General features: G+C 40.7%; 1 protein-coding gene across 1 annotated transcript; it reads right to left on the reverse strand.

Moving 5' to 3' along the window:
* Nucleotides 1-10450: 10450 nt before the first annotated feature.
* On the reverse strand, nt 10451-43387 carry TGM7 (transglutaminase 7; the record flags this gene model as incomplete). Its single annotated transcript, XM_036736799.1, has 12 exons — nt 10451-10610; nt 11564-11697; nt 12859-13019; nt 14447-14773; nt 22455-22697; nt 23489-23592; nt 26455-26593; nt 30689-30866; nt 30975-31103; nt 35500-35618; nt 36404-36649; nt 43207-43387. Coding segments are annotated over 12 exons (2121 nt in total), but the record flags the coding sequence as incomplete, so codon positions are not given.
* Nucleotides 43388-72089: the final 28702 nt, after the last annotated feature.

A 72089-nucleotide genomic window follows, 5' to 3' on the forward strand; every position in this document is an offset into this window, starting at 1 on the left:
AACTTTAGAATCAGGCTTAATGATGTTGGGGCCTGGGCATTTAGTGCCAATTTTGGGTCCTGGACATTTGGTGGCAATCTTGGGGCTAATCTAGTGCATCTAGCATTTGCCTTAGAGTCTCTGGGTTTGGTGGAGACCTTGGTGCTCAGGGTCTTGATGACCTCTGCTCATGCTTCAATGACTTCAGCAGCTAGGTAGCACAGTGGATAGAATACTGTGCTTGAAGTCAGGAAGACCTGAGTTCAAGTCCCACCTCAGACACTTGCTAGCTATGTGACCCTGGGAAAGTCACTTAGCTTCTGTCTGCCTCAGTTTCCTCATCTGTAAAATGAAGATAATAGTGTCTGCCTCCCAGGGTTGTTGGGAAGATCAAATCAAATGAGATAATGTTTGTAAAGCGCTTGGTACAGTGCCTAGCACATAGTAAACTCTAAATGTTAGCTATCATCATCGTCATTATTAATGTTGTTGTTGGCATTCGTCTTCTTCAACCACTTCTTGTGCTTCTTGGGAAAGTGCCTATTCCTTAGAATCTTGAGGTTAACCCCTTTCAGAGACTCCTATCTCTATGACCTAACCTAGCTTTCTTGATGCCATTCCTGTGCCATTTTTGTGATTGGTGATGGATGGTATAGTTCTCAGATATAGCCATCATTATACCACTTTCTGTGCTAACAGATACTCTATGGATAGAAGGGGGAGAGGGGGCAAAGAGGAAGCATGAGGGAGGGAAGAAGAAAGAGGGAGGGAGGAAGGAAGAGGGAGGGAGGGAGGGAGAGAGAGACAGAGAGAGAGAGACAGAGACAGAGACAGAGACAGAGAGACAGATTGGGGAAGACAGTGAGATAGAGAAGTCTAGAGAGAGAGAGAATGAGAGAGGGAGTGAGGGGAGAGGGAGGGAGGGATGAGAGATATCAGATTTTTTATGTGAATTTCTTTTATTATTAGTGATTTTAAACATCCTTTCATATGGTTGTTAATAATTTGCATTTCTTTTGATCATTTGTCTATTGGGGATTGGCTTCTTAATATTATCCCTAAAATTCATCAAGGAGCCAAATACACAAATATTCACCTTCCACCTCAGAGGCCTTTGGTTCTAGCCCAGGCCTGAGAATTGTGGATGTGTACCAGACTGAGGAAGACTTCCAGGCATCTTAGTCAGACCCAAAGGGACCCATTGCTTCCTCCTTTGACTCTCCTGCGCATTTCCTGGGTATTTTCATCCATGAAAGCAGAAAGAAACAATAGAGATAAAAGGAATTTAAGGAAAGTTTTGCCTTGGTCATGTGAGTGACAAGATGGTGGTCTAGACATTTTTTCTGATCCACATGACCTCTCAGATCTCTCCAAAACAGAAATTAAGTGCCAAATATAGAGCAACTTCAGCTATATCCATGGTCTGGGACACCCAGAATCTAAAAGAAAGTTTTAAAAAAACCAACGCCCAAAAACTGATGTTCATTGACACTGAGGTTATTCAGTACCCCTCCTCCACCTCTCATGCTACTGGCAGTGAGGCTGTGCTAAGAGATCCAAGGACCCAACATGTGCTTACATCAAAACACACCCCTATACTCCATTCTCCCTTCTCCCTTTCCAGTGTCATAGAGATCGTAGTTGCAGGCTGTGGATCATTCAGAGCTTGATAGCCTGCTTGGACATAGCCCTTCAGGAGCAAAAGCTTACCAGGACGGCAACCCAGAGGTACCAGTGCTGCAAAGTTCTGAACTGCTGGGGCTAAGGAAATCAGGATTCAAACTGCCAGTGCTGAGCCAGAAAACAGAGGCAAAGGGAATGGAATAAGTTACCAGGACAGGAAATTCTCCATGTGGGGAGCTGTACAGCCATCTACCAAACCTGAAGGAAAGAGCACAGCATACAGCTGGAGCTAGTTCTAACTACCCAAAAGTCAGTTGGGATTGACACCTAGCCTGGTGAACCATGAATTGCCAAGTGTGTGAAGAGACTGAGATGCTTTGAGATCCAGCCTCCAAGGAGACTACAATCAGAGGGAAGGGCAACAGGATATGAGTTATAAGGAAAATAAAAGGGAAGAAAAAACTGAAAGTGCAAAGATTTCAGGGAAGAAGAAATCTCAAGACCTTGAACATAAACTGACAAGTCACCAGGAAAAATGGTAACAACAGAGGAAAATATGGCCTCCAGATCTAGTAAACAAGTTTAGGCATCTATGAATAAATACTACAAAACAAAGAAAATGATCCAATATTTGATGAGACAGAGAACCCAAAGGAATTTGAGGAGAACATGAGAATCATAAAATGCTCTTCCTGAGTGGTTTAAAACAGAAATGAAAATTATTAAAGCAGAATTTATGTCCTGTGTAGGAAAAATAATGAACAGAATAGAAGAACTTAAATTTCCCGTGGCATGTGTCACCAAAGAAACAAAAGAGAGAACAATAGACTGGGAGTGCAAATAACACAGAAGTGAAAAACAATCTAGTAGAAGAAAAGCAAAAAGAAAAACCCAGTGACATTGAAGAAAGCTTGGCAAGGCACCCAGCTAAGCAAGGTCATTCCAAGGCCATTTAAGGATGAAAATAGGACAATAAAGAGAAGAAAAATGGAACAGATTTGTCAAAATTATTTATAACAAATTGTTTTCTCCACCAAAGAAAGTGGATCTATCATACTTAGACCCTAACATCATTGTCCCGGATATGATCACAGGGTTGGTAGAAATAAGATACAAAGGGCAATGGAGAGGCACTCAAGATGGCTGAAAGATATAGGCTGCAACATATAATCAACGGGGAACTCTTGAAAATAGGAATAATGATGTCTTCAAGGAATTATATAAGAAGAAAAGGGCTTGTCATGTGTTGAGACTGTAGAATGACAGTCAGGGAGCTCCAGTGGTATTTTTGTAATGTCAGGAAAGGCTCCGTTACATCACATACATCCCTTGTGCTGAACTTACGAGAGAACATGGACAAGCTTCGCACAGGATGGGCTGTTTCAGAAGCGAAGCTTATGAATTAGAGCCGGGGTTGGATGGTTTCAAGAGGCTAAGTAAAATATCCTGTGCCTTCAGGGATGGATAGAGTTTGTGTAAGGAGAAACTTTGACTAATACTGGGCACTTGATTGAGAAGAGTGAGTGTGTGGGATTCTGTGTGGGTAGATTTGGGATGAATGGAAGGAAGGAAAAAAGCATTTTTTAAGCACCAGGCACTTTCCAAATAATGTCATCTCACTTTATCCTCCCAACAATACTGGGAGACGGGTGCTGTTATCATCTCCATTTTACATTTGAGGAAACTGAGTCAGACAGAGGGTAAGTCACTTGCCCAAGATCACACAGCTAGTAAAATGTCTGAGGCAGGATTTGAACTCATGAATTCCTGACTCCAGGCTCAGCACTCTATCCCCTAATCTACCTCAATGGCTTTAGGGGAGCAGAAGAGCCATGCTAGCTATGAACCAGAGGTATACAAAGCAGAATGCAAAGAAAGGAGTGATCATTGTCCTATAAGTATGACAGGAATTCGGATCAAAGAGCAGAGAATGATGGGTGAAAAAAAAAGTCTTGTAATAAAAAAAGTGATTGATTCACTGAAGATCCTGGAGAAAGCTGACATCATGGGTTTTTACATCACTATAGACCCTCAGACCACACCATAAATAAATAAATAAATAGATAGATAGATAGATAAATAGATAGATACATAGATAAATAAATGATTGAATGAATGAATGAATAAATAAATAAATGAAAAATAAAAAACTGGATGAAACCATTCCTTCTGCCATTAGCTTTTCTGATTCAGACAGGAGGCTGAACTGTGCTTCATTCTCCCAAACATCTTCTTGGCCACTGATTGATTAATTATGTGATATTAGACATATCTGTTCTCCACTCTGAGCATCACCTTGCCCATCTGTAAAATGGCCCTGTCTATTCTTTAAGGACTTCTCTCGCTCTCAATCAATTGAGGACTGGGGATAGGAGGACAAAATTGAAACAGTTTTTGTCCTCCAGGATGCTTACATTCTAGCTGACGAAATAGCATCCGTGAATATAAATAAATGCAAAACACACGTAAAGACGAAGTAATTTTGGGGAAAGAGCTAGGGATTACTAAGAGGGAGTCACGAGTGAGGAACGGCAAGAAGGCCATTTTGATTGGCAAAAGTGTTTGGGGGGAGTGTTGTGTAATACCACATTTCATCACATAATTGTGACCACCACATAATCATCACCACCACATAATTGACGCACCCTGTTTTTCAGTCCGAATATTGGTTTATAACCTTTCGTCGCGTAATTGTCACATGGCATAATTCTGTTCGTCATGTCGCTTCAAAGTAAACGGAACAGCAATGTATTCACCAGTGCCATATGGATACGCATTTATCCTTCACACCTTGTGAGCCGGGAGCCTAGAATTCTCAGCGCATGCGCATAGTCAGTATATTTCTGAAAGCGCTGTGGTACTAACGGTATTGTCACTCAACCCAATGAAGAGCCGTAGGGGCAAGGGGTGGTGGGGGGGCAGGCAAAGCTGCCATGAGTAAGTCACATGATATGGTAAGACTTGCATCTTCCCAATCTTAACGTATATTCATGAATATTCTGTGCTTCTAAATCTTGCACCAAAGACAGTTTGGTAATGAAGAATTTTTAAGTGATACTGGCACATTTTAAAAAGCTTCACATAATGGTCATACCTCACTTTATGCAAAAATGTCACAAAATCTGTGATAATGATGCGGTGAAATGCAGTAAACCAGAAAATTAGTCCTGAATCCTAATTGTCAGGGTTTTTGATAGGCAAGAAAGCATAGGGGAGTGGAGAGAGGGTTATACTTAGAATCCAGGGACCTGGGTTTGAATCCTAAGTCTAACATATTTTCTAGCTATTTGACCTTAGATTAGTGACTTCCATCAGGTCTAGATGGTACAATTAAAATTTCTTGAGGACTGGGATTATTTGTTTTGGTCTTTATATCCCCTGTGGGCAGTTAGGTGGCAAGTGGACAGAACATTAGGGCTGGAGTCAGGTAGACTTATCTTCCTGAGTTCAAATCTGGCCTCAGACATTTACTAGCCGTGTGACCCTAGGCAAGTCACTGAATGCTGTTAGCCGCAGGTTCTTCACCTGTAAAATGAGCCAGAGAAGGAAATGGCAAACCACTCCCGTATCTTTGCCAAGAAAACCCCAGTTGGGATCATGACTGAACAACAACAAGCAAAATCTTCTGCACCTAACATGGAGCCATATATGGGTCAATTTTCTTTTGGCTTCTTCATTGTAGCAATTAGGGGATTAAATAGAATTAAATAGAATCATATATTTAGGGGATCTCAGAAGCCATTTAATTTGACCCTCTTATTTTACAAATGAGGAAACTAAATCCAGAGAAGTCAGGGGGAGGGAAATGGCTTATAGTGACTTACCATTTTCAGCACGAATAGCTTATTAAAACAGGTCAGGTTGGAGTTGTTTTAATTTCATACCATATCTTCCTATTTTGATTCATCTAAATTTGGCAGTGATTTTGATAAAATGCTTTCTTTAATAAGTTGGTAGTCTGTTCACAAGACAGGTGAGTTGAAAATGAATGCTACATCATCGGTGGGTTATTTTCTAATGGTTGAAACATGATCCATTTCATTTTTAGTGATGTAATTTGGTGCTCCCTATGTTCAGTGTTTTCCACATCCCTTCTTGAAAAAGTATTTATGACACACAAAGGCATGAGATTTCTGTGTAGCCTATAAGCCTTTGGTTTCTTTTAATCTTAATCTTGATTCAAATTTTCCAACATTTTTCACCCTCCTCCCTTATTGCCCACCTTTCACTGAAGTCACTGAGTATTAATGTACATGTTCATTTAATTTAGGGAGTCCTATCAAGTTCTTCATAGACTTTCTCTCCTTCCATATCTCTAATAGATGTTAGCGCATAAACTGTTTTCAGATACCGTAATTTTATCCAGTCATTTCCAGTCATTTGACACATGGGGATTTAAATTTTTTTTCTTATTGTAAATGAAGCAGATATGAATATTTTTATATTAACAGTTCCTTTTTTTTTTTCCTTTTCATGATAGTATTAAGATACAATCCTAGTAATGGAATCTCTGGATCAAAAGGTATATTTTGTTTGGTAGCTCTCATTTGCATATTGCTTGGTTGTTCTCCAAAAAGTTTTAAGTCTGTCTTTAGTCCCTTTAACAATAAAATAAAGGGCCTATATCTCCAAAGGCCTGCCAATATTGTAATTTCTTTGCTAATTTTGGCAATTTAGTAAGGGTAATGTATGTACATTTCTATGATCATAAAGGAATTTTAGCACCTTTTTGTATATTTATCAAATGTCTGTATTTCCTCCTTTTAAAAATTGTCTCCATAGTTTCACTGTGGATTGTGTATTTCTTTTATAGCTATGCATCAGTTCCTAATAAATTCTGGATGGTTGACCTTTGTCTGATGTATTTGCTATGAATATTCTTTTCCAGTTGGTTTCTTTTTTATTTTAGAAGCATCATACGTTATTGTGAAAATGTCATATATGATCAAACCCATCGGTTTTAGTTCCAATAATTTCCTCAATTGCTCAATTCACAAATACTTATTGAACACCTACTATGTTCCAAGTACTATGCTAGAGGCTGGGGATACAAGTACAGCGAATGAGACAAACCCTCCTCATAAAGACCCTACATTCAATTTGGGGAGACAATGAGTACCTATTAATTATGTTATACACATGTCTAGTATAAATATAAAATACATACAAATATGCGCAAATATTCAAAGTAATTAAATACAAGATAATTTGTGAGGAAGGGCACTAGTAGTCATAGGAATCAGAAAAGGCTTCATTCAGAAAATGATGATTGAGCTTCCTCTTGAAGAAAGAGAAACTCTAAGGTAATAGGAGGGTGTATTCCTGGTATGTGGAATAGCAAAGGCACAAAGATAGATGTAATGTTGTGATCCATTAAAAAAAAACCCTGTCTTTCCATAATTGGAAAAAAATCCAAAGTATTCCTTTCTCTTTCAATCTTCTCTTCATTTGTTTTACACTTAGATAATTGGTGAAGGTAAAATTTATTGTAGTTTATAACACTTTTCTGTCATTTGGCTATCTAATTTTGCCAACCATTTTTTAAAAATAGTAATCCCATTCTCCACAGTTTTTCCACATGGGATTGTGAAATACTGTCCTCAATCTTTCATTCTAATGAGCTATTTTTGTATCTTTTCTAATATCCCTTTTGTAATTATACAGTTATAATTATGTATAGTCCATTTTAAATACTCGTAGGGCAGGTTCTTCTTCACTTGTTCTTTTTTATTATTCTTGACATGGACATAAAAAAGTGCAATGTTTGCTAGGATGAGATGGAAGCCAAGTAAAACTGGGTGAACTGCTATAAGAAACTTGAAAGAGCGATCACATTTACTTGAGGGGAAGGAGAAATGGTTAGGGGTGGTGGCTTTAGTACTCCTGACTTATCCTTTAAGGAAGAGAGTGATTTCAACAGGTAGTAGTGAAGAGTCTGTTCAAAGCATTAGGGGATAGTGAGAACAAAGGCATGGGACTGGAAGCTGGCAAAATGAAAACAGAAGACAGAGTAGTCCAGGTGTGCCGGATTGAAGGATGTCTTCAAGAGGAATAGTATAGGTTAAGATTGGCCAGGTAGGTTGGAACCAGATGATGAAGGGTATTTAAAATTTATTTGGTAGGCAATGGGGAGCTGGGAAAGGTTTTTGAGTAGAGGAGTGATATGGTGTGGAGGATGGATTAAAGAGGGGATAGCCTGGAGTCAGGAAGGGCTACCTACCTTACAATAATTGCAAGAATTACATGAAACGGGGACAGCTAGGTGGTGCAGTGGATAGAGCACCAACATTAGAGTCAGGAAGGCCTGAGTGCAAATGTGGCCACAGACACTTGACACTTACTAGCTGTGTGATCCTGGGCAAGTCACTTAACCTGATTGCCTCGCTCCCTGCTCCCAAAAAAAGTATTACATGAAATGATAGATTATGGGCACTTTACATAAAAATAAAGTAAAAGATTATTGAGTAGTTAGGTGGTGCATTGGATAGACCACAGGGCCTGGAATCAAGAAGACTCATCTTCCTGAGTTCAAATCTGGCCACAGATACTTACTAGTTGTATGACCCTAGGAAAGTCATTTAATCCTATTTGCCTCAGCTCCTTATCTGTAAAATGAGCTAGAGAAGGAAATGGCAAACCATTCCAGTATCTTTGCCAAGCAACCCCCAAATGGGGACTCGAAAAGTCAGACACAACTGAAACAACTCAACAAAAACAACAAAAAGGATTATTATCGTTATACTATAAATAAGTGAAAGACAGCATGACATAGTGGATTGGAGTAAGAAGTGTGGGTTCAAGTCTTCCATCTGACACCTACAAGCTGTGAGGTCCCCAGAAATTACTTTTCAGTATACGACAATTCTATTAAGACCACAAAGTGTAGAAATGCATTGGTAGGGGGAGATTTCCTCATTGAGAAATATGTGCACTGAGTAATATACAAAGTAGTGTATTCCAGTCTGTCTAATAACAGTGAGTTTTGTGTGACCTGGCCAGAGTCAGGGGGAGTCAAAAAGCTATTGAGGACCCAGCCCTTTGGAGTCAAAGCAAGCTTTCTAGTTTCCCTAACAAGTAGGTGAGGTGACTTAAAGATGGCTTCTGATCCTCCCTTCAGAGGTTAGCCACCCTTGACGTACCTAAAGCTGTGACTTAACCCTGCAGAAATGCAAAGAAGATTCTTAATGGAGACAGGCGTGCCCAGTTCACTGGGTGAAATGTATTAGGTGTGCTGGTTCCTCCTGCCCACTGTCTGCCAAGAGCAATGACAGGATAGGCAGCCGCTAAGGCAGCCACAGGTGCTGATGGTGGAGGGAGAGGAGTACAGGAAACAAAAGAAATTGGAGAGAAGGAGGAGGGAGAAGGGAGGAATTATTTAAAAAGTAAAAAGCATGCAGCAAGGAGAACATGGTGGTGGGGGAGCAGGAAATACAGAAAAATGTGGAAAATTCAGGCCAACAAGAAATAAAGCAAAAAGAAGAATGGGGAAAGAAAAGAAGAATGTAAAGAAAAATGGAGATGTAAAAACACAAGGAGGAAAAGGGTCAGGATAATATCAATGAAATGATGGAAGAGAAAGAGTAGAGAAGTGAGCTTGGTCAGAGAGTACAGGACTGGCTTTGAACCCAGTCCAGTCATCCAGTCCAATCCTCTTACTTTTTAGATATGGAATTTGAGACCCAAAGAGGTTAGCTAAGTGCCCGTGTCTCACAGTTGGCAAAGCTGGGATCCAAGCACAGCATCCCAGACTCTCAAATTTAGTGTTCTCTTACACCACTACTATGTCTTTCTTCAATGAGGGAGAGAGAGAAAGAGCTGGCAACAGGGAGAGAAGAGTGAAGGCTACATGGGTAAAAGATATCGATGGGGTAGACGCTGGACCCATGGTTTTACTGATACAGGAAACTCACAAATGAGAAAACTCCCTTAAGCAATGCAAGGGGCACCTTCAAATTTTGGAGAGTTGCCCTAGAGTAACATTTACCCAGGTCACACATCCAGGATGTGTCAGAGGCAAGATTTGCTTGCTCAGAGGCCAGATCTTTATCCACTAAGCCATGATGAGATAGTGAAATGCCCCTAAAGTAACCGATGGTTCACTTTATTCCTAGTCATCACTATTGCCAGGTAGCATTTCTTCCTCTGGGAGACCAGGACAAGTGCTAGCAATCCAATCCTTTTGTGTACAGAAAGAAGAGTCCCCCTCTATCCATCTCCAGTGTTTTTTCTTCCGCCTAGTCCCATGCCAGGTTCCAGGAGAGAATATGCCCCTACCTGCCCATAGCCAAGGGTAGAGTTCTTCTGCTCAGCCTCTTCGGGCTTGTCACCATAGTAACCTGGGGGCACCAGCTCTGCTGAGAAGACAGAGGCCAGGACCAGATACTGCACCCCAGGCTGTGTGCCTGCCCTGCAAGGGCTTTGTTCTAGGCTAGAGGCTGAGTTGAATTAAAAGTGAAACAAGATATAGACTTTATCTCCCAGAAGGAGGCAGATAGGAAGTAGAAAGATTTTTAAGGAGTTATCCTACTTTGACCAATGGGGGTGAGGAGTGAGGGGGTTGATGGGGAGGTGATTGTTTTTTCTGTTTTTTTTCTTGAGTAGGAGATGAGTAGGGAGGGGCAGATGAGGTGGTTGGCAATGGCCCCCAAATAATCAGCCAATAGCAACAGGCGAGTCATCAGCACACAGGAAAACATTTGGGTTATAAATAAATAAATCTTTATTGCCCAGTCCCAAGGGGGCAGAGTTTGTAACAGAAATCTCATTCCATGCCTGAGAAAAGAGAGGAGAGAGAGGGCAGGGTGGAGCCGGTGTGAACAGACAAAAGGGACCCGGATGAGAAGAGGGCTCAGGATGAGCTGGCTGAGGCTACAAAGATGTCCTTGTAGCCTTTGATCTCCTTGACCTCCTTGCAGCTGACCAGTGCTTGAAGTTGCCTGGATCCCTCTTTGGTGGGGAGTAGATCTACCTCGGCTTGGATGGTGTTTCCAGATTGTATGGTGCCCAGACTAAAAATCAGAAAGGGAAGCATTGACTGACAGTATCTTTAAAAAAATATTACTCCCCACTGCTAGTGCTTTCCCTCTGGGATTACCTCCTATTTACTCTCTATAGATCTTCCTTGTATATAGTTGTTTGTATGTTGTCTTCTTCCTTAGATTGTAAGCTCCTTGAGGACAGGGACAGTTTTCGCCTTTTATACTTTTTTTGATCCTCTTCAACTTAGCACAGTGCCTGACACATAGTAAGCACCTGATAAATGTGTGTTGACTTATTTTTTTTCAGTGAATAAGCATTTATTTTCTCTCTCTTCCACCTCCCTTCCAGTTGCTGTCTTGAAGACCCATATGGCATGTGACTTCCCCCTCTCCCAGGCTAGGAGAAGCCCATCAGTTCCAGCTGAGGTCTACTATACTCTCAGATGCCGAGACTGAAAGTGAAGCAGTAAAGGGAGGACCATCCCAGAATGAGACCAAATGCTAAAATGCTTCCTCCATTTAAGAGGAGAGAGAGAGAGAGAGAGAGAGAGAGAGAGAGAAGAAAGAAAGACAGAAAGAAAGAAGGAAAGACAGAAGGAAAGAAAGAAAGAAAGAAATCTCAGTGATGAACCCAAGGAAAGATCCTAAGATTTAAATCTGGAAGAATCTTTAGGGACCACCAAGCCTTCTGTTCTCTTTTTACACATGAAGAAAGTGAAGTCCACAGAGGTCCAACAGTTGATAAGAAGCAAAGCTGAGATTTGAACCCAAATCCTCTGACCACAAATCCAGGACTTCATTAAACTGTAAGCTCCTTGAGGGCAGGGATTTGTCTTTTGCCTCTTTTTGTATCCCCAGCATTTAACACAGTGCCTGGCACATGGTTGGCACTTAATAAATATTCATTGGTTGATTGCTATTTCCCTTTTAACCCACTGCCTCTCAAAAGAGACCCAGCTGGCTCCACGACCAGCTTTACTTACTTAATTGTCATCTGTCCTTCAATCAAGCCACTCCCTTCCAGCACCAATACACAGTTCTGAAGTGGTTCATGCTGAGTATTGGTGAAGCTGATGGAGACACTTAGTTTCTTGTTCACTACTGCCTGCCCAAAAACCTATAGAAGGAGAATTTGGGACTATTTGTGGATATTATCTCTTTTTGTAAATCTTATACCTACACACCATCTGCCCCTCCTCCCCTACACAACATTGCAACACATGCCTTGCAACATCCAGGCCCTGTTGTTCAGAAGAATAAATATTAACTCTAGGGAAAATATGGACCTGAGTGAAACTTTATTGTGTTTAGGGTAAATAAATGTGTTGTCTTTGGGGTATAAAAATAATGCTATGGGTCCACCACCAGTAGGACATGTGCTTCTAATTATTTTTCCGGTAGTAGGGATGATTTTGTGCCAATCCACACTCCTTTACTCAGTGTCCCTCATGATCTACAATACATATCCAAAGAGACAGCTGGCTCTGGGCAGAGGATTAGCCTGTGACTGTGAATTGGGGGTTATTTGTGAAACTAACCAGCTTATGTAGGCCAGTTGGCTACTTTAGCCTCATCTGTGCCATACTCTGACCAGAATGGAGAGTCACCCCAATTGTGTTTTGGTTATACTCTGACTTGACCTAAAAATCTGGGATTTCTCTTTTCCATATATAATAGGGTGGATGCACTTAAAGTGCCCTCTTGGACTGGTATGAGAAAATCCAGGCTCCTCTGTGTATAGATGGGACAGAATCAGACTTGAAACATTAAAGAACTTTTTAGAATCCAGAATTAATGTATAAGTCATCCACAGAATACCAGATGAATTGCTAACTAGAAGTGAGGATTATTTGAACTATAAGCAATAGGGCCCTGTGGTTGTTGCATAACGGTCTTGACATCAGACTTGTGCCAGTGCCGAGGACTCTGCCCACTGTTCCTCTAATCATGTTGGTTGGCATCATTTGGCCTGGTCAGCTTGTGCCAAGGTAGAAATTGCAATAAGGTGGCCAGATGATTTAAGGTGCTGGGGAACTGTCCAAGTGTATGTATGATCTCAGAGAAAGCATGGAATTGACAAGTGTTGAATGATTTGCTAATAAAAGAGCCAATTATTACACAAAGATGAATTAGATAATCTTATGGAATGGAGAGAATGCAATGGCAAGGAAGAAGGGGAAAAACAAGGGTATTTTTAGGGCAAGGGGAGGAAAAAAAATCTCCATAAAAAGCAATGTTTGTAAGGAAGGCGGGACCCCTGTTTGGCCCTGAACCTCACCTCGATGGTCAAGTGGGGCAGCTCCAAGGAGACGTCTTTGATCACGAGCAGCTTCCTCTTTGTCTGCTCGATTTCCACAATTCCTGACAGGCGGATCAGCTTTTCATCACTTATCTGGTCTTTGTAGTGGGTGAAAGGCAGGGTTATCGGCATCTCTTTCTCTGTATACAAGACCCAAAAGCCACAGCTGAGGAAGATCTTGAGACTTTGGAGTGTGTGTCTCAGCATGAATTAGCTGTGTGTTTATCTCCTTGAGTTTGCCATAATGTGCGCTTACTAGGTTGTAAGTGTGCCGAGGGCAAGAACCGTGTCTCATGTATTTTCGCATCTCTGCTAGTCGTGCATTTCACGTCCTAGGCCCTTAATAAATGCTTATTGAATGAATGAATAGAATGGGCTATGTGTATTTTAAAGGCATGTCATAATGTGTACATGCATACACATGTACACTGGCAATGCCTTACTACATGCTAACACGTGTAGACTGGCATCCTAGAACCACAGAATTTTGGAATGAGAAGTGGCCATCTAGTCCAAACCATACTTGAAAAGAATCCCCATTATTGCAAAGCAAATGGTCATCCAGTCTCTCCTTGAAGATTTCCAGTGAAGAGGGGCCCTCTCCCTCCCAAGGCAGCTGGTTCTACTTTTCAATAGCTCTAATGGTTAGGACCTTTTTCTTGATGTCAAGCCTACATTTGCCTCTTTGTAACTTCCATGTTCCTGGTTTTACTCCCCAGAGTCAAACAGAACCAGTATCATCCTTTTGCAGAAGTGCCCCTAAAATACTTGAGCATAGCTGTCATGCACCCCAGAGTCTTCTTTTCTCCAGGTCAGACATTCCCAGTTCCTAAGACTGATCCTCATATGGCATGGACTTAGCATCTTGGGTAGTGTGGGCACAATGGATAAAGTGCTTGGCCTTGAGTCAGGAAGACCCTAGTTTGAATATGGCCTCACTTACTAGCTGTGTGACCCTGGGTAAGTCATTTAACCTGGTTTGCCTCAGTTTCCTCATCTGGAAAATGAGCTGGAGAAGGAAAGAGCAAACTAGTCCAGTGTGTTTGCCAAGAAAACACCAAATGGGTTCATGAAGAGCTGTACGTAACTGAAATGATTCAGTAACAACAGTGACAACAAACAGTGTCTTGGCTGCTCTCCTCTGGCTGTTCTCCAGTCAGCGTCCTTTCTATGTTACAGGACTCAGAACTGAACACAGTCATCTAGATGTGTCTAACCAGAGTGGAGGGCAGAGGGACCACCATTTCTTTATCCCTGGAAACTAGGCTTCTCTTCACGCAGCCCAAGATGGAGTGAGCTGTTTTGGCTGCCACATCACATTGCCGGGCGTATGTCAGAAAGCCATTCTGCAGAAGGATCCACAGATTCTGAACCTGTCATTCGGATGCCTTGTGCAAGTTTCTTAAGTCACCCATTTGTCTATGGCTCTGGGGTACCCCATGTAGATTTGGGTACAGCCCCTCCGGGGGAAACAGTCACTCTTAGTTTTATTTTGGCAGCCTCCACCTCTCAGGCTCTTCTGTCCCATACCAACGGGGAGCTTCCTGGGGCCAATCCCCATACTCACCTTCCCCTTGGACCAGGCCAAAGTTCAACTCGTCCTTCCAGAGCGGAGCCTGGGCATTGCCCCCATGGAGCAGGGCTTGGCCACTAAGCCACACATGCAGCAGGAGCTGCTCAATTCCCATCTCCGAGCCCTGAAGCCTCCTGGCCTTCAGGAAAAATGCTAAGTCCTGGCCCCACTCAGGGGTTCTGGCCAGCTTGAGATGCAGCTTGACTGGTCTTTCTTGGAACCAGGCTGTTCGCATCCGTTCCATGTAGGGGTAAGAAGACCCAGTTGGGCCCAGCAATATTTGGGAAGCCTTCATGAACACAGAACGTTCTTCTGCAGATCCTGTAGGGGAGGAGGGGGAGAGAGAGATGGTGGTGGAAATTGTGTTAAGGATCCAGCAGTCACGGGTGGGGAACCTGCGGCCTCAAGGTCACATGTGGTCCTCAAAGTCCTCAAGTGCGGCCCTTTGACTGAATCTTCATGTGGCCTTGAGGTCTCAGATTCCCCACACCTGGTCTAGGCTATCCCTTGCCTTCCTCAGGACCTCTCTTCCCTCCCTCCTACCTCAGGGATTGTCTGAAACCCCAATAACCTCTTAAAATCTAACATAGATGCCCAGTCTCTCTCGGTAGTCTCCCCATCTCAAAATTTGAGGACTTCAGACAGTTGGGTGCTGGTAAATATTTAATAACCATCTCTCCAGGAAAAAAAAATACTCCTAACACTTTCAAATTTATTCTGCATTATTAATATTCTCTTCAAAACTTTCTTAAGTCTAGATGATTAATGTGGGAATGTTTTTTGTGACTGCGCATGTATAACCTATATTGTTTGCCTTCTCAATGAGAGGGGCAAGGTGTGGGAGGGAGGAAGAGAATTTGGAACTTGAAATTTAAAAAAATATATTAAAATCATTTTGTATGTAATTGGGAAAAAATAAAATAGTAAATCATTAAAAAACAAAACAATAACTCAAGCCCTGATTTATAGAGTTGGCCGATTTCCAAGGTACAAATGCTTACACCAAAAATTTAACAACAAGGGATCAGAAAAAGGTAGCTCTAAACCACCCTGGACTTCATCTCTTCTTCCGTGGGCTCATTCAACATCCAAGGCCTAACCTCGATTCACCAGCAGCTTCCCTCCCTGACTTTAAGCCATCTCCTGAGTGACAAATAATCCAGAGTTTAACAAACTCTAGATCTCAGGTCACCATGACAATGAAAAATGTCATTGTAGCATCTAGCATTTTCAACAACGATTTTGAGATGGTGAGATGTAAAGGTGCAGGCCAAATTTTTAAAATATATGTGTGTATATATATATATATATATTTTGATCACGTACATCCTAAAGGGCAATCAAAATGCCATATTAGTTCTGCTTTTAATAACATTGTGATCATAGTTTTCTTCATTTTGGACCTTCCCTATATCCTTGGTATAAATCTAATTTAATTGTAAGGAATGACTCTTAAAAATAATTTGCTGTAGTCTTTTGTGAGAATTTTTAAATCTGTCTCTAATTGTGATGATTTCCTCTTTTGTTTTTAATTTGGCTTTATTGACTTTCTAATTTTCTAAATGCATATTCAAAAAATAAAAATAAAAAAGGAGAGAAAAGCAAACGTGTCCATAATGAAATTATTTGTAGATGCTCCATAAAAGAAAATGTAAACAATCTATACGTCTAATGACTTCAGAATAGCTGAATAAATTTTGATTTTAATATAAGATTTCAAGACCTATAATTCTACCCATTTCCCAGACTGGCACATTTGTTTTCTGTGTGTGGCCATTGTGCTCCTCCAGAGAAAGCAAACTAATCAAAATATGGCTTTTGGGGTCTGTGATTTCCTCTTAGCTGTCTTTTATCTCAAAAATGGATTTTATGCCAACTTCTAACCTGATAGAAAGAAGCTTGCCAGAATGCATTGCAAATTGCCTACTGGCAGTGGAGCAGCCAATCACATCAATTCAAGCAGCACAAGGGTAAAAACAGCCCCAAAAGGAGACTTAATAACAAAATCCTAAATAACAAATGTATTAAAGAACAAACGATTAATAACTGTGTGAAAAAAACTGATAATAAGGAGACGTTATCAAAATTTCAGGGAAGCAGATAAGAGTCCATAGAATAATAATTATAACCCCCCAATATATTAATAAAATAGAAAATTAATATTGGTTCTGTAAAGAAACACCAGAAAAAGGCACTAGGCAGGAAGGACTGCTTGGCTCACTCTGCCCCTTCTTTTTTTCCCTCCTCCTGAGGCTTACTGACTGGAGGTAGGCAAACTATTAAGGCAAACTGAGGTCCCCCTAAGCCTGTAAGTTCAGCCCTGCGGGAGCTGCAGAGGCTGAGCCTGGGTGAAAGGGAGGAAAGTGAGAGGGGAGAATCTTGAACTACAAGACACTAGACTCTAGAGAGCAAGTAGCCTCAGAGTAAGAAGACTTAGGTTCAGGTCCCACCTGTGAAATATGGTCTGTGGGACCCTCAATTTTAAGATGACAGTCCCCACGCAAGTCCCTCAAAGACTCTGAATTACAGAAAAGGTACTGATCTGCATTGATAAAGGAAATTCTTCATTGGGAAGTCCCTATATTCAGGTCTGGTGAGAAATTATAAATGGTTTTATTATAAATTCTAATTTGATTCTAGTAAGTTATAGTAAAATATAAAATATAATAATAAATTCTAATGAGTATATATAATAATTATATGTAATATACAGAATGACTATATGTAATATATAAGAAATATTATAATTCTAAACTGTTATATTATAACTTCCAATATATAATTATATATAACAATTATATTATGTAATATAGAATAATTATATACAATATATAATAAATAATATATATAATAAATATTATAGTCACGAATTGTTATATTATAAATTATAATACATAATTATATATAACAGTTATGTAGAATAACTATATAATATATAGAATAATTATAATTATAAATGGTTATATTATAAATTATAAATATAAATTGCTCCATGTAGAGCTCCTTGTATAGAAAGCCTACCATTCTAACTCTATCCTCCCCCCCAAAACATTCCATTTCTAGTTTCCAAACCCCAACTTTTTTTTTAGTATTTAACAAGAGTCCCCTACTATTCTTTTACCAAGTTCTCCATCCCATCTGATCGTTATTAGTGAGCTGTTTTCAATTGAAAGACATGCTAAAGCGATAGCAGTGATTTGATGCAGGCCCATAACGACCACGGGATGATGGGACTTTGCCCCAAGGCACTGATATTGGTGGGGAGAAGGGCATACTTTCTCCCTGTAGGGACCACTGTTCTTAGAACTGGCTTTGCAGTCCTCTGGTTATCAGCATTGCAGAGCTTCACTGCTTCACCCTGGGGCTGGACCACCTCCAGAGGCCCATAGTCATGGACCTCTCCCTGGCACAACTTAATTTACAGTCAGTCTGTTCTCTGTGCTGCTGCCTCTGGTGAACACCCCACCACTTAGGTAGTTGAATTTGCTCTCTAGCCAGTTGCTAGGCACAAGGATTCCTAGCTACGGCCCTGGTTCTGTGTGGCAATCTAAATATTGAGTTCATATCATGTATAGATGTAGCTCAAGACAAAATTAAAAGGCTCCATGGAGTAGGGCATATCTTTCTTCAAACAGTGCGAGGTCCCTTAGTGATACATCCTTTCTGCAGCACCAGCAGTCCTAGGTTCAAATCCCACCTTGGACACTTACTAGCTGTGGGACCTTGTGCCCCAGTTTACTTATCTGTAAAATAATAGAATTGGACTGGATGGCCCTTTAAGGTTCCTTCCAGCTCTCAGTCTGAGTAAATGCAACCTCATGAAAGTGATAATAAGAAACTAGTTAGTGGCAGCTAAACGGTACAGTGGATAGAGTGGTGAGCCTGGAGAGTGGAAGACCTGAGTTCAAATTTGATCTCGGACACATAGCTGCGTGACCATGGGCAAGTCAATTAACCTCTATTTGCCTCAGTTTCCTCAACTGAAAATGAGGACAATAATAGCACCTAATTGTGAAGATTAAACGAGATGATATTTATAAAAGCACTGAGCAGACTGCCTGGTACATAGTAGGAGTTTTACATATAGTTATTCCTCTTCTTCCCTCTCCCAATTATTTTCCTTTCTTGAAAGAGGCAGGTCCTAGCTGGTTGACCTCAGGCCTATCGTACTCTTTGTTCAGTCCTTTCAGTTATGTCCAACTCTTTGTGACTCCATTTGGAGTTTTCTTGGCAAAGACACCTAAGTGGTTTGCTATTTTCTTCTCCAATTTTACTCCTTAGCTAATATGAAAGAAATATTGAGTGAACTGATAATTCTCAAATTGAACTTTATCTGAGATTAAAAGAAGCTAGACCCACAGAATGATGTAAGGTCAATCTATATAATTCCTAGACCCAAACTTGGCAGAATATGATCTAAATTGATCCTAATAGCTGCTCCTCTTCCCCTGTGCTCCAAGCACCCTGTCTTCCACAGTATATTAGGCTGATCTTGAAGAAGATACCTGAGGGTTCTTTAATGACATTTTATGCAACTATCTAAATTGTATATGTAAATCAAGGCTAGACTGAAAAAGGAAGAGACAGAGGAAAAAACCCACTTTTAAGACAACCCTACTCTGGGAAAGTAAGGGACGATAGTGCTATCTATTTATTTTGTAGACTGGCTATATCTATATAGGCATATACATGTATGAGTATTGTGTGTATGTATGTGGGTGCATATAAAATGTATATATGTATATATACCTGTAGAGATGGGCAGCTAGGTCGATAGGTCATTGGGCTTGGAATCAGGAAGACTTGCCTTCCTGAGTTCAAATCTGGCCTCAGACATTTACTAGCTGTTATGACTCTGGGCAAGTCACTTAACCCTGTTTGCCTCAGTTCCTTATTTGTAAAAATGGGCTGGAGAAGGAAAAGGTAAGTCACTCCAATATCTTTGCCAAGAAAATCCCAAATGGAGTCACGAAGAGTCAGACAGGACTGAAACAACTGAACATCTATAACAACATACCTGTATACCTATGTATCAACATATATACATCCATACACACATATGCACATTATATTTGTATGTGTGTGTGTATATATCTATATAAATATATGTCCATATAATTATATAGAAAGAAACTCATATATAGCTGTATATGTAGGTATTTGTGTACCTATATTTACATATAAATGTAAATGATGTGTATCTATTATGTATATCAATTTTGATATGTATATCAATTAATTAATCAGTAAGCATTTATTTAGTGCCTACAATATGCCAGGAACTGTGCTAGTCACTGGGGATACAAGGCCAAAAAAGTGAAACAATTCTTATTCTCAAGAAACTTACATACACATATACATATATATACACATACACACATATACATACACATAGATGAATAAAATCAGTTTTTCTTTTTTCTCTCTGGGTTCTTCCCCCTCTCCCTTTTTTTGGTGCTGCCTCTCATTTTGAGAGGGATGGTTTTATGCTCTCTCTCTCCCTCCTTCCCTCCGTCCTTTGTCTGTCTGTCTGTCTTTCTGTCTCTCTCCCATCCTCCCTTTCCTCCCCTCTCTCCCTCTCTCTTCCTTACCTTCTCTCTCCCTCTCTCTTTCTCTCCCTCCTTCTCCCTCCCTATCTCTCCCTCCCTCATTCTCTCTCTGTCTGTCTCTGTCTCTCTGTCTCTCTCTTCCTCCCCACCTCTCTCTCCCACACACACACTTTTTCTGACATTTTAGAGACTCCTTAAAGAATCCCTTGCTTTTCTTCCCCTACCTGACCAGGGTCTCCAACATGCCCCAGCCAGAACAATCCAACAGGACCCTGTCAAAGGTCCTTGTATTGCTCTATTCCCATCTTCCCAGAAATACTTTCATTGCAAATTGCAGCCTCCACTTCAGGCCTCAATATTCTTCATGTCTTCATTGTTCATGACTTTTCTTTCTTGTCAGCCTTAACATTGTTCATCTTTCTCTGATTATGTCTTTTCTGCCTGACTGTGGTATGCATGGATTACTTCTTATATGAGAATTCTTTTAAAGCTGGAAAGGAACTTGGAGACCATTGAATCTAACTTCAGATACAGAAACTGAGGCCAAAAGAGGTTAAGGGAATTGCTCAGAGTCATATCTGAGGCAAGATTTGAACTCAGGTCTTCCTAGCTCCAAGCCCATCCCTGTATCTGCCTCATCCTAGGTGTCTCAAAGTTAGAAGTTGTTAAAGCAAAGTTCTAAAGGCAAAATAATGATTTGCTTGAGCTAATTCTCATTTGGACGAACAATGCTCGTTTTGGGGCTAAACAGTCCTCAGTGTACTTTCTCTACGTATTTTAATTCTGTGGATTTACTTTCCAAGAAAGACTAGGAGGAGGAAAGTTGTAAGTTTTGGGGTACGGCCCTCCCAGACACACTAGCACCAAATCAAAAAGATCTCAAGTTCATGAGGCTCATGGAATACGTGGAAAAGAAATGTATGCCAAGGAGGAGAGTCACAAACCTCGCTTAGGAGAGAAGGTGAGTAAACCCTCCTGGGCCAGCTCCTTTTGAATGAGATATCTCCCCAATCTTCCTTCCACATTAAAAGGAAAATCCAAGTCTTGTGTGAGTGCTTAATAAATATTCGTTGATTGCACACCTTTTAATGCGACATTTAACAAATTCATCTGACTCCTAAATTTCTTAATTGGCTACCAGATTCAAAGAAAATTTGTAGAGCTTTAAAGTAAACTTGTCCCCACCCTGACTCCCTCCCAGCCAGTCTTTTCCATGGGCTGCAATGCCCTCTCTTTTTCTGACCACTAAAAGTCGGCCTTCACTCCCACCAGCGGTGGGCACTGCGGATACAGTGACATCATTCCGACCCTAACCTATCCATCGTATAACATTGCCATAGGTCTATCACTAAAAAGCATGTTTGACCAAGTCACTCATTTGCTTAAAAAGCTCTAGGACTTCCCCATTGGCTCTGGAATAAAATACAAATTCCTCTGTTGTCATTTAAAGCCCCTCACAATCTGGCTCCAGCCTACCTTTCCAGACTTATTACACAATATCTATTTCCTTTCATGTTTTCTACAATACAAGACTAGACTCCTTGCTGGTCTTTACACATGACATTCCCTCTCCTACTTCTGGGACTTTGCCCAGACACAAAATTCTTTCTTCTTGTCTGGAATGCTATATAGGATCATGGAACTAGAGTGGAAGGACCCTCAGAGACCATCTAGTCCATCCCCCCACATTATTCTCCCAGCTTCTACTTATTAGAATCTCTCACCTCCTTCAAAATTCAGCTCAGGGTTCACCTACTTGAGACCTTTCCCATCTACCCCATGCCCAGCAGCCAGTAGCCACACACCCCTCAAACTACCTAATATTCATTTTGTGTTTTGCATTTATTTCTATGGGGTCATGAAGAGTCGGATGTGAATGAATGTCTGAACAACAAATACGTGTTGCTCCCTACCTCCCCCCTTCAAGAGAGTGTAAGCCCCTAGAGGGCAGGAGCTCTCTTGTTTTTCCTTTGATAACTCAGAACTGAGCAGCACAGTACTTAGTACAAGGTAGGCACTTAATAAATGCTTGCTGATTGATTGATAAACAACCATGAATGAAGTATGTTGTTGGTTGTTCAGTCATTTCAGTCCTGTCTGACTTTTTGTGACTCCATTTCAGATTTTCTCAGCAGAGATACAGGAGTGGTTTGCTGTTTACCTCTCCAGCTCATTTGACAGATGAGGAAATGGAGGCAAAGAGGATTAAGTGACTTGCCCAGAGTCACACAGCTAGTAAATGTCTGAGGTCATATTTGAACTCAGGTCTTCCTGACTCCAGGCTTGCCACTCTATTCATTGCGCCACCTAGCTGCCCACATGGATGAAGTACATATGTAAGGAATTTCATGATGGCTACCATGATGGATGGCATGAAGTTAGAGAGATGAGTGAGCATTCACAGTTGAAAACATAAGGGACCAACTCCCACAATTCCCGAGGGCCCTACACACCTTCTGGGTACTTGTAGGAGCTGGTGACATCCTGGCGTTTGTCAGAGCCCACCATCTTGGTGCTTATCTTTTTCCCGATGGCACTGGTGTTGTGGGAAAGGATCTCTTTCACTTGGCCAGACTCCTGGAGCCAGATCACTTCATCCGCATTCACCTCAGCAAACACGAAAGGTGTATCATAGGCTAGTTGCACGTCCCCTTCTTTGATAGCTCTGACAGAGGCTGGCCCACAGCAGAACACCCCTAAGGAAGATCGAGGTTGGGGAGAGAGACACAGGAAAGCTGCCGTGCTTTTCAACTGGGGGACGTTAGTGTGATAGGAGGAAAGAACAGAAAGAAAACAGCCCCCATAGAATGACTCCTGGAAGGACAAACTGATAGTGGGGCCAGATGGAGGACCCACTAACAGAGGCAGAATTAGAGTGGGGAATCACAGCTGTGTGCCCTTGGATAGTCACTTCACTTCTATTTCCTCTGTTTTCCCATCTGTAAAATGTGAGAAATACATGAACTACCTACCTCACATCATTATAGGGAGGAAAATATTTTATAAACCATAAGAAACTATATAAATGGGAACCATTAGAAAGGCCGCGTGGTTGAGTGGGTAGAACACTGGATGTGGAGTCAAAAAGGCCTGATGTTAAATTCCCCTTGCTGTGTGACCCATGGGCAAATCATTTCAGTATTCTAAGCCCTGGCTGACTCTGAAATTATAAACTAAATGATATTTTACATGCCTCGCCTTCCAACCTCTTCCATTAAACTTCCACCTCAGTTGCTCCCCTCACTTTCTTGTCGCTTGCCTCAAGGCCCCTCTCTGTCTTGCCGTCAGAGAGAAAAGGGGAAAAGAAGGTTGGTACTGGTAGAGGAAGGTGAGGAGGAAGAGGGAATGGAGGAGTGGGTGATGTTAGAGAATGAAAGGAAGAGTTGGAGAAGCTGTTTTTCTCTGAAGAATTTTTTCCTTTGGTTTATCACCCACGTGGGACTGAAGGCTGAGCTCCAGACCTCTCTTATAGTGATACCGTACTCACCTCTGCTGGTTTCCTGGGGGGTTGGATCCAGGACCTGCCATCCATCATATCCTGCTGGCAGATCTCTTCTGGTCATCCAGCATTCATTCCAGACATGGAAATTCCTGTGCAAGTTACACTCAGGGTTGGAGTTCAACAGAATAACAAGGTGGTTACAGAGTGTCACATGGGCCCATAGTTCGTGGAGGATGAGGGGGTGTGCCAGGTGTATTGCCCACCCTCACCTCACTGGGCTGTGGATGGCCATAGATTGTGAATAGGAAGAGGGAAAAGGGTCAATTTGGTGTGTCATCAAGGAACAGCCAAGCTCAGAGTTCATTCCCTTTGACTTAGAGTCATCATGAGTCTCTCCTGGATTTGGAGTCTCAGGACCTGAGTTCAAATCCCAGCCCTGTTACTACTTGGGAGATCTTGGGCAATCACTTAACCTTTCTGGGCCTCAGTTTCCTCTCTATCAAATGAAGGAGTGGGACAAGGTGACCCTGAAGGTTCCTTCCTGATCCAGATTTTTGATCCCAAAGATGGTGTGGTACCACAGAATGAGAACTTGGGCTTGAGTCCTGCCTGTGCTCTGCATTACCTGTATGCCATTGGGTAAGTCACTCTGCCTCTCTTAACCTCAGTTTTCTCATCTGTAGAATGAGGGGCTTGAATTAAATGGTCTGTGAATCTACGATCCTAAGAGGTCTCCTCCTACTATAGTGGAATCCACACCACAGGCTGACTTGGAAGCAAAGGAGAGAGGAAATAGGCCAAGCTAATGATAGGCATAGGGGCTGTGACTTCATCCATAGGAAACTTCCAGGGGAAAAATCCCCTCCATCATTGCAGGTTGACACCTTCTCTGTAACTTAGTTTTAGAGTTGCCTAGAGCACTTAGAAGTTAAGTGACTTGCCCCAAGATCACACAACCAATATGTATCAGAGGTAGAAATTTAACTCAGGTCTTCCTTACTTCAAAGACAGCTTTCTATACATTAAGCTGCAAATGAATAATATACTAATAGATATTTGTTGAATTAAAATGACTGCCTTTTGTGACAGCTAGATGCCGCACAGTGGATAGAGCACTAGCCCTGGAGTCAGGAGGACCTGAGTTCAAATCCAGCCTCAGACACTTACTAGCTACATGAGCCTGATTAAGTCACTTAACCCTGATTGCCTCGAAAGAAAGGAAGGAAGGAAGGAAGGAAAGAAGGAAGGAAGGGAGAGAGGGAGGGAGGGAGGAGGGAAGGAAGACAGAAAGGAAAAAGGGAAGGGAAAGAAAAAAAGAAAGGAAGGAAGGAAGGAAGGAAGAAAGAAAGAAAGAAAGAAAGAAAGAAAGAAAGAAAGAAAGAAAGAAAGAAAGAAAGAAAAGAAAAAATTACTGCCTTTTACTTGAGATTCAGTATAAGACATACTCTTCAGATATGGCCAATATGGAAATGTGTTTTATTTGAGTATGCATATCTATTATAAGGCTTTTGTTTTCTTTTGTTTTCTTCTATTGAGGTGGGTTGGTTGAAGTGAGAAAAATATTAGGGTTAGAGTAAACCGCCCCAAAAGAAAGAAAAATAAAAGAGGGTCATTAAAACGTTAAAATGTACAGAAGGAAGGAAAGAGTTATAGGCAAGCAGATCGGCTCTAAAAGTTATATTTTGAATTTATTGATTATTATTACTATGGCACTGGACCTAGAGTCAAGAGAATCTGGCCTCCTAGATTTACTAGCTTTATGACCCTGGACAAGTCACCTAATCTCTGTATTCCTCGGTTTTCTCCACAGTAAAATGGGGATAATAATGGCACCTACCTCCCAGGGTCATTGGGAAGATAAAATAATACTTGCAAAGCATTTTAGAAACTATATATATATATATATATATATATATATATATATATATACACACACACACATATACATATACATATGTATATATACATATAGTTTATATACATATACGCACATACATATATATTAGTATATATTATATTATTTTTATTATATTTAAAAAGAAAGGCAAACAGTATATGATATTTAGGTTTCTTACACAATCTTTTCCTGTTCTCCTAAGTGTATGGAAATGCTCATTTTACTTGATATTTGTTACCCAGAATTTTTTTTAAAGGAATTTAACTTTTTAAAAAATCACTGCTTTTTAGTGCTATGGGAAACCTATACTGATTTTTTTCTTCTCATCCTGTCCTATCCCATCCTATCCCTGGTCCTAGGATGTTAGGAATCAGTGCCCTCTGCTGCCAAACAAGGAGAATTGTTTTTCCCCTCACAAAGACAAATTCATCTAGGAAATTACCTAAGTTTAGAGTTAGACTAATATTCTTATTTTCTTTTCCTCTGGAATATAAATGAATATTGCTTCACCGATAAACTCATTATTTGTCAACATATTTTATTCTAAGAAAAAAAACCAAAGAGACCCGTAGGTCTCAGGATACTAACTTGTATCTTAGAGAAAAACAACCAAAAGGAATGATTGAACAAAGGGGAGAATTAGAGAAAAAGTCAGTCAAACAAGATATAAGTAGAGGCAACACTAAAGAAAACTGCCATAACAATGATGCAGAGGGACTAAGGGAGGCGGTTATAAGATTATAAATTTAGAGCTGGAAATGATCATGGAGGCCACAAAGTTCAGCCTTCTCATTTTAAATATGAGGAAACAGAGGCAGGGAGAAGTAAAATGACTTGTCCAATTTCATTCAGCTAGTAAATTTTGCCTCTCATCTGTATTTTTTTTTTTGGAATTGACTATGGGTCATAATCTCAGTGTGGATTTCCACTTGCTCTTTATGAAGTTATCACCACAGGTTACATGCTGGACCAATTCCATGTTCCAATGCATAAACAAGAAAACTGGATTTTAAAAAATTGAGCCAAGAATAGAATTTTTTTTTAAATGAAACTTGGTCCTAAACCAACCCATTTCCCAGACAGAATACAAAAGTTTACTGTAATCTGGTCTTACCATATTTTATCTCTTCTCTCGCATGGCATCATCTCTGCACGTTCATCATAGAACATGTCAATGGTCAGGTTGCCGTCTGTATTATGTGCGGATCGGAAATTGGTAACTACTCGAGTTGGAACTCCCAAGCATCGCATCACTGGAGAGGGTAAAAAGAGTTGGCAGGGACTGACTTCATTTAAAGGTGGACTATTTGGTTCAAATATGCAGATTCTAATTCTCCGGTTGTAAGGAGGGTCAAAATCATACAATAAGCATTCAGATTGGCCCTTGCTGGGATGCCTGTTCACCCCCCTCCTGCCTCCAGATGCTGGCAGCAAAAGATAGAATATGGTACTGGGATTTTCCCAACCTAACCCTAAGGTATGGGATTTCAGAAGCCAACTTCTCTGCTGGATGTGAGAGATAAAAAAGGGAGTGGGGGAGATTTTTTTCTGTCAAAGGTCACTGTTCCAGAGAAAATAATCACCCCTCTCCCCCCAAAAAAACCCACTCAAACAAAGGACTAGCAAAGGACTAATGTGCCTATACTTTCCTGGAATATCAAAGCATGTATCAATAAAGGCTTCACTAGCTTTTCCTCTTCCTGTGAACCTTTTCTATTTCTATTGACCCTAACTCACTCAGTAGAATTTCCAGACTGTATGGGATAGAGGGATTAAAAGGGTTTTTTTTTTTTCAGAATCGAGAGCTCCTTGAGGGCAGGACTATGTTTTTGCCTTTTTTTGTATCCCTAGTCCTTAGCACGGTGCCTGGTATGTAGTTGTTTTTCAGTTGTATCTGACTCTTTGTGACCCTATTTGGGGTTTTCTTAGCAGAGATACCGGAATGGTTTGCCATTTCCTTTTCCAGCTGATTTTACAGATGAGGAAACTGAGGCAAACAGGGTTAAGTGTCTTGCCCAGGGTCACATAGCTAATAAGTATCTGAGGCCAGATTTGAATTCAGGAAGATGAGCCTTCCTTACTCCAGGCCTGATGTCACTGCACCACCTAGCTGCAAGCTGGCATGTAGTAAGTCCTTAAAAAAATGTAGTAAGCCCTTAATAAATACTTCTTGAATGACTAAATTGAGCTGAAAGCAAAATAGTCTCTTATCTCAAGGAGCTAACTCTCTAACTGAGGGAGACAGCACACATAAGAGACATCAACTGTAAGGCACATGGAGGTCTATAGTGAGGCAGATGGCAAGGCCCAGGCATTGCATCATCAGGTGAGATGGCAGTGCTTAGGGGTATGGAGGACATAGTGACAGGATGGGATCGAGGGTGTAAGTGATCAGAAGTTAATCTTGAGGGAGCTAGGTGGCACAGTGGGTAGAACACCAGCCCTGGAGTCAGGAGGACCTGAGTTCAAATCCAGCCTCAGACACTGGACACGCTTCCTAGCTGTGTGACCTTGGGCAAGTCACTTAACCCCAATTGCCCAGCCTTCCCCCCTTCAGGAAAAAAAAAAAGAAAGAAAAATTAATCTTGGCAAGTATCAAGTTTACTTTATTTGAGACAGGAGGAAAGAGGAAATCAAAAGGGACCAGCTGATGTTACACAGCAAAAATGCATACTCAATGAAACCCATTCTGTTTTGAAGTGTCAGCAGTGCTGGGAGCAAGATCGTCAAACTTAGATAAAAGGGTTTAGCCAGGGTTGAGGACTGATAGGACTGGAGCAATAGAATATGAAGAGGACTCAGGATTCATTTCTGTTCCTAGCAGAAGACACTCCATCTCTGGACTCTGTCCCATACCTAGAATGGTCTCCCTTCTCCTCTCTGCCTCCTGGCACCTCTGGCTCCCTTCAACTCCCAGCTAAAATCCCACCTTCTTCAATAAGCTTTTCCCAGTCTTCCTTAATTTTAATGCCTTCCCTCAGAGATTTTCTCCCATTTATCCTATATCTAGCTTGTTTGTACATAGTTTTCATGTTGTCTCTCCCGTTAGACTGTGAGATCCTTGACGTCGGGGACTGTGTTTACGACTCTCCTCAGAAGTTTTCTACACTTCTCCCCACTTGTTTTTCTCTCTCTCCACCCAGGTTAACACCCTAGTTTTACAGATGAGGAAATGGAGAACCAGTGTGGGTCGGGTGATTTGCCCAAGGTCCCACAGTAAACGTACCCTTCTGCATGTTCGTTCGTTCCTATATCTTCCCATTTTCCCCTGGCATCTCTGTGGGGTTTTCATGCCTGCACAACAATTACTGCAGTGGCTTAGAGTATGGTGCTGGAAATGGTGTCCTCTTCTCTCTCCTGCTCTGTCTACACTGTTGCATATCCCTGGGACACACAGCTGCCATCTGGCAGCTTCCCAATGAACTGTTTTGGTGTCACCGCTTGTTTGCATACCAAGCCCTTCTACTCAGAGCCATTTGTGCTGCCTGAGGAAGGTTACAAAAGAACCCCTCAAATCTCAGATCCATTTCTCCTGGGACACTGAGGCTGTTGCTGGGAAGACTGTATAATGGTTGGGGAGAATAGGGCAAGGGCTGGATAGAGAAGCTCCTCTGGGGTTTGGCCATGGGAGAGACACCATCTGGCAGCTTCCTATTTTAACTAATTAGTCTTGCTAACTAAGTACCAAGCACAGTTGTTTTTATGCTATAAGTGCTATCAATGCTCTCTAAATGTCAGAGCCCTGGGGAAGGTCAATTTCCCTGTCCTAGAAATTGCTCTGATTCAGCTACCAGGGAAGAAAGGAGCCCATCTGTGTCCCAAATTTCTGTGTTCCCAAAGAAACAGACAGACAGACAGATTTTTGAACACTCTTTCTAGACTGATTTCACATTACTCCCCCTCATAAACTCTATGTTCTATCCAAGTTACTTGCTCTTCCAAGAAGAGACACATCCTTCCTGCAAACTGCCCTAAGAGACAAAAGGTCATTGTCAGAAGTAGAGAACTGGTTAATGGGAGCACAGCCCTTAGAATATGCACAGTGAGTTTCAACCCGTACGGTAGCTCAATGAGCTTGTTTATGGAAGTGCATGATGGAGGGGTGGCTTTTACCTCTTCATTTCAGAAATAAGCATGTTGTTGTTGTTCAGCTGTGTCTGACTACATGCCCTCATGGACTTTGTCTATAAAGATACTGGAATGGTTTTGCATTTCCTCCTCCAACATGTCCCCATTTTACAGATGAGGAACTGATGCAAATGGGGATTAAGTGATTTGTCCGGGGTCACACAGGCAGTAAGCGTCTGAGGTCAGATTTGAACTCAGATCTTCCTGACTCCAGGGCCAGTGCACCACCTAGCTGTCCCATGCATAAGCAAGCTCTCTCTTACTATTTCCTAAAAGCTTACTGCTTATAGGAAAACCCTTAAAATTGGCTACTGAGCTAGAGTGAAAGAACATGCAAAAGGCCCAAGCTGGAGAAATCTCTTTCTCCCTCTCTCTCTCTCTCTCTCTCTCTCTCTCTCTCTCTCTCTCTCTCTTCACCTCCCTCCCCTGCCCCTGGTGGAGAATTAGGCAAGAACTGCTCTGGGTGGGGAGAGAGGCAATAAGAGCTATGACATTATCTCCTTATCTCCCCAATGGACAGCCATGTGGCCGTGAAACCATGGCCATCCCTGTTTCTTCTGTCTTTATTGTGTCTAATATTTCCTGATCTTGGGTGAATGGATATCAGAGATTATCACTGTGTCCTCTGAGGCAGGGAAGTAAAAGGCCACCTCACCATCACCCACTTCTGGAAGCAGACTCAACCAAGCCTCCCTGTGGATTGATATCAGGCAGAGTTTGCTGCACATGTTCCAAGAACACTGGCCAGCAAACCTTGGCCCCACCCAATTATTAAGAAGGCTAGAAGTGCTAAGAAAGATGAATTCACAGAGTTTAAGAAATCATAATGGAGGTGCTCTACAGAGGAATTTCAAAACTACGTGAGTTGGAGGGGAGGAGGTTGTCATCATCAATCAAAATAATACAGCAATAAAACCCCAGCGTATATATTTAAGTTGCTTCCTAACTGTAATTAGCACAATGCTTAAGAACCTCACCAGAGTACTTTGAATATAGAAAAAAATAAATCATCATATTTCCCTGAGGAAAAAAATGTGAAACTTTGTGAGATGAGTGAATGGATGGATAGAAGAATAAGGAGCTAACATTCTAATACATTTACTTCATGAGAATAATTCATTAATTCCAGAATTAACTGATACTTACTACATACCTAGCCCTGTAGTATAGGATGTGACAGTCAAGCATGTTTAACCCTTTGTGGGGTAGAAGATTCCCACCTGTGCACATCACAGCCGCAAAGACCCAGCACTGCCCATATCTCACAGGCTGACCTCCGGTGGCATGCCACTGTCTCAGGATGACGACACTCCCATTCCATTCCAAAGGGTTGACGCCTGTGGAGTGATCTTCACTCCAATTCCCCTGTAACACCCCATTGTCATCATTGCTGTTGATCTGGAAAAGACACATTTGACTTTTGAATGATGGTGGCAAAAGTCAGACAATTCTGTGAGAGAGAAAGGACGAAGAACTACTGAAGACAGTAACTGATTTCCTTCTTACCATGGCACTCACCACCCTACAGATGTACATGACGCTGTTTCTCTGGGAATAGTCCTCAGAGGGATTGTTTAAGAAGTTCAGGTTTCTGTCTAGTATCTCGAAGCAGATGTCTATAATGTCATCTTCAAACTTCCCGGTGATTTCAAGGGAAAAAAGTGAAGAGAGGAAGGGGAAAAATGCACCAAATCATTATCAATCACAGAAATGTAAAATAAAACAGCTTTGAGATATCATCCCATGCCTACCAGATTGACAGATGCCCTTCAATTGGGTAATGGCTAAACAAGTTTGTGTATATGATTGTGATGGAATACTACTGTGATATAAGAAAAGATCAACGATCTTAGAAAAACATAGAAAGACTTGGACCTATGAAGGAAGAAGCTTTCCCCCTCCAGAGAAAGAACTGACACATAGAAATATGTACAGTATGGTCTTACATATATGTATATGTAGATACATATGTATCTCTCTATATAGATATATATATGCATATGTATGTATAGATATATTTGTGTTTAATTGTAGCCTTCTCTAGGACAGGCTGGGGAGGGGGGAAGAAGAAAAAACAAAATAAAATAAAAACTACACACAGAGAACAGAAGAAAGCTTAGAAGGAAGCACAGAAAAGCTGAGTAGCTCTGAAAATGATGTGTAGTATTTATCATATAGGTTTTCAAAAAAAGGAAACAGTTTGAAATGGAAATTTATTGTTTTATATTGAATCCTCTCTTTATGTTTTGCTGTCTACATGAAAATGTTCTTTTCTTCTCTTTTCTTGTTTTATATTTAAGTTTAAAATCAATAAAAAAGTTTTAAAAATAAAACTAACAGCAGTTTAAAAGGAAAAGAGCCGTGTGGGTTGGAGTAGTTTTTGCAGGAGGTAGGTCTTGAACTAGGCCTTGGCCAATGGGCAATATTCAAACAGGCAGAGGGAGAAGGGAGAGCAATCCAGGCAGGGCTAGCAGCTTGGGAATGAATGGATGTACATTTAGTGGTAAGGTGAGATACATTTGAATAAGACTGCAGGTGTTGAGAGACTAGGGAAGAGGGAAGCAGGTTATAGGGAATCTTGAGCACCCAAAAGGGGAGCTAGAGGAGCCATTGCAGGTCCTTGATCTATGTTTGTGACAAGCTGCAAAATCTTTGACAGAAAAGTGTTTAACTTGACTTTAGGTATTGAATAATTCATTAAGAAGAAGGGATAGAAAGTGGAAAATCCCATATGATTGCAAGGTGTTCCATACCTCACCATGCCACTACATCTTCAACTTCTTCCCTTCTAGTGCTTGTGTATAGTCAATCAATGAACATTAAGCACCTAATATATGATAGTTGGGGAAGCTCGGTGGGGCAGGGAATAGAGCACTGGGTTTGGAGTCAAGAAGATCTGAGTTCAAATCAGGCCTCAGATACTTACTAGCTGTGTGACTGACCCTAGGTGAGTCACTTAAGCCCAATTGCCTCCAAAAAAATAAATAAATAAAATGTAACTGAGAAATGTTTAACGAAAATTAGTAAAAATGCAATAGAATGTAGATGATATTAATATAGGGTTTTATAAGACAAAGATGCAGGAACTCTTATGTTCAGTTTAGTGGTCCCCAGTTTCTATTTGTGCTTGACATGACTGGTATAGAATACTGTGCTAGGCTCAGGAGAACTAAAAAAAATTATATCAGACATAATCTCTCATGTAAACCCTCATAGAGCTTATAGTTTAGTAGGGAGATAAGACACAAACGCAAGTAATTATAACATACAGGATTACAGGATAAAGCCTTTAGAGAGATGTCAAATAAAGGGTTTTGTGAAATCTGAGAGACAAGGTCATTACAAACAGGGGCCCCAGAGAGTGTTCCTTAGAGGCAATGGAATCCGAGTTGGGCTTTAAAGAGTGTGTAAGAATTCAACAGCAATGAAGGGGAGAGAGGATGCTCCAGGTATGGGGAACAGCATGAGCGAAGACATAGAGGTGAGAAAACACAGGGTACGGTCCCCAGAATACGGCATAGTAGACAGTGTTGGACTTGGTGTCAAAAGACCTGGATTTGAATCCTGTCTCTGACCCTTAGAAGCCATGTGATCATGAACAAGTCACTTAACCCTTCTGAGCCTCAATTTTCTTATATATAAAATGAAAGTAATAATATTTGCCTACCTTCTAGTTAGTAGAAACTAACTTAAGGGCATGGTGTTAACATGAATTTGGGACTGGGTTTTTGCAGGGAGGGAATGAGAACAGAGAGAAGTCCAGTTTGGTGGGCATATGTCAATTACAAAGGAAGTAATATGAGATAAGGCTAGAAATGTATAATGATGACAAATTGTTGAGACCTAGAATCCTAAGAAATTTAGACTTAACTCGATAGGCAATTTTTGTTTAGTTGTTTTTCAGTCATATCTGACTCTTTGTGACCCCATTTGGGATTTTCTTGGCAAAGATACTGGAGTGGTTTGCCATTTTCTTCTCCACATCATTTTACAGATGAGGAAACTGAGGCAAATAGGGTTAAGTGACTTGCCCAGGGTCACATAGCTAGCAAGACTCTAAGGCCAGATTTAAACTCATGAGGATGAGTCTTCCTGATTCCAAGCCCAGTGCTCTATCCACGGCATCACCTAGCTGCCTAGATAGACAAGAGGGAGTCACTGAAGATGTTTGCAAAGAGCAATATGTCCAGATCCATATATGAGATATATTATTCTGGTACGAGTATGAAAGATGCATTGGAAGGGGAAAGGAGTGGAAGTGGTCTGATCTGCTAAAAGGCTATCACATTACTGACCCAACCATTCTGGAGAGCAATTTGGAACTATTCTCAAAGGGCAGTCAAATTGTGCATACCTTTTGATCCAGCAATACCACTACTAGGTCTGCATCCCAAGGAAATCATTAAAAAGAGAAAAAGAGCTACATGCACAATAATATTTATAGCAGCTCTTCTTGTGGTGGCAAAGAATTGGAAATTGAGGGAATGCCCATCAACTGGGGAATGGCTGAACAAGTTGTGATATATGAATGTAATGGCATACGTTATAAGAAAGCAGGCAGATTTCAGAAAATCCTAGAAAGACACGTCAACTGATGCAAAGTGAAGTGAGCAGAATGAGGAGAACATTGTACACAGTAACAGCAACAGTGTGCTATGATCAACTATGAATGACTTAGCTCTTCTCAGCAATACAACAATTCCAAAAGACGCATGACGGAAAATTCTATCCACATCCATAGAAAGAACTATGGAGTTTGAATGTAGACTGAAGCATATTATTTTCACTTTTTTGTTTTTCCTGGGTTTCCCCTTTTTTTTGTTTCTTCTTTTACAACATGACTAATGTGGAAATATGTTTAATGTGATTGCACATGTATAACCCATATCATATTGCTTGCCATCTTAGGGAAGAAAGAGGGGAAGGAAGGGGGGAGAAAATTTGGAACTTGAAATCTTATAAAAAAATAAAAGTTGAAAACCATCTTTATGTATAATTGGAAAAAATAAAATACTATTTTTTAAAAGAGGCTATCACATTAGTCCAGCTAGGTGGTATCTAGAGTGTATACTAGAATAATGGCACTGGGAACAGACATAAGAATAAATATGAGAAATGATGGTACAATTTACAAGACTTGGTAATTGGTTGGGTATTGGTGGCAAAGGAGAATAAAGAGTCAAAAAAGTTTCAAGTCTTCAAATATAAGTGGGTAGATGGTGATTCCATAGATAGACATAGTGAAGGTAAAAGGAAGAATAGTATTTCATGACTTTCTCCAGTGAAATTCAGCAATCTGGGAGTAGATACACAGGAATTCCTTCATTGCAGAAGGCTGTCCAGGAGGCCATGTCCATAGCAGAGAGTCATGTTTTAACGAAATAGGTATAACCAACTGCAGCCAGATGTTAGACTTCACTAGCCCCCTCAGAATTTTGGGGTGATACTAGTTTTGACTCTGCTTTTGTTTATCGCCTCCTGGCCCTTCAGCTCCCTGATCCTTAACCCTGATTCATAATTCATTCCTCTAAAGCTAGGAAGGACCTTAGAGATGATATAGTCCACTCCCTTCATTTTACAGATGAAGAAACTGAAGTTCAAAGAGGTTTAGTGACCTGTCCATTGTTACACAACTAGAAAACATCAAAGGCAGAATTTGAACCCAGTTCTTCTGACTCCAAAGCCAGTTGTCTTTCCACTATAGCACACTGCCTCTCAAAACCCAAGTTTTTGATCTTAGACTTGTTTGAAGGATAATTCTGCCCATACCTACCCAAAAATTTCCCACTTTTGAACCTATAACCTCCTTCCCATTCCCCAATGTGGGAAAGCTTCAGTCAACACCATGGAATCTGCCCAGCTGAGGCTCATGAGAGGAGTAGACAGACAGATAGATATCATCAATATACCCCATGCTTATGTTTCAGGCCAAGTCATGGTCCACCTGGAAGACCCTCCTTGTTTGCCAGGCATCTTCAGACCATACCTGGAAAACTCCTGCACTAGATGTCATTGCACATTATGATATTACCTGTCCATAGTTCCAAGGCCATGGAGTAATCCAGTTTTCGTGCCCTTTAAAAATGAATCCATAGTCCATCATAACATACTCCTGCAACTGTGCTTCACTAGGCAGATAGACTTCATCCTCTGAGAAGTGAAGAGTAGAGAGGGGGAAAATAGCAAGAGTCAGGGAAAGTCCTTCTGTCTGAATTAATCAACCAATTGGCAAGCATTTATTAAGCACTTTCTATGTGCCAGGCACTGTGCCAAGAGCTGGGGATACAAAAAAAGGTAAAAAACAGTCCCTGTCTCAAGGAGTTTACATTTTAATTGTGGAGATAGCACATACATAAACAAATATATACAAGATATATACAAAGTACATGGAAGGTAAGACCTCTAGCAGCTGGTGGGGGGCAAGGGGAGAAGGGAAGGAATGGGAAACCAGGAAAGAACTCTATGAGGAGGGTAAGCCGAATACAAGGCTTTCAGTGGGGAAAAGCAATGGATTGCTTAAGGTATGCTGGTATCTGGAATCAAGAGTAAGTAGAAAGCACATCTGTGTCACCTTAGATGAGGTATTTAACCTCTCTAGGTCTCTGGTTCCTCATCTGTAAAACTGGACTAAATGACCTCAATGGTCCCTTTCAGCTTTAAATCTTATGATACTATTGCTAAAGCCAATGATAGAAACTTTTCTGGGTTTTTTTCTGTATTTTTTGTGTGAAAAGGAACAGCAGGGACCTTCTACCCTTAGATTCTTTGCCAAATGGTCTAGCACCAGGGGAACTGACTCAGCCTATTTGTGGTACTCCCACTGACACAAGAGTCTGCTTAGGATAATAAGAAATTGCCAGGATTTTTCACGCTTTCTTGGGTGATACGTTCATAGTGCATCTAGTGGTCATTAGGCCTTGGTAAACAAATCCTACCTGAATTCCAAGGGTTAAAAAGCAGGATGAACTCCCCAAGCTGATAAGATTCAGCTTGGCCTGATGAGTGAGAGATCTCTACCTTCAAAAGATAGCGACCAATGATGGCATTAGCTGGAGAAGACAGGGATACCTGGAGTGAGTTCTCGTATGTACTGAAATCAAAAACACTCCAGTGGTTCCCATCTCTGGCCTTGGTTGGGACAAAACTCACTTTGGTTCCCAGTGACTCTGTGGGCTGTGGACCTAGAGTAGAGAAAAGAGGGAAGACAAGGCCTCAGAGTTTTTAAAATCCCAAATCCTTAATCCAAATCTGTGGTGTAGGGGAGGGTGTTTGTTCAGTTGTTCTTCAGTCATGTTGGACTCTTCATGGTCCCATTTGGGTATGTTTTTGTTTTTTTGGCAGAGATACTGGAGTGGTTTGGCCATTTCTTTCTCCAGCTCATTTTATAAATGAAGAAACTTGAGGCAAACAGGGTTAAGTGACTTGCCCCAGGTCACAAAGCTAATAAGTATCTGAGGTCACATTTGAACTCAGGTCTTCCTGACTTCAATCTTGGTTCTCTATCCACTGCAACACCTAGCTGCCAGGGGAGGGTAGAGCTTTAACTGTAGGCAGAGCAGATGGTCAGTTCCTTGTCTTAATTCCATAGGTGCTGGGAAGACTGCCGCAGCCCAACTACACCCCTATTTGCTTCCAAATTCCACAATACATTTATTTACCTTCTCATAGAATTATATATTTAGAACTACAAAGGACCTTAGAGATCATCTGGTCCAGTTGTCTCTGGCAGCTAGGTGCCACAGTGGATAGAGTTCTGCCAGGACTGGAGTCAGGAAAACCTGAGTTCAAATCTGGCCGTAGACACTTACTAGCTGTGTGACCCTGGCAAGCCACTTAACCCTATTTGCCTCAAGTTTCCTCATCTGTAAAATGAGCTAGAGAAAGAAACGGCAAACCACAATAGTGTGTTTGCCAAGAAATCCCCAAATGGGGTCAGTCACAAAGAGCTGGACGTGACTGAAACGACCGAACAACAACAAATCCAACTGCCTCATTCTGAAATGAGGAATTATAGACCAGAGAAGTGATGTGACTTTCTGGAACCACAGCATCTCAGAACTGGAAGGGCCCTTACAGGTCCACATGTGAAGAAGACCCCTTTGGTAGCATTTTGGACTAGTGGCCATCCAGCTTCTCACTGCACGCTGCCAGAAGGATCTACTCCATCCAGCCAATGATGGGACTCTTGGTCATTTTAAAGGTAAGCCCTTAAGCCCAGAGTCACACGTGGCTGGAAGCAGGCCTCAGCCCTCCAACATGGCTGACTTTGGAACCAGGAAGTATATTCTATGGGATGGAGCCCATAGATTAATTCAACTTCTACTAGAGAAGACAGCTTTGACAACGTTCCCTTCTTCCTCCTTCAAACCCAAAATCAAACAGAGAGGAGAAAGATAGTGTGGTGCAGTAGACAAAGTACTAGACTCATATCAGGAAATTCTGCATTTGATTACCATCTCAGACATTTGTTACCTATGTGACCTTGGACAAGTCATAAACCTCATTGGGCCTCAGTTTCCTCACTTCAAGAAGGAGATTGGACTCAATGATTCCCTCAGGTCCTTTCCAGCTCCAGATCTAGGATCCTAAGAGACTGGATTTGAGCCCAGGTCCCCCAAATCCCGATCTATTTTTTTTCTTACTACACACCGTTTTCCCCTTATTGCAATGCAAAGAGCCCTGGGAGAGGTTACCCAACAAGCTATGTGTAAACTGGTTGGATTAGTCCCCTTCTCACTAAGGAAAGAAGGATGACATAGAGACATATAAGCAGAAACAACGGGAATGAGTGATGAAGGCAGCCCCTGATATGAAAGGAATTCCACCAAACTTTGTGTTTTTCCTTATCTAGCCTATGAGCTTTCATTCATTAATCAATTCAACTCTAAATGTAACAATCACAAAAAAAAATGTGGAGGGGGGCAGTCTCATACACACAGTACAATAGAAGAAGAGGGTTATACATGAAACAGTGGATTTCTATTACGTACAGCTTGCTTTTCTTTTAAATATATATATATTTAAAATTTTAAATATATATATATTTAAAAGTACGTGAAAAATTCAACATGTAGAAAACTATCCTATTTGTCTAGGATTTTTTCTGGCTTTCCTTCTGTTCTGCTCATTTAAAAAAAATAATGCCTCAATGTCCCTCTTTTCTTTCTTTTCCTTTTTTTTCCTTTGTTTTGCTTTGCTTTCTTTTTTCCTTTGGCTTCCATCCCCACTATCATACCATGTTTCTCCTGCTCTTTGTGGCTAATCTCTTTGACAAGACCCTCTACAACCACTACCCCTTCTTTCATTCTTTTCTTAACTAACCTTTTACAATTTGGCATCCAACCTCATCATTCCTCATCATGAAACTGCTCTATTCAAAGTTAGCAATGATTTCTTAATTGCTAAACCCAATGGGCTTTTCTCAATACTCACTCCTCTTGACCTCTCTGCCATCTTTGACACTGTTAATCATCCTCTTCTTCTTGATACCCTCTTCTTTGTAGGTCTTTGGGCCTCTGCTCTCTCCTTGTTCCTCTCCTAACCACCTGACTACTTCTCAGTGTCCTTCACTGGATCCTTACCCAAATCACACCCTTTAACTGTAGGTGTCTGTAATGTTAATGGGATATGAGATCTTCCCCACCCATTAACAGGATTCATGTGGAGTCCATTGGTGAAGGGACGTGCCTAAGGAGGAGCTTGCTTAAGGGAGGTTTGCTTTAGGACCTTTTGGTACTAAGATAATTAGGCACTGAATCAAGGGAGTTGTGAGGCCTTCTGGCTCTGATCCTTTTTAGCCAAAAGTGTATGTGTACTCTGAGGTGAGATTTTGCTTTGGGGGCTCACTTAGGAGAAGGACCTTTTGATTTCCTGGTTGAGACTCTGAGTAGCCTTATGTTCAGAGCTCCATGACTACTCAGATGTAAAGGCTCTCTCAATCCAGTGATGTATGTAAAGTATATAGCAATATTGCTTTGATCAGGCAGTTAGAGGCCTGTCTGTTGGTCTTTGTGCTAATTTCTCTGCTTATATTTTCTCTGACATTCAGGGTGCTGACTTTTCCCCTGAACTAGTGAATGTAATTAAAGAAGATTGTTGACTCCTTTAAAGTTGCTTTCCTTTAGAAGCAAATCAAAGAACCTGTGCTAGCAAGCCATCCTGAGTATGCTAGGATGCTTGCTGCTACAATGTCCCACAATGCTCTGTCCTAGGCCCTCCTCTTGTCTCCTATACTACTTCACTTGGTGATCTCATTCTCTGAAATCCGCCTATCCCCAACCTCTCTGCTGACCTCCAATTTTATATTTCCATCTGTCTTTTTGGATACCTTAAACTGGATGCCCAGTAGACATCTTCTTTTAACCATATGTCCACATTATTCATGCTGTAAAGAAGAATTAGAAAGAAAGGGGAAACCATGGGAAAGAAAAAAAGAGAGATCTGCATTTAGACTCTGTAGTTATTTCTCTGGATGTCCATCATAAGTCTTTTAGAATTGTCTTATATGGCTGCATTGCTGAGAATAGCTAAGTCTATCAAAGTTGGTCATGACACAATGGTGCTGTTACTGTATGAAGTTCTACTGGTTCTGTTCACTTCACTCAACATCAGTTTATGTAAGCCTTTCCAGGTTTTTCTGAAGTCCACCTGGTCATCATTTCTTATAGCACGATAGTTTAGCACACAATTTGTTTAGCCATTCCCTAATTGATGGGCATCCCCTCCATTTCTAATTCTTTGCCACCACAAAAAGAGCTGCTTCATGAATATTGTACATGTGGGTCCTTTCCCCCTTTTTATGATCTCTTTAGGATACAGACCTAGAAGTGATATTGCTGGATCAAAGGGTATGCACAGTTTTATAGCCCTTTGGGCATAGTTTCAAACTGCTCTCCGGAATGGGTGGATCAGTTCACAACTCCACCAACAGTGTATTAATGTTCCAATTTTCCCACATCTTCTCCAACATTTATCATTTTCCTGTTTTGTCATGTTAGCCAGTCTGATAGCTGTGATGGCCCAGTAGACATCTTAAACTCAACATGTCCAAAACTGAATTTGTTATATTTTCCCCTAAACCCTTCCTCCTTCCAAACTTCCCTATTATTGTCCAGGGTACCACCATCCTCCCAGACCCTCAGGCTCTCAACCTGGGTGTCAGCCTCTTACCTCCCATATCCAATCTGTTGCCACAGCCTGTCGATTTCACTTTTACAACATCTTTCATATGAGTCCCCTTCTCTCCTCAGACAATGTCACCACTCCAGTACAGTCCCTCTCCACTTCATGCCTGGCTAACTGCAACGGGTGGATCTACTTGCCCCGAATCTCTTTCCACTCCAACCTTTCTTCCATTAAGCCATCAAAATGTTTTTCCTAAAGCACAGGTCTAACTATGTCACACACGCATGTACACACACACACACACACACACACACATACACACACACACACATGCACCCCATTCAATAAACTCCAGTGGCTCCCTATCACCTACAGGATCAAATACCAAATCATCTGTTTGGCATTCAAAGCCCTCCATAACCTAGTCCCCTCCTACCTTTCCAGTCTTTTTATACCTTCCTCCCTGATACATACTCTTTAATCCATTGACATTGGCCTCCTGGCTATTCCACAAATGAGACATTCCAACTCTCAGTTCTGAGTATTTTCTTTCTTTTTTTAAATTCAATTTTATTTTGTTTTCAGTTCCAATTTCTCTCCCTCCTCCTCCTCTCTCCTCACTCATTGCGGAGGCAAGAAAAACAAAACCCATAACAAACATGTATAGTCAAGCAAAATAAATTTCCACATTAGCTATGTTCAAAAAAATAAGCAAGAAAAAGAAAAGACGAAAATATTTTTCAATCTTCACTAAGTCCATTAGTTCTCTATCTGGACATGGATAGCAAGTTTCATCACGAGTTTGGGGCATTTTCTCTGGCTGACCCTTATTCCCAGAATGTTCTCCCTCCTCAGTTCTACCTTTTGGCTTCCCCAGCTTCCCTTATGTCCCAACTAAAATCTCACCTTGTGAGATTTTTCCCACCCTTTTTAATTCTAGTACCTTCCTTCTGTTAACTATTTTCTGTTTATCTTGTATATAGCTTGTTTGTACATACTTGTTTGCTTGTTCTCTCCCCCATTAGATTGTAAGCTCCTTGAGAGCAGGGACTGTCTTTTGCTTCTTTTTGTATCTCTAGTGCTTAGCACAGTGCCTGGGACATAGTAGACCCTTAATAAATGCTTACTGACTGACTACTCTATCCCTGGCCTCCTCTCCCTCCCATTCCCAACCCTAATTAGAAAAAAAAAAAAGAAAAACAAAGCCTTTGTAACAAATATGTGTGTATATATTTATGTATTATATAATTATTATATAGTATATATAATTATGTAGTTATTACATATAATTATAATATATAGTTGTATCTTACATAATTTTATATATGCATATATATAAAATCAAACAAAACAGATTTCTATATTGGCCAAGACTGAAAATACACAATTTACTCTTCATCTTGGATCTTTCCTTCCTTCCTTCCCTCCTTCCTTTCTTTCTTTTTCTTCCTTCCCTCTTTCCTTCCTTCCTTCCCTCCTTTCTTTCTTTCTTTCTTCTTTTTTTTCTTTCTTCCTTTCTTTCTATTTTTCTTTCTTTCTTTCTTTCTTTCTTTCTTTCTTTCTTTCTTTCCTTCCTTTCTTTCTTGTTGTTTGAGTCTTCTTGTACAAAATTATTAATATGGAAATGTTTTACATTTTTGCACATGTATAAACTATATCAGATTGCTTGCCATGGTGGGGCTGGGGGAAGAGATAGAATTTGAAACTCAAAACTTTAAAAAAAATCCACCCAAATCTTAAAAACTTGTTTTAACACATCATTGGGGAAAATTTTATTTTAAAAAGTGTATAATGCTGGTTGTTAACATTTATCAGCATACCTCTGAATAGCTCTAGAGTTGAAAGGGACCTCAGAGGTGATCTAATCTATACCCTCAATCCCATCCCCTCCCACCTTCTGCAATAGTCTCTCCACACTATTATCCCTCCTCTTTCTCTCTAATCATCATTCTCTCCCTATGTACTGGTTCCTTCTCTGCTGCCTGCAAACATTCCCAAGTCTCCCCAATACTTACAATACTTACTCTCACTAGATCCTCGTACCATCCCCACTAGCTATGATCCTAGATGTCTCCTCCTTTTCTGAGCCAAACTCTGGAAACATTGTTTGCGTTTATTGACTCCATTTCCTCTCTTCTCACTCCCTTCTAACCACCACCCCCGCCCCCGCAATTGGGAAAGCAAGCTTGGATAGAGAGAGTAAGAGAGAATTGGATAGATGGCTGAGTAAAAAGTGAGGGAGTGCCATGAAAAGGAGACTGAGAGAAGGCTCAGAAATAGGAGGCCCAGGCCCTGGAGAAAGAGAGGGAAGAAACGTTTATGAAATGCCTACTGTGTGCCAAGCACTAACAAATATTATTTCTCTTGATCCTCACAACAACCGTGTGAGGTAGGTGCTCTTATTATCCCCATTTTACAGATGAGGAAACTGAGGCAGGCAGAGATGGTGACTTGCCCAAGATCACATAGTTAGTAATTACTTGTCTGAGGGTGGATTTGAACTCAGATCTTCCTGACTTCAGTCCCAAGGCTCTCTGGAACTGTTCCATGTCACTCCATAGGTACACCAGACAGATCCTGCTGCTGATTGTAGGAAGGGGAGCTAGGGAATTACCTGTCTCAGCAGTGAAGATGATCTTGTCTGTGCCTGCATGGAAGGGCCTGTCGAAGTTCAGGGTGATGACGAAAGCCTGAGCCCTTCGAACAAACAGTCTCTCAGAACCGATCTCAGAAGTGTGATGCTCTTTGTTGTTCCTTGGGCTCTGCAGGTTCAAGGATCTCAATCTTAAGACTGAAAACAGGGGAATTAAAGTTATTAATAATAATTGATATAATAATATTAATAAATATAAAGTAAATATAATATAAACAAATATAAATATAAAATAAATAATAATGATGCCTATTATACACATAGCACTTTACAGAGCAAGCACTTTCACGTATATTGTGAGTTCAGATCTAAAGCACAAGGTCTAATGATGTCTCTTCCCTGCTCAAAACCTTTCAGGTGATCCCTGTTGCCTCTTCCTCATTTAAAACTCCAGTTTATTTTTCCAGGCATCTACCTCTTTTTTTTTGCCCAAGGCAATCAGGATTGAATGAGTTGGGTCACACAGCTAGTAAGTGTCAAGTGTCTGAGGCTGGATTTGAACTCAGGTCTCCTGGCACTAAGGCTGCCGCTCTATCCACTACACCACCTAGCTGCCCCTAATTACTCCATTTTCCAAACCAAACTACTAGCAGTTCGCCAAACTCTACTGCGGAGCCTTTGCATAAGCAATTGCCCATGCCTAGGACTCCTCCTCACCTCCACCTTGTCTCCTTTCTAGGCTCAACTCAGATGCCATGCCTCTATGAGTCTTTTCCTGGATCCATCGATTATTGGTATACTTTTTCCCTCAGTCAATCAATAAGCATTTCTCAGGTACCAGCTATATGTCAAGCACTTTGCAATTCACCTTCCTAAAAGCAGGGATTGTTTTTCATTTTTGTCCTTATAACCTCTCAGTGCCTAGCCCAATACCTTGTATAGTAGGTGTTCAATAAATTTTTGGTATATTATATTGAATTTCACTTAGATCTTTTAAAAAGAGCTTAACGCATATCCTTTGCTTTTTATACTACTTCTCTGAAGAACCCTCCCTTGTGAAAAAGAAAAGCACCCAAGTAAAACTGATCGACAGTATGACCACATCAAATGGCATATGCGATGCTCGAAACTCCTACCAAGAAAAGGAATATTTCATCTTTTCTCTGGGATCAAGATAGTCACTGCATTGAACCTGTGGTCAGCTACCTTTTTGTCAGTGGTGGGATTCAAATGAATTAACAACAAGTTCTCCTCTGAACTGAGCCAAGGCACATCCCTACCCCCTGCCCCCACAACTGCCAGTAACATGGCAGGGGCAGGCCTTGCCCTGCCCCCACCACACCTCCCCAACAACCATTCTTGAACTAAAGGTACTTAGGTACCGGAAACAGTACCCAAATTTAGGTATTGGTTCTACAGAACTAGTGCAAACCAGCTGAATCCCATCACTGCCTTTAGTGTTGTTCCTATTTATGTTATTATAATCACTGTGCATATTGTTCTCCTGGTTCTGCTTTCTTCACTTTGCATCAGTTCATATGGGTCTTCCCATGATTCTTTGAATTCCTCCTATTTGTTGTTTCGAGAACATTGCAGAGTTTCCTAAATGACATTTACAATCCCCCAGAAGAGCTCAGCCTAATAATACTCACAGGAAAGACCTCTTGTTCAGACCATGGTACTAAATTGAATAGGATCTTATTGATCTGGTCCATCAGCACCTGTACCTTGCACAATTATTTGGGTCCAGAATTGCACAGAGAGAAGAGAATGGGCTTGGTTGTCTTTGGGTAACTGTATGGTTCTCTCAATGACCTTAATTTTCTTTCTGAAACAAAGGTGTATCTTTCTAACACCAGTATTCTTCAAGCAATGTTCTATGGCTGCAAATCACAGAATGCTGCAACATCTAAAGAATGATAAGTGGTAATTCTATTTCCACAACATCTCTTGGACACTTATCTTCTGTGCTCACGAAGCCACCAACCTAGTTCGGGCCCTTATCATCACCTTTTATTAGACTATTAAAAGAACTTCCCATTTATCTCCCTGCCCCTGGTCTTTCCTGTCTTAAATCTATCCTCCATTGCAACTGCCAAATTAATATTCTTAAGCTGCAGGTCTGAACCAGGAAAATATTGTATACAGAACAGCAATATTATATACAGCAATATTATAAGGACACTTGACTGTGAAAGACTTAGCTATTCTGATCAATGTAATGATCCAAGACAATTCCAAAGGATTCATGGTAACAAAAAAAAAGCTACCTACTTTCAGAGCCTAAGCTTGTGCAGACTGAACAGAGTGCAGATTCAAGCATGCTTTTTTACACTTTATTTTTCTTGCTTTTTTGCCATTTAGCTAACATAGAAATGTATTTTTCATGACTTCACAAGTATTACAGGTGTCATATTGCTTGCCTTCTCAATGGGTGGAGGAGGGGCTGGAGAAGGGACAGCATTTGGAACTCAAAATTTAAAAAATATTAAAAATAAATAAATAATAGAAAAAATAATTTTTAAAGGAAATAGGGAGAAAAAATAAAATGCAGGCCCAAGAATGTCATTGCCCTATTCAAAAAAAATTTAGTGGTTCCTTATTGTCTCTAGGATAAAACACAAACTCTTGTCTGGTGAAAATCGAGAAAATCAAATTGATTCTATACTGTACATCAATTTCATTTTGTATCATTCCTGCCATTTTGTGTAATACCTGAATCACATTTTATTTGTCTCTAATCTAAGCTTTCCTGCTAATCACTGTATTATTCTTGTGTCAAAGAAATCTGTAATCCTTAAAGGATGCAGGTGAATGCAAGCCAGTCTGATCTGTTATCTCTGCAACACTAACTAGCTATGCAGGAGGACATAGCAACAAGATGGAAGGAAGGGTTGTTGCTAGCTTTGCATTCCAAATTTCCAGCCAATCATATTATCCCCCACATCAATGATGCTTCAGACTTTGTAACCAATCATACTGTTTTCACCATCTATGATGCTTCAGACTTTGTAGCCAATCGTATTGTTTTCCCATCTATGATGCTATCTTCTAGTTTTTGGATTCTCCTTATAGCCATAAAAATTATCTGTCAGCTCTCAGTTAGGGTCTTTTTGGCTTACTGAGGAGCTAAAGATCCCTTTTACTGGTAACTCATAGCCTTAGCAATAAATTGAATGTGCTCAGAGCTTTGCGCCTCAGTTTACCTTAATTTCTAACAAGATGCTGGAATCACAGGTTCACAATCTGTCTCCAACCTGTCTGACTATTTCCTAACACCAACACCCACATCACCAAGCTATGGTCCAACAAAAGGTTGTCAAACAGCCTGTATTGCTACTTTCAACACTCCTGCCTAACCAGATTAAGATATATTAGGAAATATTTAACAAAATAAATAAAAATAGCTAGTTAATGAGTGGTTTCCTATGTCAATATGTGGTCTGCAGAGATTCTCATGTATGATTTAGTGGTCTAGCATTCTATTTGAGTTTGATACCACTGGTGCAAACAAAACGCCTATTTACTATCTCCCTTTCGTAACATTCCATCTCTTAACTTTATTCTTTTGCGTAGGCTGCTTCCTCATACCTGGTAGGCCTTCTCTCCCCACTTCCCCTTTGTAAAATTTCCAACTTCCTTTAAGCACAGCTCAGATGCTACCTCTTATAGGAGACCTTTCCTCATCCCTGCAATTGTTCGTGTTGTCCCCCCAACCCACCCACAAATTAATTTGTATTTACCCTGTAATATTATGCACTCATCTGTGCATAGGCTGTTTCCTCCCAATAGAGTGTAAGCTCCTTGAAGGAAAAACCCCCAGTACCTGACACATAGTAGATGCTTAGTAAACACTTACAGAAATGAGTTAGATTGGGTCCCCTAAAGAACGATTGAATTGCCAGTTAATTTATGGAATTATTTATTGATATTTTGAGACCCAGAAAAAAGGGAAACAACTCTTGGAGGAACACAAAGTTCAGGTAGGGTGCGTACCCTTGCTTTCTACCCATGAATTCATTGCTCCTGGCTTGTAGCCTATAGCCTATAGTCTCAGTCCTGGTGTTCCCAATTTATAACTAACGGAATGGGACCTCACCGGGGTCTGTCTCGGTTGAATGGGAGGCAGGCACACCTAGTTTTCTGGATACTAGATGGAAAAGATCATGATGGCAGCAAGTAGGGCGTAATGTGTCGATCACACTTCAGTAAGGCACCAGGCCCAGGGAGGCAGAGGGCAGTGTTCTGCTGGTCTTACTGGACATGTCTGGAGCTTATCTGAGGCTTACAGACCATAGGCAGTTAGCAGGATTGAGGGACCCTTACAGTAAGGCCTAACTGGTTTCGCCTAATTTAGCACATAGTTTCAGGATGTGGCCTTAGTTAATTTATGAGACATTTTCCATTGTCTCCTATGCTCCCCTAATTTATGGGAGTGACTTTTTTATTGCAAAACTGTTATGCTCCTTTAATTTATGGGAGAATCTGTAAGTGACTTATAGGTTCCTGTTTACAATATTACTTCCTACTATTGTTACTTCATATTATCTACATCCAAACTTACTTATTATACTAATTAGAAGGGGAGGTAGTCAGGGGAAACAGGACAAGATACAATTTTAACATAGTAATGGTGGGATTTTGGGTGAACTTAATAAACAGGCTTCAAGATATTACCAGTGACAGGTATCATAAAACAGATGTGGGATGAAAAAGGAGGCAGATTGCAGTGAGAATGAGGAGCAAGAGAAGGGCAGCCTGCATGTCGCAATGGTCCTTGTATAGTATTAAAGAGATGCTGAGCAAGACAATCACACACTTCTAACATTGGACTGACCATTACGGAAAATTAATGGGAAGACATGAACAAAAGTCACAGAGAATGCAAAGACTGGGCTGGATTACAGTTTTCACCACTGGAGGGAGTACCTACATTGATGAGCTCTCAAATCCATTGATAGGCAGAAGAAATCTATTTCCGTCCATATTTGTTAATGGCATTGGTCTACGATTTTCTTTCTCAGTTTTGTTTGATATAGTGATCCAAATCTTACTTTGTTGTTTCGGTTGTGTCTGACTCTTAGTGACTCCATTTGGGGTTTTCTTGGCAGAGATACTGGACTGGTTTGCCATTTCCTTCTCCAGCTCATTTTCCAGATAAGGAAACTGAGGCAAACAGGATTAAGTGACTCGCCCAAGGGCACAGTGGCTGAGGTCTAATTTGAATTCAGGTCTTCCTGATTCCAAGCCTGGTGCTTTATCCACTGTGCCAACTAGCTATCCCCAAATCTTATTAGCCTCATGGAAAGAAATAGATGACTTACTATTCTCTATGTTTTGTGCCTACAAAAGCATATCAGATACTTGTTGACTGGTCAACATGCATTTATTAAACATTTATTATGTGTCCAGCACTGTGTTGGACACTTACATTTTATTGTTTTGTTTTTTGTTTTGTTTTGTTTTTTTGGGCAGGGCAATTGAGGTTAAGTGACTTGCCCAAGGTCACACAGCTAGTACATGTGTCAAGGGTCTGAGGCCGGATTTGAACTCCTCCTGACTCCAGGGCCAGTGCTCTACTCACTGCACCACCTAGCTGCCCCTGAACACTTATACTTTTAAAGTGACACTGGCCTCCTTGCTGTTCCTCTAAGAAGACATGCCATATCCCAACTCCAGGCATTTTAATTACTGTCTTCCATGCCTGAAACTCTGTCCCTCCTCTTCTCCACCTCCTGGCTTTTCTGGCTTCATTCATGTCTCAACAAAAAATCCCCCTACCATAAGAAGCCTTTCCTAGTTCCCCATAATGCTAGTCGTGTCGTCCCTTTGCTTAATCTCTTACGTATCCTGTTTGTACAAAGTTGTTTGCATGTTCTCTCTCTTATTAGACTGTGGTCTCTTAAAGAAAAGGGACTATTTTTGCCCTTCTTTGTATCCCCCATGATTAGCAGAGTGCCTGGCACATAGTAGGTGCTTAATATAAATGCTTATTGATGACTGACTGCCTAAAAGTTTGCTGGACTTCACTTGTGAACATATTTGGGTCTGGAGTCTTCGCAGAGCAGCTCTTTAAAATCCTGACTGATTTTTCCTTCTGAGATTAATTTATTTAGGTCACTCAATTTTTGCTTTCTTAATTTTGATTTTCTGCAGGTAATCCTCCTTTTCTTTTAGATTCTCAAATTTATTAGCATGAAGTTGTCTATATTCATTTCTAATAAATTTCTTGATTTCTTTTACCTTTTTTGAGAACACTTTTTTCTCATCTCTAATTTTGGTGATCTTGGTTTGCACGCTTCTATTTGAAACTAGATTTACTAGTTGCTAAGCAATTTAGTTAAGTCTTTTTAAAAGTATCTCAAATTTATTTCAATTTTTTCCTTACTTTTAATCATTTGTCTTCAACTGTGAAAAACTTGGATCAATACATATAATTCCAAAGCACTCATGATGAAAAATGCTATCCACATCCAGAGAAAGAACTCATGAAGTCTGTGTTGATCGAAGCAAAATTTTTTTCACTTTATTTTCTTGCTTTTCTTTTTGCCATATGGCTTATGTGGAAATGTTTTGTATGATTCCACATGCATAATTAATATCACATTGTTTACTCTTATAATGGGTGGGGAAGGAACAGGAGGGAGAGAATTTGAAACTCAAAAAATTTGTTTAAATGAACGCTAAAAATAAATAAATTTATTTTAAAAAGTTGTTTATTTTACAATTGTTTAATTATATTTTCTTACTTTTAATTGATCCCTGTCCTAATGATTACTTCTTATTTTCTGTTTGTGTGGATTTGATGGTTCATTCCCTTTTTTAGTTATTTAATTTTCTCTCCTATTGAAGTAGGCATTTAACACTATACACTTTTCTTTGAGTAGCACTTTGGCCACACCTTGAAGGTTTTTATGTGTAGTTTCTGTATTGCCGTGATTTTTGTTCTGCTACTCTTTTTATAATTTCTTGTTTTGCCCAGTCATTCATTTCTTAGTTTCCACATGGACTGGCACCTTTTAGTCATCGTACCAATATTTGTGGCAAAGTTTCACAGGATCATAGGATTTAGGGTTGGAACCAGGGAACTTAGAGACCACCTTGTGCAAATGTCTCATTTTCCAGAGGGAACTAAGGATTAGGGAAATGACAATGGCCTGTCCTAGGTCACATGGGTGATAAGTAGAGGAGCCAGGATTTTAACCCAGGTCTTCTGACTCCAAATTCAATATTCTAGCTGCTATACCCTATTGTCTCTTGTTAATGTGTTATGGTCTGAAAATCCCTCATTTTCAATAATTCCCTAGAGTATGGTCCTGGAGTAATGGTCCATGACCATTTTTTTAAGATGTAAGTTTTGGGTGTGCTAGAATTAAATTCAATAAATATTCATTGAGCACCACTATTAGACACTGGGGATAAAAGACAAAAGGAAAATAATCCCTCTACTCAAGAGCTTACCTTCTACTAGAGAGGAATACAGGTACAGCAACAACAAAATCAATCATCAAAGTTGAACTGAAAAGTTATGACAGACGTAGCCTCAAATAAAGGGAAAGGAAAGAGAAAGAGCATGAGCATTTATTATGCACCTGCTGTGTACCAGACACTGTGCTAGGTGTTTTATGAACATTTGGACACTGGGTATGGAACACAGGATATAATATCAACTTTTTTCTACCTGTTGGTTAGTTTTGATGAAATTTTTAAAAAAAATTCTATGTTATAAAAGATAGCTCTCTGGAATGCGGGAAAGAAGAGGGCTACATTGAGAAATGTAGGTGATATAAAAATAAAAGATGTCAATAAAATGTATATTTTTAAAATACACACACACACACACACACACACACACATACATACATATACTCCCAATGTTTTCGTTTCCTTAGGATGCTCTCTCTTCAGATCCAATGCCTTTTTTTAATTCTTATCTTCCTTGACCCCTTCTCAACATTCAATAGTATTTGACTACCCTCCCCTCTACCCTACACTGGCTCATTTCTCCTTCAAAAAAATATCATACTCTTTTATCCGGCTCCACAGAAGAAAGTGAGGCTGGTGACTTTGCACAGCACTGCCTCACTTAAATCCAATTCAATTGCAAGTCACGGCATCACTTCTCTGATGTCATGGTCCTCTTCAAGAATGAAGAACAAACAACAACAACAACAACTCTCCTATCTCTCCTTCTATCTCTCTAGTTACTCTTCTAACTCCTCCTCCTCTTTCTGATCCCTTAAGGTAGTTCTTCCCTGACCTTGACCTTCTCTTTTCTCTCTACTCTCTTTTCTTCCCTTCCTTCTTTTTCATGACTATGGTTTCAAATACTGCCTTTATGTGGATGACTCCTGAATCTATATTGCTAGTCCTGGGCTCCATCTCTGACTACTTACAGAACATGTCCAGCTGGATGTCCCACCATCACCTCATATTCACCAGGTCTCGAAATGAGCTCATTATATTTTCCTCTATGATCTTCCTCCTTCTGATCCAGCTCTGGGTCTTCCTACTCCTCTCACCTTAGGCAGAAGGTCCTAGGCCCTAACAAGAGGATAAGATCTGGACAGTCCACTAGCCTGACATCCTTTCAGTTGAACACTTAGTTCATCTTCTCATGAGGACTTTCCCTACAGAAATTTCATTTGTTTCAGTCATGTCTGAATCTTTGTGACCCCATTTGGGGTTTTCTTGGCAAAAATACTGGAGTGGTTTTCCATTTCTTTCTCCAGCTCATTTTACAGATGAGGAAACTGAGGCAAACAGGGTCAAGTGACTTGCTCAGAGTCACATACACCTAGTGTCTGAGGCCAGATTTGAATTTAGTAAGATGAACCATCTATTGGCAAAGTGGATAGAATGCTCAGTCTATAGTCAGGAAGATTCATCTTCCCGAGTTCAAATCTGAACTCAGACATCCCTGGGCAAGTCACTTAACTCTGTTTGCCTCATTTTCCATGTCTGTAAAATGAGCTGGAGAAGGAAATGGGAAACCACTCCAGTATCTACAGAAATTACACCTTGGTGGAGGGGGAAAGCGTAAAGGTAACTTTGATCTGGAGGCTACATTCAGTTGGACATAAGGCAATCCCTCCTCCTTGCATCCAGGAAGAATCACATCCATGCTGCATTTTTCCCTTCCACGCTTGAGAGAGCAGAATGAAAGGGTAGATTGAGCTCTTACTCTTCAGAAGATTTGTGTTGTATTTTTTAGTTCCACTTAAGGTAATTACCCATTAGGCTCACTGAAGTGCCTTTCTTATTAAGTAGAGTATATAAGGAAGAAAAAGGGTGGAGCTGGGAGAAGAGAAAAGAAAGCCAAGAGGATACTAAAAAGGGAGAACAAAGTAGGAAGTCATGCAAGACCAATCAGTGGAAATGTGCAGACAGCCAGGGGCCATCCTCAACAGGGAATGGTACACCCGAAACTGAGTGGAGTAACATAGTAAGAAAAGCAGTATTCCCAGAGAAGCATGAGAGTAAAAGGAATAAAAGGACAGAGGTTGGAACTAGATCAATATTTTCCACTTGATGGCAAAGAAGTGAGGAACTTCCCTTATTAATGCAGATTTGCTCTTTCTTTGCGATTTAAGAGCTAACCTAGAGCATTGAAAGACTGAATGATTTGCCCAGGATCACACAGCCAATATGTGTCAGTGGCTGTGTGAATGAAAACGTGTGCAATTCATCATCATCATTACCATTACCAGAAAGGCTATATTAACCACTTGCCTATACATGGTGAGGTATGAGGGGTGAAGAACCTGCAGCCTGGAGGCCATATGTGGCCCTCTAGGTTCTCAAGTGTGGCCCTTTGACTCAATCCAAACTTCACAGAACAAATCCCCTTAATAAAAGGATTTATTCTGTAAAACTTGGACTCAGTCAAAAGGCTGAACCCAAGGACCTAGAGAGCCAAATGTGGCCTTGAGGGTACAGGTTCTCCACTCCTGTAGGCACTCTACAAGGTACCAGGCTTTTTTGGAACTGTCCTCTGGGAGACTAAGATCAAAGACAGTCTAACCTTTGGGAATGTGCTTTCATTTGTCATTTCTAGATCAACCAAAGAATAATTGAGGAAATGTGGCATTCATCATGATGTCTACTATAATTGAATAGAATAATTGACTGCTAAGATGGAGATGTAAGCCCCCAAAAGGTATCATACCTACCTCTGAGAAGCTTTCAGTCTAGGTAGGTGGTGGTGGTGATGGGGAGATAATCCATTTAAGAAAATTAATGGACAAAATCATGTCTAGCCATCAATTACATATCCTCTTCTGGAGCTACATCTCCCAGAAGGTTATAAATTAGGGATTTTTCAACACTTTAAAAAAAATTTTTAAAAATTTCAGAAATGAACAGATGTTAAATAAAATGACATTATCACATACATGAAATAACAGAAAAAGAGGATCATACATGAAATTGTATAGCTTTCTTATCTTGTAAATATGTAATACACTCAACATGTAACTTTCAAAGTTATCCTATTTGCTGTTATTTTTGGAATTCATTATATTCTTTCCTGTGCATTTTGAAATATACATAACCACAGTCTATACTCACATGGATTGTCATAAAGGACAGATTGAAACATGAATAAAAATTAGAGAAATGTGTGAATTAAATAGACCATTAACATCACAAGTAATCAAAGAAACAAGTACATAGCTTGGAGAAGCCAATTTGAGAGATGGAGGTGGCAGGAAGACATAGGAGTCATCTGTCTGAACAGGTAAAGTCATCATCTAGTTATTTGCTACCTTGTGCAAACAGTGACTTTGTTGTTCCTGCTTGTTAATTAGGCTGATTGGGGTAGGGGTGGAGGCATGGGAAGAAGCAGAGGGAGCCCAGATCAGGGCTGGCAGTGTGGGGAACACTGGTGAGGCCTGGGATGGAGGGAGGCGATGGGTGATGGATGACACCTGGTAGGAGTAACAAGAACGGCAGGAGCTAGAGGCAGGTAACAATCTTTCCTCTTGGACTAGAGGATGAGCAGTGAGATAATTCCAGGCCTAGAGGACAGCCAATGATACATAGCACAAGGAACAGGAAGGCCGGTGTCACTGGATCTAAGAGTACCTTAGGAGGAGAGTAAGGTAGAAGACTGGAAAGATAGGAAGGGGCCAGTTTGTGAAGGGTTTTGTATGCCAAGGGGCAGCTGGGAGGTGCAATGGATAGAACACCAGACCTGGAGTCAGGAAGACCTGAGTTCAAATCTGGCCTTAGATACTTAATAGCTGTATGACCCTTGGCAGGTCACTTAACCATGTTTGCCTCAGTTTCCTCATTTGTAAAATAAGCAAGAGAAGTATATGGCAAATCACTCCAGGATCTTTACCAAGAAAACTCCAAAATCAGGTCACAAAGTTGGACACAACTGAAACAACTGAACAACAATGTATTTATTCAACAAACAACAAACATTTATCAGTGTTTGCTATGTGCAAGTTCCCAAACTGATACAAAAATAAAATGACATAGTAATGCCCCCAAGAAATTCTGCTGTTGATGAGGATGGTGGGTGGGAGAGAGACCATGCATACCAATAAGTACAGAACAAGGTAGAGAATAATAAGGGGAATAAAAGATCTAGACAAAGTATTCAAAATATTTGAGGAGAGAGAAAACACTTTCAGCCAAAGTGATTGGGGAAGGCTGTACAGGAGATGGAAGAAAGCTTTTGTTATTCAGTCTTATCCAACTCTTCGTGACCCCATTTCAGGGTTTTCTTCTCAAAGATACTGGGGTGGTTTGCCATTTCCTTCTCCAGCTCATTTTACAGATGAGGGAACTGAGGCAAATAGCAGCTTGTCCAGGGACACACACAGCTAGTAAGTGTCTGAGGCCAGAGTTGAACTCAAGAAGTTGAGTCTTCCTGACTCAAGGACTGGTGCTCTATCCACTGTGACGCCACCTAGCTTTCCCAGCTAGGAATGAAGTTTAGAAATTTGAAATGCAAAGATGAAGAGGGAATAAACCATAAGCTTCTTGAAGGCAGAACTGTTTCCATTTTGTCTTTGCCTTCCCAGCACTTGGCACAGTGCCTGGTGCATGGTAAGCGATTAATAAATGCTTGCTGATTGATTGAGCAGATTCCAGACATTGGGGATAGATTGTACCATCCTCATTAATCTACTCACTATTTCTTTAGAAATCTGCCTACCCTTCTCTCACTCCATTTACCCAATTTCTAATGAATAAAATAATTAGCATATAGAAGTGTGGCACCTGCCAGGGGATCCCTAACTATCTGATGACCTTTCCTCCCGATCTATCTTTTTACCTGGGGCCCATACCCAGTCTTTCTGACCTATGTCTTGCCACCGATGACTCTGGAGGAGAGAGTGAGGCTGGTGACTTTGCACAGCTCTGCCTCACTTAAATCCAATTCACCTACAAGTCAAGACATCACCCTCCTGAAATCACTGGTCTTCTTCAGGAACAAAGGACAAACAACAAAACAACAGTCTTTTTACCTTATTTTTCCTGCTCATTACAACCCACATACCCTCTCACCCACTTATACTCTTTTTCAATCAGCCTCCTTCTTTCTCACTTTTTCTCATTCACTCCACCGCTTTTTGTTCTCTTTTTTATTGTACACTGTCCCTCTTAAAATAGATTTTTATGGATACTTTTGTTTTTTACATTGCCTAGATTTCCCTCTAGATCCTTCCCTCTCTTTCCTCGCAGAGAGCCATCCTTTACAAATAATCGTTAAAAAAAATCAGCAAAGCCAATCAACACATCAAAAAAATCAAATGTTACCTACTGTGTTCCCACTGTCCTTACTAGGTCCTTCTTCCAAATTTTTATTCTAGTTTTATTATCATTTTAGTAAATGCTTGTTGATTGACCAATAGCTCTCCTGGATTTCTTCCTTTCACTTTTTATTTCTACTCCTTGTTGCATCTCATTCAGTTTGAGGACTTCCCATTTTTTTTCTCCTTCCTTTTTAATCTCACTGCTTTAAAAATGTGGATTTGTGAGGGTTGATGTATAGGAATGTGTATGTGTGAATTATATGCATAAATTTGTGTATGTGAATGTGTGTGACTAAGGATGTTTGTGTCTGAATATTTAGGCTTATACACAATGGCTTTCCACTTCCTATAGCATAAAGCCCAAAGTCCTTGGCCTAGCATTCAAGGTCATTCACAATTTGATCCCAGCCTACCTTTCTAACTTTATCTTCAGTCTGACCTGTTTGCTTATTGTTCCCCAAATATAGCATGTACATCCCTATCTCTGTGCTCTAGTTCATTCCCTCCCCCTTCCCTCAGCGTATTCAAATCCTACCTGTCTCTCAAGGCCCAATTCAATCTAAAAAGTGTTGTTCTAGTTTCAAATTCAAAGGTCTTTTTGTCTATACAACATATTTGGTGGCTCAGTGGTGCAGTGGATAGAGCAGCAGGCTTAGAGACAGGAAAACTCATCTTTCTGAGTTCAAATATGTCCTCAGATACTTACCTTCTATGTGACTCTGGGAAAGTCACTTAATCCTGTTTGCTTCAGTTTCTTCATCTGTAAAATAAACTAGAGAAGGAAATGACAAACCATTCCAGGATCTTTGCCAAGAATGACTCCTAAATGGGGTCATAAAGAGTCGGACATGACTGAAAGATGACTGAACAACAACACGTATTTGGCACTTGTGATGTTAAAACAAAAACAAAACAAAAACTTTTGTGGTTTTCTACACCTCTCCTACACTGCAAAAGGCTGTCTCTGCTCTAGACATGCCCTTTCTTCTGCCTGGTACCCCTCCTTTACCTCTTTTCTGGAACTTTCTAACATAGAGACTACCAGTTTCCTAGCTAATTGGTGACATCTTGCCTGTGATATCAAAGTTGGAAACCTTGTCCATTCCATACTCTTGACCCTCTCTCTTATTAGCGAATAGCTTTGTTATGAGGATTATGAGCATACCCAAACTGAACTGGGAGGAGTAGGATTCAAATTACCTGGGTCGTTGTGGTTTGTCCTTCGTTCTCAAAATGGACCATGACATCAGGAAGATGTTGCCATGACTTGCAAGTGAATTGGATTTGAGTGAGGGAGGGCTGTGCAAAGTCATCAGCCTCACTTTCTCCTCCAGAGCCACCTGGGTCCGGTGGCCAGATATAGATCAGGACAACTGAAGATGGCCCAGGATGCAGTAGTAGACCTAGGCCTTTTAAAGCTAAGGTCTTTTGGAGTTCTCACTTTGACTGAAGCACTGGATCCAAAGGGAATGTCTTATTGGGTCATTTCTATCCTTCCTCCTCTTTCCTTGGCTTAAAGATGATCTCACCTAGGCCTGGATGACCCTTGCGTGCTAAGTCACAGACATATCCTTTACCTATGGAAGTTTGGTTGTATCCTTGACCCTCCTGTGATTATGATCCAGACACAGGTGTGCATAGATTGTGACCCTTATGTGCCCGCATACCCCTTGGCGCTTCCCCCAAGGAATCCAGATCTCCTCTTTTCTTGCCCTCCTCAACATGAGTTTCTCATGTTACTAAATACCTTCTCTTGTGTGTTACAAAATGAATCAAATTGCTTTCAGCATCATCGGCTGGTTTGCTTTATGTATGAAAATCTCTAAGTCCCCAAAAGGAGCTACAATAATCATGCTTGCTGTTTGTAATTTTGCAACTTTCAGTTTCGGCTAGTTGTTACCTCTTCTATTTACATTGTTGCTATCATTGTGAATATTGTTTTACTGGATTCTATTTGCATCAATTCATGTCTTTCCATGCTTCTGTGTATTCATTACATTAATTTAAAATATTTACAACATAGTAATATTCCATTGGGCAGGTGGCCCAGTGGATGGAGTCCTGGGTCTGGAGTCAGGAAGACTCACCTTCCTGAGTTCAAATCCGGACTCAGACAATCACTAGCTGTGTGACCCTGGGCAAGTCACTTAACCCTGTTTTCCTCAGATCCTCATCTGTAAAATGAGCTGGAGAAGGGGATGGCAAACCACTCCAGTATCTCTACCCAAAAAACCTCAAATGGCGTCACAAAGAGTTGGACATGACTGAAAAATAACCAAATAACAATAATATCTAATTATATTTATGTATCACAATTTGACAGCTAGATGGCACAGTGGATAGCACTTGAGTTCAAATCTAGCCTCAGACACTTACTAGTTATGTGACTTTAGACAAGTCACTTAACCCTGTTTGCCTCAGTTTCCTCATCTGTAAAATGAGCTGGAGAAGGAATGGCAAATTCCTCCACTCTTTGCCAAGAAAATTCCAAATGAGGTCTTGAAATGTCAACAGAACTGAAACAACTGAATAAATCAAAATTTGTTTGGCCTCCCTCCAATGATGGGCATTGGTTTTGTTTCTAGTTTTTTGCTACCACAAAAAGAGCTACTATAAATACTTAGGCTGTACTAATTCATAGCTCCACCAACAACGCATTAGTATGCTTGTCTTTCATAACTCCTCCAATACTTATTATTCATGTCTTAGATTATCTTTGCCAATTTTCTGGGCATGAAGAAAAACTTCAAAATTGTTTTGATTTGCATTTCACTTATCAGCAATTTGGAGCATTCTTTCCTTGGGTTATTATTGGTTGACAATTCCTCTTTTGAGAACTGTTCATATCCTTTGACCATTTCTCTACTAGGGAATAGTTTTTAATCATAGATTTCTCTTAGCCATCTACATATGTTACACACCAAATACTTCTCAAAGAAATTTAATACAAAAAAATTTTTCCCAGTCAGCAGCTTCCTTTCTTATCTAGATGCAAAACTTTTATTTGTGCAACAGCTTTTGAATTTCACTTAGTCAAAATTATCTCTTTTGGTTTTTATAATTTCCTCCATCCCTTGTTTGGTTAAGAATTCATCTCTTAAGAGGCAGCTAGGTGTTGCAATAGATACCAGCACTGGAGTCAGGAGAACTGGAGTTCAAATCCAACCTCAGACACTTACTAGCTGTGTGGCCCTGGGCAAGGCACTTAAACCCAACTGCCTCAAAAAAAAATCATCTCCTACCCATTGATGTAAAAGCTACATGACTTGTTTCTCTTCTACTATCTTTATGGTACAATTCTTAATATTTATGTCATATATTCATTTTCAATTTATTATGGAATATTATATAGGATATTGGTATAATAAAAAGATTTGTTCTATAAAACTCGGACTCAGTCAAAAGGCCACACTTGAGGACCTAGAGAGCCACATGTGGCCTCGAGGCCCCAGGTTCCCCACCCCTGGATCCTAATATCTGCAAGACTATTGTTGTTCAGTTGCTTCAGTCATGTCCAACTCTTCATGGCCCCATTTGGGGTTATCTTAGCAAAGATACTGGAGTGACTTGCTATTTCCTTTTCCAGCTCATTTTACAGATGAGAAAGCCGAGACAAACAGGGTTAAGTGATTTACCCGGGGTCACACAACTAGAAAGTGTCTGAAGCCAGATTTGAACTTGGGTCTTCCTGACTCCAGTCCCAGTGCTCTAATCACTGTGTTACCTAGCTGCCCCTGCAAAACTATAACCCTGCTCATTTTACAAATGAGTTAAGGGCCAAAGATATAAAATGACTTTCCAAGGTCACTTCAGAGATAGTAAGCAGCAAAGGAAATTTCAATCTAAGACCTCTGACTCCAGATGTAGTGCTCTTTCCTCTCGCTCTCCCTTATACTTTGAACATTCAAACATCCCAGACCTTACGTCTGCTCTGTCTGCTTCAACTCGCTCCAGTCTCTTCAAGCCTTTAGAAAATTGAACAGTTGTGAAGCATCTCTTCGTAAGTCATCAGATTAACCTGCTTCCTTAGTGCCCTAATCCAGAGGCAGTTTGGTATAGCAGACAAGGTCCGACGATCAGGAAGACCTGATTTCAAGTTCCACCTCTGACACTTATTGACTATATGACCCTGGGCAAATGAAGAGGCAGATCTGCATTGGTAGAGAGGAAGGGAAGGGAATGAGCATTTATTAAGCTCCTACTATGTACCAGGCATTTTACAAATATTATCTCATTCAATTCTTGCTAACAACCTTGGGAGATAGGTGCTTTTATTATTCCCATTTCACAGTTGATGAAACTGAGACAGAAACAGGTTAAGTGACTTGCCTGGGATCATCCAGCTTGGCAATGTCTGAGACCAGGTTTGAATTTAGGTTTTCCTGACTCCAGAACTCTATCCACTGCACTACCAGTGAAGGGCATTTCCTCACCAGAAGTTCCCTACACCAATAAAATCATAAGTGGGACAAAAACACAGTGCTCTGATCAGCTCTGAAACAGCTGATCTTTCCCTTCAGGGGGAATCTACCTTTCTCCTGTATGTAGATTTGTCCGAACACAATGGCTTGATTCTAAAGTAGCCTTCGGAGCAACTAGATGGTGCAGTGAGTAGAGCACCAGCCCTGGAGTCAGAAGGACTTGAGTTCAAATCTGGCCTGAGACACTTGACATATTTACTAGCTGTGTGACCTTAGGCAGGTCACTTAACCCCAATTGCCTTGCCTTCCTCCCTCCCCTAAAAAAAATAGACCTCAAACTTTCTCCCTTATGCTTCCTTGGGTACCAAATAGAAACATGAAAGGTATCAAAAACCACAAGATAACTTACTAGGCTTGTATCAAATGCCATGATAGTCACCTTCAAATCAGAAAAATATTTCTTAGGTGATCACATTTCTAAACATTCCTTTCAATCCCTTACTCTCTCTTTCTCAAAGCCTCATTAAAAAAATTCTTGACCCCTTTTATTACATTACTTTCATTTCTCAATATTTGTCTCTCCTTTCACCCACCCAGCAAGCCATGCTTTGTAGCAAAGAATTAAAAAAAAAGAGGGGAAAAAAGCAGGTCATCAAAATTAACCAGCACCTAAACCAAGCACAGGCTATGTTCCACACCTATAATTCCCCACCTCTGCAAAGAAAGGAGGGAGAGGACTGTGCTTGGTTTATATGAAATAGTTGCCTTGCTGAACTATACAGCTTCTGCATTTTTTCCAGTTTATTTCTTAAATCTGGCTCTCTGAAAGACTTCTTAAATGGCTATTCCTTTTTTCCTCTAAACCCTGTAAGCGACAGAGATTTCTAGACAGTTACACAGTAGCTTTCTCACATCTTCTTTCATTGCTCGACTTATGTTTTTCATGCGTGTTCAGTTGCCCAAATTGCTGCTCTGATGTCTAAAAAAGGAGTAAGACACCCTTGTAGAACTGATCCCAAAAAACCCAAGCCAATTAAGTAATGTCAAATGTGACCAAAAACGAATGATGTATCAGGCAGTGTGTGACTAAGAATTAAATAAATGCATTAAGTTAGAGGGGTGAATGTTTCCTGTGGCCTAGAGTGGTCACAGAACACTTCATGGGAGAACCAGGATGAGAGGTGAGCCTAGAAGGACAGGAAGGATTGGAATGGGTAGAGAGGAGAAGGGATGTGGAACAAGCGAAGACATAGAAGTGGAAATGTGTGTGATATATTTGGGGCACGGTGAGCAGAACTATAAGAGTGAAGTTGAGGTTGTAGGATACAGGAACAGTGAGAGATAAAGTTGGGAGGGTAGATTAGGATCAGACGTTAGTGTCTATACGAATTAGATTAATAAAAACTCCTTGAAGGATTGATTGTGTGCCATAGAGCTATGAGAGTAATAGGCATTTAGTCAATATTTTTGAATATATGAGTGAAAAGCGAAGGAGTTGCTAGAAAGTCTAAGCCACAAGAAGAGTTTGCAGGTCCCTGGTTCTTTCAACTTGTCTCCACATACCCATGTCATCATAGCTCTCTACAATCCCCTTTGCAGAGAAATCTAAGGGGATGATTTCCAAGCAATGAATTGCATCAACCTTGGGTTGCATGGCTTCCCCAACCTTGGCTGGGACAAGCTGTGCTGATGTAGCTCTGTCCCCAACATACCTAGATGGAGATGTCTAAGGGACATAAGCAGTGCCTCTAGTTCCCCCCACTCTTGCTAGGTGGCGCCACAGTGCACAGAGTGCCAGGACTGGAGACGAGAAGACATCTTCCTGAGTTCAAATCTGACCTCAGACCAGCTGTGTGACCCTGGCTAAGTCACTTAACTCTGTTTGCCTCAGTTTCCTCATCTATCAAATGGGCTAGAGAAGGAAATGACAAATCACTCTAGTATCTTTGCCAAGAAAACCCCAAAAAGTCAGACATGACCAAAACAACACAACAACCAGGTTTCTTTAAATTTGGCTGGGGTAGCTATGCTCACACCTCATTCACTCATCCATCCATCCATCATCCATCCATCCATCCATTCATTCATTCATTCGTTCAAGGAATGTATTAAGTGCTAGATATTATATCAGACACTAGGAATACAAAGATAAAAATGAACCAGCCCCTACTCTTGATAAGCTTCCATTCTACTGGCTCCCTAGCACATCTCAGATGATACAAACTCTTGAACACTTCAAGCACTCCTCAGTCTTGCTCCCACCTACTTTTCTCATCTTATTTCACATTACTGTCCTTCATGAACTCTATGTATCCCACTCTGCTCTATGAGAGCAGCCAACCGGCTGCTCCCCAAATGCTCCATCTCCCGTTTTTGTGCATTTGTACAAGTTGTCCCTCATATACTCCTTCCTCATCTCTACATCACAGGATTTTTCTTTTTCTTCGAGGCTGATTTTAGATACTGCTGCCTCCTCAATGGAGCCTCACCTGACTCCACTCCCATCCCCAGCCCCTTTTTGTTCTAGGTGGCTGAGTCAGTAAGAGTGCTGAAGTTGGAGTCAGGAAGATGAGTTCAAATCCTGATGTAGACACTTACTAGCTATATGACCCTGGGCAAGTCACTTAACAAGTTTCCCCACTTGTAAAATGAGGATAATAATATTGCCTACTGACAGGGTTGTCACAAGGATGAAATTAGGTAAAATATGTATAGTGGTTTGGAAAACTTAAAGCACCATATAAATGTTAGCTATTTTACTTAGTTATTTACATAGTCTCTCTTGCCACTCCACCCCCAAAGGAATGTAAGCTCTTAGAAGTCAGGAACTGCTTATTTTCTTTATTTTTGCACCCTCAGCACCCAGTAGATGCTTAATAGATGCTTCTTAAAATGAATTGCCCTTCTTTCCTATGCTTAATACTATCACAGCTAAGTAGCTTAAGAAGGCAAAGGGGGAGTTCTTCGGGGCTCAGGCAGCAGCAACATATTCAATCTCATTCAATCACACCTTATGAAGCATGGTTGTGATTGATAGGTGAGATGGAACTCTGAGAGGAAGCCAAGTCAACAGAAAAGGATGGAATCTTCTGTTAGAGGTTGAGGAGGTAGCGGTAAAGGCAGCAGAAGCTTTTCTACTACCCATGTAACACTGGTCCTGGTCACTGAAAGAATTGTCTAGAAATGACTTTCTGGGCAACCTGGCAAAATGGTAGGCTTGGCTGCAGTGGTTAAAAATGACTGGCAGTAAAGTCATATTGGATGACCTCCCAAGTTCCTTTCTAGCCCCATTATTTATCAGTTGAGCAAAGACAAACATTCGTATTTTTTATGTTCATCACTTGTTCCCCAATGTCAGAATGCAGGTTGGGAAAATAGACACAGAGAGCCCAATTATCCAATTCAATATAATGCGATGCAACAATCAGTCATCAAACTTGAAAAGCCTTATACTAGGCCCTGGGGATTTAAACACAAAACAAAACAAGACAGTCCCTTCCCTCCAAGAGATTATATTCTACTTAATAAATTAAACAATAAATAACAAGCATATGCACTCATTGGGTTTCTTCCTTCTCTTGACATTCATAATAATTAAAATTAATTAGGTCAGTAGATTCCCAATACATACCCTGATCCATTTCTTTCCCTCTTCTTTCGTTGATGGGAGGACTTTAACTAATCTACATGTAGTTTCCAGATCTGCTCACCTCTTCTCAGCATTTATAGTCAACATCATAGAACCAACCTATACTTCCGTAGTCCTCCCTGTAGATGGGTGGTGCTGCCATTTCCTCCTCCTCCTCCTAGTCCTCCTCTTATGTTTCCCGTTTGTTCTGGGTGGATCTTGTTTAGAGAAAAGGAAGCTCCTACCTAAAGCTTTTTAAAATTGCTGAGGGATTTATTTCAGTGGCCTCATTTTCAAGTCATAAAGGTTCTGAGAAGCCAGAAGAGGAAGCTTGGTGGGTTTTTTGTATTTCTTTTTTTATCTGCCTCTTCACAACTTTTGTTTTCTTACGGGAAAAGTCTATTCAGGACTAAATGGTTATGAAAGCAAGTTCAAATTCCAGTCCATAATGACCAGGAAAACTTTATGCCAAAAGAAAGTCAAAGAGAAGTCAGAGAATTATGGCTAGAGATTAGGTGGGGTACACAAGTTTGTGTACAGTCACACACAGACCAGAGCCACAACTGAAAGAAGTAAGCAAACATAATGTAGAAGCAGCATTCACAAAAGAGTGAAGTTCATTTGGCAATTTCAAAAAAGCTATTTACATGTTTACTGATTGTTGTCAGAGGTATGTAAGAGGCGGTTAATTCCCTGAGTTAATCTGGATGATTCATATTAAATTTCTATGGCTATTAAAACAATGTTTTACATCACTCCATTTTTTTAGCCAAGTAGGAATGGGAAAGGATCTATAGTCAGATTCAATTCAATGAACATTTACTCAACATCTTTTAGTTATAAGATCCAGTGCAAAAGACAATAAAATAATGATTAAGATACATTTCTTGTCCCTGGAGAGTTTATACTGTCTTAGGGAAGATAATACTTGTCCACAAATAATTATAATTCAAGGCAGCGTGCACTAGCACAAAGGAAGTATCATAGGAGTCCAGATGGAGGGAGAGAAGGTTCACTTTCAGCTCTGGTGATCAATCAATCATTCAATGAACATTTATTAAATACCTACTATGTGCCAGGCACTGTGCTAAGCACTGGGGATACAAAAAGAGGCAAAGGACAGCCCCCGAACTCCAGGAGCTCACAATCTAGTGGGAGAGACAAAAAGAAAACAGAAATGTCCCCAAAAGCTACACAGAATAAATAGGAAATGATTAACAGAGAGAAGGAACTAGAATTAAGAGGGGTTTGGGAAAGGCTTCCTGTAGAAGATGGGATTTCAGTTGGGACTTAAAGGAAGCCAAGGAAGCTGATAGGCAGAGATAAGGAGGGAGAACATCCCAGGCATGGGGGACAGCCAGAGAAAATGCCCAGAAATGAGAGATGGAGTGTCTTATTCATAGAAGAGTAAAGGGGCCACTGTGACTGGATTGAAGAGTACATGGCAGGGAGTAAGGTGTAAAAATACTAGGAAAAAACTAGGAGGGGGTTAAGTAATGAAGGACTCTGAACATTAAACAGAGGATTTTATATTTGATCTTGGAGGCAATAGGGAGCCACTGGAGTTTATTTAGGAGTGGTGATGACATGATTGGACCTGCATTTTAGAAAAATCACTTTGGTGGTTGAATGGAAGAAGAATTGCAGTAGGGAGAGACTTGAGGCAGGCAGACCCACCAACAAGCTATTGCAATAGTCCAGGCATGAGGTGGTGAGGGTCTGTATTAAGATATCCACTGGACATCCAGTTCAAGACATTTGGAGATAAGACATTAGAGGTCAGCAAAGAGGTTAGTGCAGGATAGGTAGATTTGAGAGTCCTCAGCATAAAGATGGTAATTATATCCATGGGAGCTGATGAGATCACCAAGTGAAGTAATAAAGGAGAAGAGAAGAGGGACCAAAACAAAACCCCATGGGACACCTACAGTTAGAGGGCATGATCTGGATAGAGACCCAACAAAGGAGACCAAGAAGGAGTGGCCAGATGGATAGGAGGAAAGCTAGGAGAGAGTGGTGTTCTGAAAACCTAGAGAGAAGAGAGTATCAAGTAGAAGAGGGGGATCGACAATGCTAAAGGCTGCAGAAAAATCACGGAGAATGAGGATTGAGAGAAGGCCACTGGATTTGGAAATTAGCTCTTTTGTAACTTTGGAGAGAGCAACTTCAGTGAAGTGATGAGGTCAGAAGTCAGATTGTAAGAGGTTAAAAAGAGTGAGAAGAGAGAAAGTGAAGCTCTTCAAGGAGTTTAGCCACAAAGGGCACAAAAGATATAGGATTATAGTTAGTAGAGATGGAAGAATCAAGGAATTTTGAGGATGGGGAAAACATGGGCTTGTTTTTAGGTAGTATGGAAGCAACCAGTAGAAAGGGAGAGATTGAAATGAGTAAAAGAGTAGGGATGACAGCAGGAAGTCTATTGTAGGAGACAAGCTAGAATGAGTTCAACATGCATTTATTAAGCACCTACTGTGTCCCAAATACTGTGCTGAGTACAAGGGGTACACATACAAAGAATGAAACAATCCCTGAGAAAAGTTATCATGATGGAGGTAGCATTTGAACTGGGTTTTTAAAGATGAGTTGAATTTTGATAGGGAGACATGAGGAAAGAAAGCATTCTAGGCAGAAGGACTAGCATAAATAAAGATGAGGAGGCAACAAACTATAATGTGTACTTATTCTGGAAATGGTAATAAATAAGCCAACTCAGCGAAAGCATAGGACTGGTATGGGAAACCTTTGAGGCTTGAGATTAGAAAGCAGGTTGAAAATGATCTGCTGTAGGGCTTTGAACAGCAGGTTAAGGTGTTTGGGCTTTATTTGCTGGGCAAAGCTCAGGCATTCAAAGTTTCTCAGTAGAAGACAAAGGATAGGGAGGAATAAAAGTTTACACAGAAGTTTCAAACCTGCCTGCCTGGGAAGAGTGATCCTGTTAACAGAATTGAGTTAGTCAAAAAGATAAGCTGGTTTGAGGGGAGAATTAGCAAGTTTGGTTTGAGAGATGCTGCATTTGGTTTATCAAATGAGATAATATTTGTTAAAAAAAATTTAAGTGCTTAGCACAGTGCCTGACACATAGTAGGTGCCATGTAAATGCTTATTCCCTGCCCCTTCCCTACCAGTAGCACATTTAGGTCAAGCTATCCAGTAAGAAATTGAAAATATAGGACTAGAGATCTAGGGGGTCTATAATGGTGGAGATGTAGATTTGGGAATCATTTGCAACAAGGGGGTATTTGAAGCCCTAAGAATGGATGAGATCTCTGAGGGAGAGACTACAGAAAGAAACAAGGAAAAGGCCAAAGACATTACCTTGGTCAATACTCCCAAGGTGGTTAAAGAGTGAGAAGTAATAATAAAACTAATAATATGGTACCTTAAGATTTCAAAATGCTTTGCATATATTATCTCAATTGAGCCTCCCAATAACGAGGTACAGGGATATCAAAAGAAGCAGTTGTCAGAAAAGAGGAGAACAAGAACATTATAGTGTCATGATTGACAAAGGAGAAGAGTTACAAGAAGGAGGGAGTGGTCACTAGTGTAAGATACAGCAGAGAGGTCAAGGAGGATGAGGATAAGAAATGGCCACTGGATTTGGTGATTAGAAAGTCAATGCTGACCCTTAAGAAAATGGTTTCAGGTTTTGCACGATTGCACATGTATAATCTAATCAAATTGCTTATTACCTCAAGGAAGAAGGGAAAGAGAAAATTTGGAATTCAATTTTTTTAAATGAATGTTAGAAATCATCTGTAGTTGGGAAAAATAAAATATTTTATGAAAAAGAAAATTATTTCAGTAGAATAGTTGGTGTGGAAGTCAAGGTGCAAAGAATTAAAGGAGGAGTACATGATGAAAGTATAGATTAATCGTTTTAGGTTTTTGGTGAAGAGACAGAATGTTATCTTGAAGATGCAATGGGATCAAAGGAAAGTTGCTTTAGGTCAGGGAAGAAGTAAGCAGGCTCAAAGTTAGAGAAGCTAGTGGAAGAGGGAGGTATTGAAGATGCAAGAGATGGGGCTATAATTGAGAGAGGATGTGGTGAATGCAGGTTGGGGAATTGGTCTTAAAAAGGAGAAGGAGCTTAATACGATGGTTATTGTTGAGTTTCTTCGTGACCTCATGGACAATATTATCCATGAGGTTTCCTTGGCAAAGATACTGGAGCAATTTGCCATTTCCTTCTCTAGTGGATTAAGGCAAACTGAGGTTAAGTGACTTGTCCAAGGTCACACAGCTAGTAAGTGTTTGAGGTCAGATTTGAACACAGGTCTTCCTGACTCCAGGCACAGCTTTCTATCCACTGAACCATCTAACTACCTCAATATGGTAGCACATACCTGTGATTCCCTGCCTCCAAGGAGGTGGAGGCTGATGGATCCCTTGAGCTTGGGAGTTCTGAGCTACAGTGACGCTAAAGCTAGTTGGTTATCTGCATTAAATCCAACACCAATATGGTGAGCCCCTGGAAGGGGGAAGGTGTACCAGGTTGCCTAAAAAGGGGCAAACTGGCGAAGGAAGGAAGGGAGGAAGAGAGGGAGGGAGGAAGGAAGGAAGGAAGGAAGGAAGGAAGGAAGGAAGGAAGGAAGGAAGGAAGGAAGGAAGGAAATGAATCTAATATACATAAGATAGGAGAGAACAAAGGGAGAATGGATGAAGTTAGAGAAATTCTGAAATTGTAAAGAGGCTGTGGAGACAGCTGGAGGGGGATAAACAGGAAGAAGAGAAAAGGTAAGAGGCCGCACAGCACTATGGGGAAAGTGTTGGACTTAGATTGAGGAAGACCTGGGCTCGAATCCTGCTTCTAATACTTACTAACTGGGGGACTATGGGCAAGTCTAAGCCTCAGTTTTATCCAAATGAGGATAATGATACAGGGGTATCTACCTCAATGAGTTGTTGTGAGGCTTAAATAATTTATGTAAGGTACTACTTAAATGTCAGCTGTTGTGCCATAGCCACGATTGACCCAGCTTACACTTGTAAGGTTGGTTTGGTTTTTTTTTCCAATAGAATGTAAGTTCTTGGAGGACAGGGACTATTTTTTTGCTTTGTTTTTAACCCCCTGTTCCTTATGTAGCACTTTGCCCATTGTAGGTACTTACATGGCAGGATTAGACGGGAAATTCAAACGGAGCCCAGTAAAGCAAATGAGATCATTTGCTCAGAATGAGGGAGGCAGGGTTGGTATCGAGGATCTTTTGAAATAACTGCCATAAGTCATGTAATAGGCAATCAACAGGACATGAAGAAAAGGACCCCTGAGCAGCCGTGAGGGTCCCGGTGAGGCTTTTTAACCTCCTTGGCTTTCTGCCTTGCCTCCTCTTTCCCACTTGTTCAGCTCCTCTTCATCTCTAAGGGCCTATCTAGCTCAAGTCATCTTTTTCTGATTACTCTAGCCCACACTAGAATCTTCTTTCTCTAAGTTTTGAACTTGGTACCGCACATTTTTTTTTAAACTTAAATGTTCTTCAGATGCTTACTACCTGTGTGACCCCGGGAAAATCAAATAAATCACTCTGTGCCTCAATTTCCTCATCTGTAAAACGAGAGAGTTGGACACAATGGCCCCTAAGGTCCTTTCTAGCTCGAAAACTATGATTTCATAATGCTATGTATTAGATTTGTGGGGCAGTTAGGTGGGGCACTGGACCTGGTGTCGGGAAGACTCATCTCCCTGAGTTCAAATCATGCCTCAAACACTTAGTAACTGTGTGACCCTGGGCAAGTCACTTCACCCTGTTTGCCTCAGTTTCCTCATCTGGAAAGTGAGCTGGAGAAGGAAATGGCAAACCAATCCAGAATCTCTGCCAAGAAAATCCCAAATGGGGTCACGAAGAGTCAGACACAACTGAGCGACAATATTAGCTTTGTATCCCCAACTAGATCAATCATAAGCTTCTTGAGGACAAGGACCATGTCTGATACATCTTTGTATCTCATACCATGTATAGTATAATTCTGACAACACAGTAGTTGTTCAGTAAATACTTGTGAATTGATTTAAAATCTGTGTGGTATTGGAGTGTCTAGGAGTGGAAACTGACTATCCTTAGACATGAGACTTTGTTACTGTGTGTCACATTTTGTCTGTATACCACAAGTCACATGGGGCAGCAAAGAAGTGTAAGACTCTCAAATCAGTACTGCCTTCCTTAAGCCAACAGAAAGGCAGTGTGTCACTGTACCTAGATGACTCCTGCTTGACACAGAAGTACAGCTGGGCTATATTCTCTCAGACCAGAGGACCCACCCTACATTCTAAGAAAGAAGGTACTCGACATCCTGAAGTTATATAATTTAATAAAATTGCTGTTAATCAAAAGAAAAAGACTGAGCTCTCCTATACAGAATTTTCTACCCCACATAATAAATCTTGTTACCTGTCTTCTCTCCCAGGTTCCAAACCTGTTCTTCAAACCTGTTTTGAGTGGATACTCTTCTCCAAGAGTTTCATGGAGGGTGTGGTTGGGGGTGGGGGTTAAGAGGGGAAGGATATGTTCTTCTTCTGGTTCCCTTTATCCCTGAATCATCATCTCCTTGGGCCTCAAGGTAAAGAATAATTTAAAAGAGATAAGAAAGCTGGCCCAGGGCACCGGTTACATGAATATTATTGATGATATTAATGCTGGCTTAGGAAGATTCGAAAGTGAACCACAGAGAAGAAGAAATAAATAATTATATGGCTTAACTTCTGGCTTCTCTGAGGTGACTGGCCTCAGGCTTACGTTTGGTCTTAGTTTGCACCAGAGAATCTTCATCACTTCTTTCCTTCAAAGGTTGAGAGGAGAAAGGATATAATTTGCCTGCCATCAGCCCTGAGATGGCTATCAATAATAATCTAATGTAACATGTGGCTGCCTCAACGTGTGGTTTGCTGGGAGGCAAAAATAGATTTTTAGTGTCTCTTTCCTCCCACCCTTCCCTAAGGGAGAAGCTAATTCCTGCCAGGAGGGGAAGCAGGAAGTTAGGGCCACTCTGGGGTACTAGGCTAGAATTACTATATCATTAGGCTAAAGGATGTAATTTTTAAGTTCAAGCTAAATTCCTATTGAGTTTTTTGTTTCTTTTCTTTTCAAGATAAACGCTTTCTGCTTCATTTTTCAATTTTTTAACATCTTTATTTAAAGTTTTGAGTTTCAAGTTATATCCGTCCCTCCCTCCAACCCTCCTTCCCCCTCCCCACTCTGAGACAGTAAGCAATAATAGGTCATACATGTGCAATTACGTAAAGTAGTCCCACATTAGTCATTTTGTACAAGAAGACTCAATAAAAGAAAATGAAGAAAGAAAGTAAGAAACAGCCTGCTTCAGTCAGTATTCAGTCACTATCAGTTCTTTCTCTGGAGGTGCACGGGATGCTTCATCATTAGTCCTTTGGGATTATATCAGATCATTGTAATATTGAGAATAGCTAAGTCATTCACAACGACTTCATCAAACAATAATGCTGTTACTGCATACAACATTCTCCTGATTCTGTTCACTTTGCAATGCATCAGTTCATATAAGTCTTTCCAAGTTTTTCTGAAATCATCCTACTTGTCATTTCTTATAGCACCATAGTATATAATATTCCATTACAATCATATACCACAGCCCAACTGATGGGCACCCCTTCAATTTCCAATTCTTAGCTACCATAAAAAGAGCTGCTATAAATATTTTTGTATAAACAGGTCCTTTTCCGTTTTGGGGGGATATCTTTGGGTTATAGACCTAGCAGTGGTATTGCTGGATCAAAAGGTATGCATAGTTTTATAGTTCTTTGGGCATAGTTCCAAATTGTTCTCCAGAATGGTTGGATCAGTTCACAACTCCACCAACAGTGCATCAGTGTCCCAGTTTTCCCACATGCCCCCCCAACATCCAACATTATCCTTTTTTGTCATGTTAGACAATCTGATAGGTGCGAAGTGGTACCTCACAGTTGTTTTAATTTGCATTTCTCTACTCAGTAGTTATTTAGAGCATTTTTCATATGACTATAGATAGCTTTGATTTCTTTATCTGAAAACTGCCTGTTCATGTCCTTTGGCCATTTATCAATTGGTGCTTTTATAAATTTGACTCAGTTCT

This window comes from Trichosurus vulpecula, chromosome 8, assembly GCF_011100635.1.
Source record: "Trichosurus vulpecula isolate mTriVul1 chromosome 8, mTriVul1.pri, whole genome shotgun sequence".
Classification (NCBI taxonomy): domain Eukaryota; kingdom Metazoa; phylum Chordata; class Mammalia; order Diprotodontia; family Phalangeridae; genus Trichosurus; species Trichosurus vulpecula.